The sequence below is a fragment of the Spea bombifrons genome, chromosome 4 (genome assembly GCF_027358695.1).
Source record: "Spea bombifrons isolate aSpeBom1 chromosome 4, aSpeBom1.2.pri, whole genome shotgun sequence".
In the NCBI taxonomy this organism is placed as follows: domain Eukaryota; kingdom Metazoa; phylum Chordata; class Amphibia; order Anura; family Pelobatidae; genus Spea; species Spea bombifrons.
Genome location: NC_071090.1, coordinates 2165520 through 2237608, shown reverse-complemented (window position 1 = coordinate 2237608; position 72089 = coordinate 2165520). Strand labels below are relative to the sequence as shown.

Below are 72089 nucleotides of genomic sequence, written 5' to 3'. Positions count from 1 at the left end.
CCGAGAGCGTTTTGTTCGCCGGTTTAGGCAGATATTTTGGGCTCTCGTTCTTACGCAATGGAAAAAAAAAAAAAAAGAATCTTCCAAGAACATTCAAAGGGGCTCTCCAGCCATCCTATGGACTTTAATGCCCGTGGTCCCTTTAAATTTTAACTCCTTCATGACAAAGCCTGTACATTAATAGCTTTAAGGACAACCCTTTGTCTTTAAGGGGTTAACAAATGCATTTGGGGGGGGTTCTACAGAAACCGCCTAAAAAGTTCTTTGCTTTATACTTTTGGCAGTGACCAATAACATGTACATACGCTACTGCGGACTTTAACCCTTTGGTGGTAGAGGGGTGGAAATACCAAATTCAATGAAAAAAGGTTTAAATTAGCATAGTTTCCACTGATTATGTGTTGCCAGGAGATATCTGTGCTTTATACATAAAATAATAATAATTTGTATTTTTAATTAATACTTTTTTTTCAATTTAATTAATATATTTTTTTTTTCAATTTAATTATTACATTTTTTTTTTCAATTTAATTAATACAATTTTTTTTTCAATTTAATTAATACATTTTAATTTTGGGGATTGGCTGGGCTGTATGCGTTATGGTTGGGGAAGGACCTGGGCGTGATAGGAGTGGTTATCACAGCGGATCCCCGAGCGAATAGACCATGAGCTTTCAGCCGGGGCAGTAACCACAAGGCTTAATTGTTTCGAAGTCTGTCTTTAGTTAAATAATGTAAATTAATATGTCTGACAAACCCCCCCCCCCCGCCATCCCAGAGATAATTCCTGGAAAAACCTGAGCTTGTTTGGAAAGCATTGCTTCACCGGCCCCTGCTTGTAGGACCAAAGCACTGTAGGGTTATGAGGTGCGTACCCCCCCGGCACCTAAGGAGTTAAAGGGGCACCCCAGCCATCATATACACTGCACAATACCCCCCTATATTCAATTGCCCCTTTCCCCGTCCCCATCTCCGTGCACATGACACACTCTCCTCCAATCAGCTCCAGCTCTGGCTAGGTTCAGACCTCCGGAACGTGCCCCTGCTGATATCAATGGGAGCGCTTTCCTGCCACTGACTGGATGCTTCCAGCAGCCAATCAGTCGTGAGAATGCTCGGACCACGGAGAACTAGGGCTTCTGCAGCAGCAGGGCTACAGCTTCTAACAAGTGCTTTTATCTTATTTAGTTTGGGATGCATAGGCTTGAGACTTTCCACAACTCACCATAAATCTAAGATGTGTTCGTTAAATGTAGGACGGCTGGCACAGACACCACTAGTCTGGAGCACCAAATGCCCGAATATCATAATCATCTGATTTAAATTTAGCTGTATACAGTAATATAACCCCCCAGCGCTGTATACAGTAATATAACCCCCCAGCGCTGTATACAGTAATATAACCCCCCAGTGCTGTATACAGTAATATAACCCCCAGGGCTGTATACAGTAATATAACCCCCCAGCGCTGTATACAGTAATATAACCCCCAGCGCTGTATACAGTAATATAACCCCCCAGCGCTGTATACAGTTATATAACCCCCAGCGCTGTATACAGTAATATAACCCCCAGCGCTGTATACAGTAATATAACCCCCAGCACTGTATACAGTAATATAACCCCCAGCGCTGTATACAGTAATATAACCCCCAGCACTGTATACAGTAATATAACCCCCAGCGCTGTATACAGTAATATAACCCCCAGCGCTGTATACAGTAATATAACCCCCAGCGCTGTATACAGTAATATACCCCCAGCTCTGTATACAGTAATATAACCCCAGCGCTGTATACAGTAATATAACCCCCAGCGCTGTATACAGTAATATAACTCCCCCAGCGCTGTATACAGTAATATAACCCCCCAGCGCTGTATACAGTAATATAACCCCCAGCACTGTATACAGTAATATAACCCCCAGCGCTGTATACAGTAATATAACCCCCCAGCGCTGTATACAGTAATATAACCCCCAGCGCTGTATACAGTAATATAACCCCCCAGCGCTGTATACAGTAATATAACCCCCAGCGCTGTATACAGTAATATAACCCCCCAGCACTGTATACAGTAATATAACCCCCAGCGCTGTATACAGTAATATAACCCCCAGCACTGTATACAGTAATATAACCCCCCAGCACTGTATACAGTAATATAACCCCCCAGCACTGTATACAGTAATATAACCCCCAGCGCTGTATACAGTAATATAACCCCCCCAGCGCTGTATACAGTAATATAACCCCAGTGCTGTATACAGTAATATAACCCCCAGCACTGTATACAGTAATATAACCCCCAGCGCTGTATACAGTAATATAACCCCCAGCACTGTATACAGTAATATAACCCCCCAGCACTGTATACAGTAATATAACCCCCCAGCACTGTATACAGTAATATAACCCCCAGCGCTGTATACAGTAATATAACCCCCCCAGCGCTGTATACAGTAATATAACCCCAGTGCTGTATCCATTGACAATAACCTGGTTTTATCTAATTTTGCCCCAATAAAACGTATGATCTGAATAAATGATCTGAGTTATTTGATTCGCTGGGATTCGGCTGATTTGAGGCATGGAGGGGAAATGAAGAATTCTCACAGGTTGTGATTCCTTTTAGTGGAATATCATACACTGCTGAGCATTACAAGCTACAGAGACGGACAGACAGATAGATAGAAGGATAGATAGATAGATAGATAGATAATTCAGTTGTTTACAGCAGACATACGAAAAAATATTTTCTTTTCATTTAAACCAATTCTAATTTTGTTAAATATTATACGAAAATTAAACCGTGCAGCACCAAAAATTCAGTATTTTAATATTTTAAGAAAAAAATAAGCAAAATGCACATTAATGTAAAGACACAGAGCAGGAGGGTGAGTGCAGTGTATGGGGGGGGGGTACAGAAGAAGAGGTGAAGCCCATGTCCCTAGCTCCTAGGTATTTAACCCTTTCTTAGCCATGATGTTTGCATATCATGTGCCCATCATCCTTCTGATGCCCAGTGGGGTTAAGGTATGAATTGCCCCAGCAGTTGCCCCCGTGGCTTACCTGGCAGTGCCACCTGTTGGCCCCTGGGCCCAGTCCCCTTGTGCATCTGTCCAGGAGCAGGTTACATGTTACGAGCCTCAAGGCTCCTTCATCAGCCCAAAGAGCTCCCCTCACCGCAGCCTCCCCTCCAGCTCCGCCCTGCACCTGCTCCCAGTGCACCCCCCACAGCAACAGGCAGGCCCTCCCTCCCTGGGCTGCCTGTCCAGGATCTACTACCCTCTCTTCTTGGACTGTATACACTACCTCATTCCCTTAGACTGCCTTTCCAGTATACATTATTCTCTCCCTCAACTGCCTCTCCAGTATCCCTGGGCTGCTTCTCCACTACCCCATGTCCCTTGGTTGCCTCACCTGTACTCTGCTACCTCTTACCCTTGTGCTGCCTTTCCAGTGTCCACTACCCACTCTCCATGCCTTTCCACTACCCCTTATGTCTGGGCTGCCTCTCCACCTCTGTACTACCCCTTTCCCTAGGTTGCTTCTCCTGTGCCCATCTGCCCCAATCACTGCACTGCATTTTATAACAAAATACCCCAAACCTTCCAATATTACACATTCCTAAAGATTTAACAAATAACAAAATGTTTCAACAAGAGGCCAGAATCTAACACTAGAGGGTCAGAGACTGAGAGGGAATGGAAGGAAGTTTTACTTTACTGAGAGGGGGGTAAGTAAGTGGAACAACCTCCCAGCAGAAGTGGTAGAGGGTAATACAGTGAGGGGATTAAACATGCATGGGATGGACATACGGCTCCTGAATCTAAGAAGTGACCAACGACTGATTAAGGTTTGGGTCTTTATGGCAGGAGAAATGGGCGACTAGATGGGGCCGATGGGGGCCGATCTGCTGAGAGATTCCACAAATCAGGAGAGATTTACAAACAAGCCCTAAAAGACGGAACTACTTCTGAAATCCTTTAACAGCAACCCTTACCAGGTTGTAACTAGCAGGTTGACCTGAAGTCTCCGGGTGAAGCTCTGCTTTCCTGGGGTCTCAGGGTCAGTTTTTTCCTTCTCCAAGAAGGGGCGTTGTGTGTGGTGGTGCCCGCTCCCACCCGTATTCCACCAACCCCCTACCCTGCCCGCTCCCACCCGTATTCCACCAACCCCCTACCCTGCCCGCTCCCACCCGTATTCCACAAACCCCCTACCCTGCCCGCTCCCACCCGTATTCCACCAGCCCCCTACCCTGCCCGCTCCCACCCGTATTCCACCAACCCCCTACCCTGCCCGCTCCCACCCGAATTCCACCAACCCCATACCCTGCCCGCTCCCACCCGAATTCCACCAACCCCATACCCACTATCCCCTTCCTTCCCGTTCCCCTCACACTAAATACTTTTGTTATAAATTAATTTAATATTCATTATTTTATATATATATATTTTTTAAAATATATTAACAAACTTTAAACAAAAAATAAAAAAAATAAACCGATAAAAAATCTTATGTTCTGCAAAAAATATATCCTTTTTTTCCCTAAACTTTAGCGATTAATATTATTCTACATTCTGAGTTTGTTGTAACTTTGTATCTAGAAAAGCAAAACAGCTCGGGAGATTCCGTGCGTTTCCTTAACAGGGAATTAAAATGAATCTCTTTTTTTACCATAAATATACACCGAAAATTGTGTTTTTCCGACGTTCCTTAACTGCGCGAACGTTTGCCAAGACCTCTTCCTGTTTGTAGCCCCTCGGATCCGCCGCCGCCGACTGATTAATTACCCGGACGATTCGCAAATATGCCCAATCAATATTTTGAAACATTTTTTTTGTTTTTTTGTTGTTGTTGTTTTTGTTACACTGTTATAATATTCCAAACAAAGGGCCCTACAAGGCCTTCGACAAACACACGCCTTTGTTGGCGGCCGACGCGTTTTGTCCGGCTGACAATGGTTCCTCGGGAAATGATAAAAGGGATAAAGTGATTTATGGAAGTGTCCCTTAGTGGGAAAACACAAGACGCTGTGTCTCCGCTGCGCCCCCTTCGAGTGGCGGCAGCGCCGGGTCTGGTGGAGAAAAAATAGGCGTGAGAAAAAAAAAAATACAAAAAAATCTTCGGGGTCGTTCCTAGAATGGAAATGATTTTCCGCCGCCCCGCGTAGGGGGTTAATTAGAACTAGAATTCATTATATATTCCTTAATGTCGTCGGACCCCCCCCCTTGATAATAGGCGTCTGGGACGGCGGGGACGGGATTGACGGAGGCTCCTCCAGTTCTCGGCTCATCTCGGAGCACGTTCTAGCCTGGGACCCCCCCCCATTTTCCCACCCCTATTCAGAGGCGGTAATTAGAAAGAATAGACTCTCAGTTTCGACGGCATCACAAGGGATCCCCCTCCCTGTAATAAGCTCCAATTACTCCCCGCGACTGCAGATGATGAAGGATTATACCCTTACTGAGCCACGGCAAGCTCCCAAAAATAAGCTTCAATTAGGTCAATTCATGGTGTCCACGGGCAAACCAGTCGCAATTTTTTTTTCCCACGGCTGCACAAAAAGCCTTTCTTTGACAGCCCCCCCCAACCCCCCCAAACGCGGCACAGATGGTCCTGGAGATGCCTGTTGCTGAGTTCTGTGCATCTGGGACCCACGTAACGCGGCCAGACACCCACCCCACAGTAACTGCTTGTTTTGGTAAATAGCAGGTCCTTTCAAAGAGCGAACAAACCCACCCACCCCCAAAAAAAAAAAAAAATGCCGATTTGGGGGAAAAAAAAACAGGTGGATTCAAAAATATATAGAAAATAATTGAGCGTTTGTTCTGATTTAATACAAAAGGCAATATAGATTCGAAATAATGTATCCGCTACGAGACGAATGCAAGGGTTACGTGTACGGAACATGGCCTTTTACCATTGAATCTCTCACCGAGCTCAGGGGCTTCTTTATGTGTGGTGTAATTTACTTTACTGAGGGGGTGGTAGATAAGTGGAACAGCCTCCCAGCAGAGGTGGTAGAGGGTAATACAGTGAGGGTATTAAACATGCATGGGATAGACATACGGCTCCTGACGAGACCAACGACTGATTAAGGTTTGAGTCTTTAGAGCAGGAGACACGGTGACTAGACGGGGGCCGGATGGGGGCCGATCTGATTGCAGACTAATAGGGATAATGTGAATGAAGGGGTTAATGTACCCACTAATAGGAGACGCATTTCAGTGCTGGAGGCAGTTGAAAGTTTAAGTTTTTTCAGTCGTTGGTCTCGACGTGTATAAACAAATTTACATACATTTTTAGCCCCATCCGGCCCCCGTCTAGTCTCCCATTTCTCCTGCTGTAGAGACTCAAACCTTAATCAGTCGTTGGTCTCGTCTTAGATTCAGGAGCCGTATGTCTATCCCATGCATGTTTAATCCCCTCACTGTATTAGCCTCTACCACTTCTGCCGGGAGGCTGTTCCACTTATCTACCACCCCCTCGGTAAAGTAAAACTTCCTTCCGTTCCATCTCTCTGACTCTCTAGTGTTAGATTCCGGTCTCTTTTCTCCTCCTTTGAAATAAATTCCCTCCTGTCCTTTATATATTTAAAAGTCTCTCTTTTCCCCCAAACGCTGAATGTTTACCCCGCATCGTCTGAAGTCATGTGATCGCGTTCCTGGACGAGCCGAGTGCGGTAACCCCGGGAATAAAGCTGTGATTGTGTTTTGGTGACGCAGGTGTCGTACGGTGTGCGGATCCATTGTCTGACATTTCTAAAGGATCTAAAAGCCTCCGAGCCGCAGAATAATGACGGACCGGGAAAAAAACCTCATTCAGCTTCCAAAAGCGATGGCACCTCTCTCCGGGGCAGGCAGAGACGCCACTGTGGGGACAAAAAAGGCAAAAAAACAAAAGAAAATAAAACCTGATGTTTTTAACCATTCCATTGCCGGAATGTTCCCTCTACGATCTGTCGGTGTTGATTATGTTTCAATTTAAAATAATTAATTTACGGACCGACCGTGTCCAACATTTGAAATGTCTAAAAATGGGCACTTTAAGTTTTGGGGGCGTGTTTAGAGGTGGGACTGTGGGCGGGGCTTTATGCAGACTTTTTACGTGACTTTGTGCCCCATTGCGGGGTATTTGTGTAACTGGGCGGGGCAGTTAGGTGAAGAATAATGGGGTTTATTTACCCCGTTTAATTTATAAAGCCGTTCCCTGCTGTTTCTATACACATTATCGGGGCTTTTAGGGCCGTAGAACCCTGCGATCCCCTCATACCCAGCAAACATTCTCACCTCCTAGAAAAGAGGGGCATCAGGGGAGGAGAGAGGGGCATCGGGGGGGGAGAGAGGGGCATCGGGGGGGAGAGAGGGGCATCAGGGGGGAGAGAGGGGCACAAGGATTTGGGAGAGGGACTGGCCAAACTAAACAGGGACACCTGGCAGGTATGCAAATTCCCTGTTCTGTATGAACCTCCCTTTTCCGTAACGGCTACTATTTTTAAAATAAATCTATGTATTTGTGTGGGCGCAGAGAAATAACCCTGCTGTGCCATTGGTTATTAGGACACGTCTGCGCTTCAAATCCGCCGGCCCCGGTTCCTAGAACCAGGTAATTATTATTATTGTTTGCTGAGTGGGCACAGGTGGGCACAGGTGAGCGCTGAGTGGGCACAGGTGAGCGCTGAGTGGGAACAGGTACCCTCGGAGTGCGCTTCGGGAATGAATTGAAGCGCTATCACCGGAAACAATGGGATGGCGGCTTTTAAAACACTGATTGGAATTCTTCCGGCGGATTTAGCGGCTCTCTTCAGGTTAATTGTCCGGGATTTTTAGGTTATGAGCCCTTTTTTTCTCGACATGAATTGTTTCGCTGCTGTCTGTGGATTATTAACGCATTTATTTTTTGGTTATTCATCGGGAACGCGTGTCTTATTATTATTAAACTATTTTTTTATTATTATTGTTGTTATTTAATTATTTTTATTATTATTATTGTTATTATTATCACTATTATTATTAGTATTATTGTTATTATTATTATTAAACTATTTTTTTATTCTTCTTCTTATTATTATTATTGTTGTTATTATTATCACTATTATTATTATTATTGTTATTATTATCACTATGATTATTATTATTATTGTTATTATTGTTGTTATTATCACTATTATTATTATTATTATTGTTATTATTATTATTAAACTATTTTCTTTTTATTATTATTATTATTGTTATCATTGGCAAATATTTCTGAATAGGATACATTAACATCAAATACATCTAAATCAGAGTTATTGAAGTAAAAAAGCACACTGAATTCTTTTTTATTTAACTATTTGTAGTGTTTTAAGCGGCTCCGGGGGCAATTGTGGGATTCTTGGAGCAGCGATCGTAACGAGTGTCTTAATTAGCCTCGACTCCAGTTTTGTCCCGGGTTAGAAAGTTACTTTTAACCAACAGCTGGGGTGTAGATTACCCAGTCCGGGCCAGACGACCTTCCCATCGCTGCCAATTAGCCATGATTTGTATAAATAACGCAGTCCATTAGCTACCTGCCTTTGTGGCCATGAACTCCGACGGTTGGCCTCCTATTTGACAAGGTCATCCGAGTGTCAATTAATGATACATTTAATAATGATATATGACTTGGAAGCCACGCCGGGGACACGTAACCTTTGACACGCCTGCAGCTGTGGTATATGATCCCATCATCTCCAACCAGCAGTCGCTGATCCCACAGAGCGTCGCTCACTCCCGGCCTCTCCGAAAATATCATTTATATATACTTATTGAAGCATATCGTATATGTTAACGTTCTATATGATAAATAAATGCATGTAATTGTGTTTAAAGATTAAAATAACCAATATATATATATATATTAGAAAACCACGGTATATTGGGGGAGCAGCCATCGCAACTTCCTGTTTTCGAATTAAAGTGCTCGGAGATTAAGGGGTTAAAAAAAAGCGGAATGGAGTCTGTGCCCCAAAATTATAAAAAAATTAAAAAAACACTTCTCGCGATATCGAATATTTAAAAGTTTATGATCTTCCCAGTGTGGTGCCTGGAGCTCCCCTTCTGCTGCTCCTCGGGGGCGGGGCTTGTCCCAAGTACATTTCAATGGGTCGGGGAGCGCTCCATCTTTCATGTGTGTCCCATTTATTGGAATAGTGTGGTCCTTTGGAGGACAGAAGTAGCCAGAGTCAGATCATGTACAAGGCAACCTAGGACCCGAGGTGCTTGGGAGGGGCCTGGCAGCACTCTCAGAACTCTCAGCCGCTCCTGCTGGCTGGATACCCCCCCACCTGCCTTTTCACCCCCCCATCCAATATTCATTAAGTAACTTGTGAATTTGTAATTCCAATGAAATCATTTTATTCCAAAAACATCATCTAATTTTCCTCATCTCTCTGAAGCTCCTCTCCTCTTGAGTCCTGCACCAGTTCTAAACATTTTACAATCATAAAAAGAGAAAAGCAATAATAATTTAATCATTTCAATTTAATATTTATTTAAAATGTATTTTAACCCAATGATGAATGTAATTTGTAGCTGATAGGAACACTTTAATATTTTATGCTTGTCAAACTTTAACCCCTCCCAACCCCCACCCCGCGCAAATTCTTCAAGACGTTTCATCTGTTAATCATTTCTGTTCCGTATTTAGAGTTGTGAATATAGATGGCGTCCTATATTTTGGGGGTTACGGGGGTTGTTGGAGCAGAATGGATTTCTAGCAGGATATTCGGTTTCTCGCCCCCCACCCCCCCCCCCCCGGTCTCCAGATGTCTGCACTTGGCTTTACAGGTGTTAAGAGTCAGTAATACGGCTCGTCGGTCCTGACGGTATTTTGTTCTTAAACGTCGTTTGGCTAAATGTTAACAGTTTTGTTTAAAAAAAATAAAATAAAAGGGAAAAAAATAGTGATGTGTGTTCAACAAAGATGGGAGAAACCCAAAAAACTCAAGAAAAGGGGAAATATTTTACGTGAGGACAGAGAGGATGGAAGAGGGCATTGTTAATAATAATCTGTACGAGGCAAGGGGTGGATTTTCCATTGGGCACTACCGGCACATGGAGGGTCATGGGTGAACTCTCTGAATCTGCACCTCCAGGGGTCACAGGCAGACCTGGACTAGCTTTCTGGGACCCTGGGCCAATGCCTGGTGGGCTTTTGACCGATAGGCGCCAAACTTAAACCAAACTGCCATTCCAGTCGCATATTGGGTCCTGCAGTGCGCGGCAAAGCAATGCCCTCTCGGCAATGAGGTGGTGCCGTAATGGCTCTTCTTGAGGTTTTATTACCCCCATAGTGCACCTTTTTGCATTCCTTTATGTCTGATTGAGTATATTCACATAACTTCATGCACTAATAACGCCGCCACGGAGCCAGGTCCCCAAAGTCTCGGATGTTTGGTGGGGGGGGATCTGGGTTGACCTTTTGGCTTTCACAACTTTAGTGGTTCCTCTCCCTCAGGGGGTGACCAAGAAGATCTGGCCGTCCCTTGGTTCTGCCAGAAGAAAGGGAAGAAATGGGCCAAATTCCTATGGGGCGTGTGACCCCTGAAGAAGAAGCTCAAGGACTCGTTGAGCCCCCCCTGTAGCCTAACAACATCATCAGCACTTTTCACCATCTTCATTATAGCGTCTCCAACACATGCTAAGGTCCATGGAATCATTTATCCTACGTTCTTAATATACGGCAAATGTATCTTGTCGCTTAGAATGTTCGGCACAATTAGGGTTGGTTTTTGAGGCTGACTTCCCCTCATCAAAAAGAGCAGTTTTGTCAAACAGCCCATTATTTGCCTTTTTTCCCCCCTTCTGTTTTGTGGAAAGCGCTTGGTGATGCTAATGGCGAGTATCTGTCACGTTTAACGGGTAAGCACACATATCAATCATCCCCACATGGGGTGGGAATTCTGGAAGAGAATGCGGGGGTTATGGACGGTGGGATCCTCGTAGTAAATGATGCCCTTTGTGAGCACGCAGACGGTGCGCTTTAATCACCCTTTTGAAATTCAAACTCAGATAACCAGGAATCGCTCCCCACGTTGCGATGCTATCAGCAGCAGTTGGCCCTCTGGCGTGTGACATTAGGCCGCTCGTAGGCAGCGATCGTCGACGTGACATCTGTCGGGCTTTGGCGTTAAACACATCTAGACTTTTTTCCCATCGTCGGGCTTCGTCGCCCATGCGTTTGGGAAGGCGGTGGCTGCCGGCATGAGCCGGTCGGTAATTCGAGGTTAAGCCTAAGAGATATTTGGGGCGCTCCTGCTTCACTCCCTGATTATGGCCGCGTCACGTCCAACATCAACAGCGGAATTTATCAAACTCTAGCAGGGAGTTCACCGAGAATCTAACGATTTTTTGTTACTTTGTATCCAGTTTCTTTTTTTAGTCTTCCATGCAGGGCTGTCTATAGTCTTAATGGGGCGGACGATTTAGGAGAGGTCTATGTCGGGGGGGGGTTCCGCAGACCTCCACCAGACTATGGCGGTCTTTTGAGAGGACCCAAGGGGCAGCAGCTGTCGGCCAAAAAGAATGATCTGCCGGTAAAGTCTATGTTTCTAAGGTAAGCCTGGGTGTAAGGCAGCTGCCCCTTTTGCCCCGTGTTAAAGACAGTCCTACCCCGTCCTCCGCTGACGTGTGTCGGCTCCCAGTTTCAGCTGTCGCTGCTCACGTGTTGAAGCTGTAGTCATATTGCGGAGTTACATAATATCTGTAACATCTGGCATGAAACCGTCAGCTGACCGTATGTAACAGCTCAGCACAAAATATTACAGGAATCTCTCTGCGCTCTCCGTCCCGCGCGCCCCATCTAGATCCTGGAAGACATGTTGGGCCCGTTATCTCGTCTTTGTGGTGAGGATTCTTAGATAGCGCTGGGCTTAGGAGGGAGAGACCCAAATGACCAGCGGCGGTCCTCCTGTCTAAAGATCAGACTCTCAAACCTGGAAAAGATAGGTGGCAAAACGTGGCAAAACGCTTCATGACCCTGACTGACCATCTGGCAAACCAGGCCGGTGCCAGAACATTCTGGTCATGTTCCTTCAACGTCACTCGTGTTGTGGGTCCGATCCCTCGCCCGGTCGAATGCTACAGGGGTGTCAGGGTGTACTTATTTGTCAGCAGCTGGCCTTAAAGTGCCAGGGCTGATTTAAATCCCCAGTCCGGTTGTGTTCTCTTCTCGCCCTCCACCCTTACAAAGGCTGTCCGAACCAACCAGAAACTTAACAACATTATCGGGGCTTTTAGGGCTGTAGAACCCTGCGATACCCTCATACCCAGCAAACCTCTCCTAGAAAAGAGGGGCATCGGGGCAGGAGAGAGGGACATGAGAGGAAGAAAGGGGGCATTAGGCGAGGAAAGAGGGGCATCAAGGGAGTAAAAATGGCCATCAGAGGACTAAAGTGAGGCACAGGGATTTGGAGCCCAACTAGGGCCTGCATTAACCCAGCAGAGGGATGGTTATCTCAAGACCCCATAAACGGCACACAATCCCCACGATTTCAATCAAAACTCCCCGGGTTCTCTATGACTCCGTGATCTCTATGGCCTTCTAATCTAATCCAGGAGTATTCCAGCTGCAAGACGGCCATTGTGTGGACGACCCGCGTATTACCCTTTTGCATAATGTTTTGGGGGTTATTACCAGGACGTCAATGACATTAACAAAATAATAAACTACAGGGAAATAATTAAATTTCCGAATATTCTCGCGATTTATTTCCGTGAACTCTGAGGATATTTCTGTTCCTTGACGTTTTGATTGCCGAAGGGGCGACAACCAAATGTCAACTGAGCAAAAGCCAAATAATAATATATATTAAAGAAAACAATAAATTAAAATAAAGCGCTTACTCGAGGTACTAGCGGCTGCCCTTGTCGGCCATGGTCCGACAATTCTTGCCACCTATTGGTTGCTTGCAGCAGCCAATCAGTGGCAGTAAAATGCTCCTATTTAATGGCGCATTGACCCCGAGGAGGTATCGGCTGGGGGGGGTGAAAGGTAAATACGCCGCGGGTTGAACGGTTGGGAAAAAGGGATTATATGTTAAACCTTTAGAGGAAAATATAAAATGCCAGATCTGGTTGATTTACTCAACTCGCTAGAAAAAAAAAGAAAAAAAAAGAATGTATCATCTTAACCTATTTTTTAATTCAATTTTAAAAAAAAAACCTATTTCAGCAGCTGGCGTTTCAGAACATGTAGAAAAACATCTGTTTTTTGTTAAACTTATCATGGTGACTTTTAGCAATAAAACTAATGGGCTGAAATGACAGGTTTAAGATAAGCTTGCGCATGGACACTGTTAAAATTAATATTCGACAAAGTAAAAGTTCAGGGACCGAGGGCCACAAAGCCGCATTTTTAAGATTTTTCTGCTACGCAGCAATAATTTTCGAAACAATCCACATCGGAATTTTCATGAATAGTCAAATTTTCAGCCAGGATATATTTTCTTCTCGAGCCAATTGTTAAAAAAAAAAACAAACTTTCATGATTTAATTATCTGTTGTGATTTTCCAGTTCAGTTGTAATCATTCTTCTTGAAATAAAAATATCTATTTTTGAATGCTGCAGACACTAATGATAAAGGTAGAGCCCAAGTGCAAATAAAGCATTTCTGGATCATTCATTTTAGGCTTTTTTTTTTGAAAAATGGAGGGCTCTGCTCATATGGTATTGAGCAGGGGCGTCACTAAAAACCAGAGGACCCTGTTGCAAAAAATTGCCTCCGGCCCCCCAACTTCACCAAGCAACATGTCCCACAGTGCCACCTTTTGCCCCCCAAACAGCTTGAGAGTGCCACCTTTGCCACAAGCAGCTTATCAGTAAATTATTATTATCTAGAAATAAAAGATAATAATAATAATAATAAAAATAATATATATAAATAATATATATGTATATAATATAATACAATAAGTAATAATATAATAAAATACACAATATATGATGTAGTATACTTTATAATTATATATATATATATATATATATATATATATATATATGATATATCTAATATGTAATAAAATAAAATATAATATATATAATATATGATTTATGATATAATATATATGATATATATACTAAAATATAATATACAGTATAATACATAAATGCATAATATAATGTAATGTATAGTATAATATATATAATATAATAAATAATATAAAATATAATAAATAATATAATGCATAGCATATAATATAATGTATAATATTATACATGATATATAATATATAATAATTTAATACCTAATATAATATATAATATATATTAATTAATTATTATATAAATCAATATCTTAGATAATATAATATACAATATAAAATCTAATATAATATATGATACAATAATATATAATAGACCCGTATTTAGTCCAGGACAATTTCTAGGTGAAATTTTTTCCTACTCTCACTCAGGGTTGGTCGGTACCCTCAAGTAAAGTATTTTATACCCCAAATGTTGTTTACAAAGACATTTTTGATATGTAAAAATGATCATCCTGTCCGCTGTTTGCACAGCCCCGCGGGCTTTATAATCTGCTATATAATGTAATGTATAAATAATAATAATAATAATAATAATATGTGACTCATAAATAATACTAATTATAATTATATTTATAATAATAATAATATGGGACTAAACAGTGCCAGGAGTATCAACGTGCATCACACCGATGGCTCCGATCCATTCCTTCATTGCTGTGCATTGTCGCAGCGAGAATATTAAGAGAAACCTGTGTTTCTTTCCATGACGCATTTCCCAAAAAAACATCCTTTTTTTGCTCCTGTGAATTAAGACAATCGCTGGACGGCCGCTTCCCGTCACACCGACAGCCCCCGCGAGCGATGGAAGCTGAGTGTTAGTGTGCGGCTTGGTGTTTGGGATACGGCAGCTTCCAGGAGGCGTCATTACGGAACCCACTTCCAACTAGGTGTTTCTTCTTCAAAAGACCCTGTAGTGTGTTTTTTTTTGTGTTTTTAAGGATTACTCGGTTGTGTTGCTTTCTCCCTACGACGCAAACGCTTACACAAGAGATTTCTTTTTTTTTTTTTTTCTTGTTCTTTCCTGTTTTCTAAAGTGCAGAATTTGGAAAAATGCTAAAAATAGGTGAGTTTAGGGAGCAACTAAAAATTAACCGTTATTAAAGAATAAAACATGAAAATCACAAACTTGAATTTTGTCTCCTTCCGCCTGTGGCTAACGGGGATCACCTGCGATCGGACAGAGTAATAAATTCCTTAGTAATATAACCCCCAGCGCTGTATACAGTAATATAACCCCCCAGCGCTGTATACAGTAATATAACTCCCAGCACTGTATACAGTAATATAACCCCCAGCGCTGTATACAGTAATATAACCCCCCAGCGCTGTATACAGTAATATAACCCCCAGCGCTGTATACAGTAATATAACCCCCAGCGCTGTATACAGTAATATAACCCCCCAGCGCTGTATACAGTAATATAACCCCCAGCGCTGTATACAGTAATATAACCCCCAGCGCTGTATACAGTAATATAACCCCCAGCGCTGTATACAGTAATATAACTCCCAGCGCTGTATACAGTAATATAACCCCCAGCGCTGTATACAGTAATATAACCCCCCAGCGCTGTATACAGTAATATAACCCCCCAGCGCTGTATACAGTAATATAACCCCCCAGCGCTGTATACAGTAATATAACCCCCCAGCGCTGTATACAGTAATATAACCCCCAGCGCTGTATACAGTAATATAACCCCCAGCGCTGTATACAGTAATATAACCCCCCAGCGCTGTATACAGTAATATAACCCCCAGCACTGTATACAGTAATATAACCCCCCAGCGCTGTATACAGTAATATAGCCCCCAGCGCTGTATACAGTAATATAACCCCCAGCGCTGTATACAGTAATATAACCCCCAGCGCTGTATACAGTAATATAACCCCCCCAGCGCTGTATACAGTAATATAACCCCCAGCGCTGTATACAGTAATAAAACCCCCCAGCACTGTATACAGTAATATAACCCCCAGCGCTGTATACAGTAATATAACCCCCCAGCGCTGTATACAGTAATATAACCCCCAGCGCTGTATACAGTAATATAACCCCCCAGCGCTGTATACAGTAATATAACCCCCCAGCGCTGTATACAGTAATATAACCCCCAAGCGCTGTATACAGTAATATAACCCCAGTGCTGTATACAGTAATATAACCCCCCAGCACTGTATACAGTAATACAACCCCCAGCGCTGTATACAGTAATAACCCCCAGCGCTGTATACAGTAATATAACCCCCAGCGCTGTATACAGTAATATAACCCCCAGCGCTGTATACAGTAATATAACCCCCCCAGCGCTGTATACAGTAATATAACCCCCCAGCGCTGTATACAGTAATATAACCCCCCAGCGCTGTATACAGTAATATAACCCCCAGCGCTGTATACAGTAATATAACCCCCAGCGCTGTATACAGTAATAACCCCAGCTTTGCTGCTTTATGGCAATGCTAATGAAGTCCTTTTCTCCATTGACTTTCATTAGTCGTATGTCTGGCTGGATGATTAAGACCGAGTCATTCTATTGTTCCCTACAGGCAGTATGATAAGGAGTCGGGGTTTGTCTAGTAGATTGGGGCTCATCTACCTTCTAATATTTGTCCTGCGTTTATTGTATTTTTTGTTGGCGATGAATCAGTTAATGCCCTGTTTTTCCTTGAATTGTCCCTGTGTGGTTTTTTTGCGGCGGTCCTGCCGGTGCCGCGTTTGCCGACAGACACAGCGGGGGGGATCCACTGACGTCACGGCCGTGGCAGGGAGACAATTTCCCTGTTCCTTCTTATCCTGGGTCTGTGGGAATCTCTGACTTCTTACAGCTTTGGAAGCATCTGGTGGAAAAAAAAAAACCCCCAGAAAAGTTAAAAATAACATTATTTCTGCCAGACGAGGCGATTCTCGCAGACATCTTCCGCGTGTGACAGTAAAATGCGCGCGGTGACAACGCGTAATCTTTATGTCTCCCTCGCCCGGCGTCTTTGTTTCTAAAAATATTGGGTAATGTATATATCCGTGGGGCAAAACTGTCTGTATACACAGCGCCTCGTAACAGCCGATGGGCTTTTTTATTCTTTTATTCATTCTGGCTTTTTCATCCCCTTCTTCTTCGACCCACGCGGTTTAGACGCATTTCCACGAACCGGGATCCAGACCGGGGGTAAAAAGATGCCCTGGAACCTTAAGCCGATGGGTGCTAAGTCCCTGTGCTACTCTCTTGCACTTGAGGGTAAATCATTTTTCACTTTTAAATCCATTTTATGAACCCCAGTGCATTTCGCTACCAGGGGAAGGCTGGTATCTTCCGGCGCAGGTAAAGCCAAGTGGTCCCATCGGCCCCTTGGCCCCCCTACCAATAACTCACATACACATTGGGGCACATATTAACACACACTCACACTTACAAAAACATATACACTTACACACACATACTTACACTAACAAACCCTTCCGCATTCACACTAACAACACCTTACACAGTCACGCAAACACACACCCTTACATGACAAACACACACTTACACCAACAACTGCTTCTACATACCGACTAACAAACCTGCTTTGACAGCGGGGTTACGTAACATTTCGAGGTCAAATCTGCCTTTTGTGAAGACAATTGCCCCCCCCCGTCCCCTGGACCGGCCCCCCTGGAGGCTGTGGTGGGCCTCCATAGCATAAATAGGCCTGTTGGGGAGATCAAAGATCTCCCTTGTAATCGGGACACCAGGGGTTTGGTCGTCCGAGAGGGAGCTCTGTCCCCTGGTTTTACAGCAGGGACAATGCCGCCCCCCAGGACCTGCTGCTCTAGGCCTGGGACTAGTTGGCTCGGGCCGGGTTACGTCACTGGCTGGCAGCCTGTTAATGAAGATTTCTCTTAAACAATCATTTAAAACAAGATTTTGGTAACATTTAAAAAAACTATTATTTAGATTTCAGATTAGTTTTAATATTGAATAATTCTAGAATGCGGTATAATTATCCTCTTACCTGTTCTGACGCTTCGAGAATATGTCATCCTTTATTAAAGTGAACTTATATGTTAAAAGGGGAGAAAAAAATTAATGAAAACTAATAATAATAAAATAATAAATTATATATATATATAATATTGTTATTAATAATAATCATAATAATAATAATGAAAACAATAATGAAAATAATAATAATAATAATGTAATGGTAATAATAATAATAATAATAATAATGAAAACAATAATGAAAATAATGAAAATAATAATAATGTAATGGTAATAATAATCATAATAATAATAATAATAATAATCCCTTACAGTGACAAAGGTGGGAATTTAGGATAATAATAATATTAATAATAATAATACTTACAGATCCAGTTAATTAACTAAAACTCTCTCTCTCTCTCCGGAGAAAGAACACTTTGGACATTCTAAGTAATAAAATATTTTACATTTTCAAAGAAGGTTCTTAGGAGCATGACCCAGAAATAGAAATGGAAACGTACGCCAGAAAAGCACAGATGTGCAGCTCTGGGTCTTATGGGGTTAATAGTGGAATTTGTGCTCTTAAAAGTTCCATTTTCTGTTCCAGGAATTCTAGAATGAAATCAGCATTTACTGTGATACAAACGAAAATATATGTTGGCCTTTTTTATATATTTATCGGTGATTCCTTAATAAATAAACATTTTATTTATGATATATAGCAGAGCCAAGTGGAATGGGGTATTAACCCTTTGCTGTCGGTTCCGTATTATAGTTTTACAGAATGTATCGGGTCGTCTTAGTCTGTAAAACAAGCTAATTGTTGGCGCTATATAAATAAAAAATAACAATCATATAGATAATTCCACTTGAATCATTTTGACATGAATTTTGTGAAATGTCTTTATTTTTAGTTGAGGCAGAAGAAGAGTGTCCCCTACTGGCCAAAGCGTGTAAACGCTCTGCAAACGGGCAAATGTAAAAAATCAGCACAAATTACCTTTCAAAATAAAAGAATCTTTAGCTAATTGGGAGTTTTTTGCAACAAGCAAAAAAAAAATTACAGATAACCCACTTTCTCCCCAAATCCCTTCAGAATTATTACTATGCTGGAACTTGACCAAATCTACAGAAAGACCTGAAATATATTTTATTAAAAAATTTGGGAAAAGACACACTTTTCTTGAATTCTTTTTTTTTTTTAAATAGTAGCATTCACTAATTTTATGGGCGGAATAAAACTGCAGGAAAGCAACTAACTATTTAAAAAATACAACTGACCATAAAAATGAATCCCTGGTTAGCAGAATTATATTTAAAAATAATATTTAACAGAAATCTTAAGTGTCATAGATTTCGGAATCCATGTGGATTTCGTTGGGAATATCCATTGTTCCTCCAATAAATCCTATTCAATTATTATTATTATTTTTATTATTTATTATTATCTGTATGTAAACCCTGAGAATCTGTTAATGTGTTCATTTTATCTCTCATCTGTTTCATAGATCTAAAAATATTTGTTCAAATTTAGTTACAAGGGCTGAAAAGCGAATGTAAAACCACCAATCCTCCAAATTGAAAAACAAATGTTAAATATAATAAGGGAAAAAAACTCTTGTATTTTATAATTTAATAAAACCTAAAATTTAGAGAAAAATGCCCCCAAATTAATATTTTTTCACAAAAATAATATATTTTTACAGTATCTCTAATTTAGAAATGAATTCTTGAATGGTGTCTGAAGAGTTCAAAAGATACAATATTACCCAATATGTATTTATATGAATGTAGAAAATCTCATCAATGATTATTATCATTATTATTATTATTATTATTATTATTATTACTATTATTGTTTTTTTTTCTTTATAATTATATAAAACCACCAGATTATTATTTCTAGGAATCACGTCTATAAATAAATATTAAGACAAAACAGCCAAGATGCTGTAACTAGAATAATAATTGAATTTGAAGAATTTTCTAGGCATTTGTGATTCTCTGCAAATAATTAGAATATATACCCAAATGTGGATTATATCAGTATTGAAATGTATTTTTCACTAAATGCATGGATTACGCGATTGAAATGTTTAGGTAGCCGATCAAATTCAACCCTTCGGAAATCTTTTATAGCGTGTTACGGAAAGAGCTCATATCTAATGGTTAAATACATTCAGTCTTTATATTCAAATAAAGTAAAATTAGATAAAATGTAAGATTTGGCAAATGTATATTGTGTGTGTGTCTATGTCTGTACATATATACATGTCATATATATAAAGATTATATATCAGGTTATAACTATATATATATATACATATATATATATACGGTATGTCTATACATATAAAGATTATATATCAGGATATAACTATATATATATATATATATATATATATATATACGGTATGTCTATACATATAAAGATTATATATCAGGATATAACTATATATATATATATATACGGTACGTCTATACATATAAAGATTATATATCAGGATATAACTATATATATATATACACATATTTTAGATTGTATGGATACATATCCATATCTATGTTTATACATGTAGGCATATATGTACATTTTTATGTGTTGTTTGTAAATATATGCATGTTTGTACGTTGGAGACTGCTGTGACCTGCTTGCATTTCCTGTTAAGGCAGAGAAATCCAGTGTTTAAATATTTATGTTCTGACAAAAGTTTGTTGAGACCCTGTTTATGTCAAACAGCTGCTTTCAAAGAAAAGAGAGCCTCCAGTATCAGTGGGGGGGGGATTCCAGTTTAACCAGTGCATGCTAGGATCCACTATATTTAACACTTTAATATCTCCCTGTAAAAATGCTAAAGTTACATATATATATATCTATATATCTATATATATCTATATATCTATATATATTACTATTATTAGTAATTACTGAGTCATTCGAATGCATTTATGAAAAAGAATGATGAAAATTAATTATCTTAATGAAATTGGAATGAAATATATATCTATATATCTATCTATCTATCTATCTATCTATCTATCTACATATATATTTATATATTTTATTCCAATTTCATTAAGATAATGAATTTTTATCATTCATTTTCATAAATGCATTTGAATGACTCAGTAATTACTAATAATCACACACATATACAGTTATAGATAATGTACAGAATTAATTTAACTCATTAACTGTGATTATTATTATATACGGTATTAGGATATATTTTTATATGAAATATATTTTTTATATTATATTTATATATATTTTTTATGTTTTTTTTTTCTCCAAACAGTTCATAAAGAGACAGAGACCAATCATGGACATAGGAGGTGCAGGACATCCACTGGCACCTAAACGGTTAATGCACATTAAAACTATTATATAAATTACTGTAGTTTTCAGAACAATATTTAAAATGTAAATTTTATTGATATATTTACCTTTTGTGATGGGGGATTCTGATTATTGAGTAAAAATCTTTATTTTTTTATTATTTGTTTATAGGATATGGGTTGAGTAAATATTAATTAGGGGATTTTACTATAAATAATGTATATTTTTTAAAATCCTCTATGAGAAATGCTTTCTTATCTAACATTGCTGCAAATCCAGACAGAAACGTATGTAATTATAATTAAAACGCATTAAAAATCTATTTTAAAAATATACATTTCCAATTCAGTTATTATCAAGTATATCAAATTTAACTCTTCGTATTACTTCCAAATATGTATGTATATATATATATAGTGAGGACTTTTGGTGGGTCCATGGGGAGAGGGTAACAGGCCCTGGTGGCAGGACTGTACAGATTAAATCAGGATTGTTGGCATGCCCCTAGCATACCTGGGAACTCTCTGGGTTCTGTCCAGAGTCTCCGGGTGAAGAGCCGCTTCTCTGGGTCTCCGGATCACTGTGGGGAAACGCCCCACTCTCCGCCCACTCCCCGCCCAACTCTCCACCCACTCCCCCCACAAAAATGGTGTGTGTCTTGAGATGTGAGCAGGACCATCTGCGACATCAGCGGGAACGCCCACTGATGTCAAAGGGACCGCCCACTAACTTGAGCGGGACCACCCACTAACTTCTGCGGGACCTCCTACCCACATGCCGCAAGTTGGGGCTCTAGGGAGCCGGGGAGTTCCCAAGTGTGGCCCCTAGGCTCTTAAAAATGGATGCATGTGCCTTTAATTCTTATATATCTATACACAATTATTTATGTATTTATTTGAATATTTATGATATATATATATTTAATTAGACAATGGGAAAAAAACTGTCAAATTTATTTAAAAATAAAAATATTGGAACACGAAGTAAGTGGAATTTTGGAACGAAATAAAATTTCCAGGAGATATTTTTCCGTTTCGGTTCCTTATAGAGCAGCTGCTTTTTATTTTCACAAATTTCAGCCAAATCTGCTTTTTTTTTCTTTTTTTCTTCTTTCAATCTTAAATACAAAAACTGCTCTAATTTCCAGTCCTACGGAACGTGCGCCGCTTGGTGATTTGCTTGCACACCTGCGAATTTCGCTTACTTTTACGGAATGTGGGATTTACATCGGAAATACCCACTTCCTTCCTGCATTTATAGGACCGTTTAAGGATAAACCTTTCCATACTTCTTACCCAAAATTCGCTTTTTTAATTTAGCTTTTGAGAAATTAATTCATTCACTTTTTTTGAGTATGAGAATTCTTTTTGGGTGCAGACAGCGTGATTTGGAATGTGAGGCCCGGGCCAGGTGGATTATAGGATTGTTAACTATTACTATTAATATTATTTAATGATTTATACAGCGCCACCGCAGATTCCTTTTTCTTTTGTAAAATCATAATTTCACTCTGGAATGAATTCAGACTTATTGGGGAAACTTACGCCACCCAGTAAGAAATACTTTATACTGTAAGGGAGTTTTGCTTTACTGAGAGGGAGGCAGATAGGTGGAACAGCTTCCCAGCAGAGGTGGTAGAGGGTAATACAGTGAGGGGATTTAAACATGCATGGGATAGACATACGGCTCCTGAATCTAAGACGAGACCAAATACTGATTAAGGTTTGAGTCTTTACAGCAGGAGAAACGGGCGACTAGACGGAGGGCCGACAGGGGCCGATCTGCCGGGGGGTTCTGTTTTATAAAGCACTGCAGTCTCTCGTATGATCGCCGTGCGACGCTGTGAAGATGAGTGTCACGACATGGCTTTTTAAGTAAGGAGGGGTGGGAGGGGCTGTCTCTGGTCCTGCCCACTGCTCACATGTAGCCACACCCCCAAAAGCAGTGTCCTAATTTGGACACCTGAAATGTTGGAGGGTATGTGATGCAGTAGATATATAAATATATAAGGGAGTATGGTTGCTATGGGGACGGGAAATGCAATGAGGCAATACTTCTTCTTCTTATTATTATAACTGAAATCTACTGAACTTTTCCAAAAATTGCTCTGGAAAAATATATATTTTTTCTGTTGCTTTGATTTTTTCCATCGTTGTGTTTTTTTTCTGTTGCATCATTTATAACGAGCAACCTGTTCAGACACGGGACGGCGCCTGCTTTTCTTTAATTCATGAAATCAGTCTGGAGGACGTTTATCCGGAAGCTCTGTCCGTTATCGGTGCGATCCGTGTATAAAACGCGATTCTGCTGCAAACTTTAAAAAAAAGCAGTCCTATCACCATGGCAACCAAGAGAGTGGCCCAGCCCCAGAGGAGAACTTTTTAAACTTTGCACCAGAATCACTTTGTACTCTAATCTGTAGATTTGTTTGTGTTTAATGGATTTGACCCCCCGCCCCGCCCCAACATTTCAAATGCCCAGAGAGGGGTGTTAAGAGGGTGTAGTTAGAGGCGGGACTGGGGCGGGGTAACTGTAACTGGGTGGGGGGCATTTAGAAGAAGAATAATGGGTTTTATATATATATATATCACATACACACTGATTCACATACACTATTATATATTAATTATTAGGAAGCCTTGGAAGCCATGTTATAATATATATATATATATATATATATATATATATATATATATATATATATATATATTATTATTATATACATTTAATCATTACCAGGCATGAGCAGATTCAAATAATTAACCCCTCTATTGCGAGACATGAGCAGATTCACAGAATCAACCCCTCTATTGCAAAATATTACACAGGCACACAAACAGACAAACCCAGTCACATAAACACATAACTTGAGCTTGGTGTGAAGGAGAGCCCCAGCCTATCAGGAGAGGCTTCTGAACTCTCAGCCAATCAGGACCAGGACTTAAAGTCAATTTCTGTTTAAAGGATATGGGGGGATTAGATTTCTACTTTCAGTGGCCGATGGTTGATAAAATTACATTGCAGGTAAATTAAAATATAATATTAAAACTCCCCAAGCCATTTAATTAAATATTAAGAATCTGTTGGTTCTTGTAAAGTTTTTTTGGGGGGGTTAATGGTCTAACCTCAAAATCAGCTATCCAACAGCACCACCTGCAGGACACGCCAGAAACAACAGGTAAGAAAAACCAAGTCGGTGTTTTCAGTATTTTCGATATATTTTATAGAAACCCAGAACCTGCCGGCAGATCGGCCCCATCCGGCCCCAGTCTAGTCTGCTGTAAAGACACAAACCTTAATCAGTCGTTGGTCTCGTCTTAGATTCAGGAGCCGGATGTCTATCCCATGCATGTTTAAATTCCCTCACTGTATTACCCTCTACCACTTCTGCTGGGAGGCTGTTCCACTTTGGAAGGCTCATACAAGGCTGAATTTTCCAGGAAGGCACATAAGGCTCTTCTTTTTATGTTAGACTCGATGGAGTCCTTTTCTTGACCCCCCATATCATATCTGCCCCATTCCATCTTTCTTATGAGCCCCCAGCAGCAGTCTGACTTGTCTAGTCTCAGGACTCCTGGGTTCCGAGTGTTTGATACAAAAAACCATTTTACTACAAATGGCCAAATGGTTAAGGAATGGCTACAATATCTATAAGAGGCCTCTTTTCTGAGCCGTCTTTCCCTAATGCGTTGGGTTGTCTTCGTCTGTCAGTTCTAGTTTTGTCAGACAGTTTGAATCAGAAATGGTAATTTCAGGAATTGTTGGCACTAGATAAACAAATAGAATAATAACAATAATAGTAATAATAATAGTAATAATAACATAGTAATAATAATAATAATAATAGTGTGGTGGAATTATTCTAGGAAGACATGCTGCCATCTAGTGGCATTCAGGTAGTATGCATGGTGCGAGATAACTTAAACACAGGTAGTTATTATTATTAATATAATATATAATATTAGTTTAAATTGCACCAATAATGTAAACAGCGCTTCTTATGGTCCATACATTCAAAGGATCTGACAAAACTGATACATTAGGTAAAGAGGGCCCGGCTCACAAGTCTACATTCTAGTCCTGTGTTGGATTTGCTGTAAAAGAAATTCTAACTACACGCTAATTGTGTGTATACATCGCTCTGTATAATGTATGTATGCTATGCATTGCATGTCATGTTTAAAAAAGCGAGATCCCACTTTTTTTTTGTTCATAGGATCAGATTAAAAATAAGTTTCAAAAATATTGCACTGTTTTCTTTTTAAAACCAGTTGCAGTTTTTGCCCCAAGTTTTCAGGCATCAGCTCCTGGAGTTATTACTGTATACAGCACTGGGGGTTATATTACTGTATACAGCACTGGGTGGTTTTATTACTGTATACAGCACTGGGGGGTTATATTACTGTATACAGCACTGGGGGGTTTTATTACTGTATAGAGCACTGGGGGTTATATTACTGTATACAGCGCTGGAGGTTATATTACTTTATACAGCTCTGGGGGGTTATATTACTGTATACAGCGCTGGGGGGTTATATTACTGTATACAGCGCTGGGGGTTATATTACTGTATACAGTGCTGGGGGTTATATTACTGTATACAGCGCTGGGGGTTATATTACTGTATACAGCGCTGGGGGTTGTATTACTGTATACAGCGCTGGGGGGTTATATTACTGTATACAGCGCTGGGGGTTATATTACTGTATACAGCGCTGGGGGTTATTACTGTATACAGCGCTGGGGGGTTATTACTATATACAGCTCTGGGGTTTATGCTCAAGGAGAAAACTTTTTTTCCCTGTTAAAGACAAGGAGCAATACTGCGTTGGTTGTAGTCTCAAAAAGTCAGCAGTATGCTCTACAACTGTTATGACACTGTCACTCTCATAATCCTCAGCCAGTGCCCTGAAATAGGTGAACCTCATGGAATATGGACTGCTGCTTCTTCCCCGTTTAGAGGATTGGTGGAAGTTCCTTCCAGGTTATGTCTGCGGACAAAGAAACAAGATAGCAGATCGAGGATTGAAGATAGAATAGAGAAGAGAAGATACAAGATGAAGAAGAAGATCCAAAAGAAGATGCGGACGCGCAAGTGGTAGGGAGAGCAGGTAGGGAAACATTTAGAGATTGTGAGAGAGCAAGTGTGAGAGAAGTGAGTGAATGAGAGTGTGAGAGAGTGCGAGTGAATGTGGATCCACACATTTAGGACGAAAACTTTGAGCTTTTTACTTCGTTTTAGTCCAATTCGTGGGCGTCTGGTCTCCTTTAGGGAGCTACGTCGATATTGTGAAATTCACTAAAATTCCGTACATTTGCAGTTCGTACAAATCAGAATACACAAGTCTAATAATAATAATAATAATAAGGGGACAGTTTTGACTTTAAGGCAAATGTATGGATGCAGTGTGTTGTAGTTGGGATAATGTCCACTAGGTGGCAGCAGCATACAGTGAAATCCACCTGCCTTAGAAATGAGATCCCTTTAAATTCCCTTTTTTATCTGTTTTTCCATCTCAGCCCCTGACAGTCTGCTCAACGTCTCAGTTACCTTTTTTCATTTAGCACCGGTTATCCTGGAAAACCTGTTAACATCTTCTGTCCGCGGAATCCATCTTTAAACGCGCCCACCCAGAATACACCTGCAAAATGGGCTCAAATCCCCAGAAAGAATAACAAAAACATGGGAAGAAAATCCCCCAAAACATTAAAGATGAGAAGTGGCTTTGATCAGCAAGTGGCAGCATATGGGAAATATTTTGTTTACGTGTAAACAGTTCCGTAAACATAAATAAAAGGGATAACGAAAGGCGATTAACTCTCTGAGTGCCAGAGTCTAGGGCTTTTAAGACCCCCATTTAGGTGATAGGGTGCGGTTTATCTTCAATTATAAGCGTAACAAAAAACTTTTAAATAAGATAAATCTTCCTTTTGTACTTTTTTTCCATTGAATTTTATAAGAATTCTTGCAATTTTTACAAAGCAACATTTCATTGAGCGGATTTTGGTTTCATTTCTTTTCAGACGGAGAGCAAACGTCACTCAGAAGGGAGACAAAAACGCTTGGTGTCTGTTTCTTATAATTTTGGAATCTGGCACCTCCGATATCTATATCTATATCTATATATATACCTCCAAATACTGATCCCAGTTCTTTCGTAAAGGAAACCCCTAATTTTGGGAGCCTAGGCTAAGGCCTAAGGTCCCCTGGTGTATGCTGAGGGGCACACGGGAATCTCCAGATATATAACAAGGAATGACCCCCTTCATATGCAACCCTTTCCAGGTTGTCCTTAAAGGACCCAAAGAACCAGCTTTACAAATGCCTGCTAAAGATTCTACATCCTATATTACTGTATACAGCGCTGGGGGGTTATATTACTGTATACAGTGCTGGGGGGGTTATATTACTGTATACAGCGCTGGGGGGGTTATATTACTGTATACAGCGCTGGGGGTTATATTACTGTATACAGTGCTGGAGGTTATATTACTGTATACAGCGCTGGGGGTTATATTACTGTATACAGCGCTGGGGGGTTATATTACTGTATACAGCGCTGGGGGTTATATTACTGTATACAGCACTGGGGGTTATATTACTGTATACAGCGCTGGGGGGTTATTACTGTATACAGCGCTGGGGGGTTATATTACTGTATACAGCGCTGGGGGTTATATTACTGTATACAGCGCTGGGGGTTATATTACTGTATACAGCGCTGGGGGTTATATTACTGTATACAGCGCTGGGGGTTATATTACTGTATACAGTGCTGGGGGGTTATATTACTGTATACAGCGCTGGGGGGTTATATTACTGTATACAGCGCTGGGGGTTATATTACTGTATACAGTGCTGGGGGTTATATTACTGTATACAGCGCTGGGGGGTTATATTACTGTATACAGCGCTGGGGGTTATATTACTGTATACAGCGCTGGGGGTTATATTACTGTATACAGCGCTGGGGGTTATATTACTGTATACAGTGCTGGGGGGTTATATTACTGTATACAGCGCTGGGGGGTTATATTACTGTATACAGCGCTTGGGGTTATATTACTGTATACAGCGCTGGGGGTTATATTACTGTATACAGCGCTGGGGGGTTATATTACTGTATACAGTGCTGGGGGGTTATATTACTGTATACAGCGCTGGGGGGTTATATTACTGTATACAGCGCTGGGGGTTATATTACTGTATACAGCACTGGGGGTTATATTACTGTATACAGCGCTGGGGGGTTATATTACTGTATACAGCGCTGGGGGTTATATTACTGTATACAGCGCTTGGGGTTATATTACTGTATACAGCGCTGGGGGTATATTACTGTATACAGTGCTGGGGGTTATATTACTATATACAGTGCTGGGGGTTATATTACTGTATACAGCGCTGGGGGGTTATATTACTGTATACAGCGCTTGGGGTTATATTACTGTATACAGCGCTGGGGGGTTATATTACTGTATACAGCGCTGGGGGTTATATTACTGTATACAGCGCTGGGGGGTTATATTACTGTATACAGCGCTGGGGGTTATATTACTGTATACAGCGCTGGGGGTTATATTACTGTATACAGCGCTGGGGGTTATATTACTGTATACAGCGCTGGGGGTTATATTACTGTATACAGCGCTGGGGGTTATATTACTGTATACAGCGCTGGGGGTTATATTACTGTATACAGCGCTGGGGGTTATATTACTGTATACAGCGCTGGGGGTTATATTACTGTATACAGCGCTGGGGGTTATATTACTGTATACAGCACTGGGGGTTATATTACTGTATACAGCGCAGGGGGGTTATATTACTGTATACAGTGCTGGGGGTTATATTACTGTATACAGCGCTGGGGGTTATATTACTGTATACAGCGCTGGGGGGTTATATTACTGTATACAGCGCTGGGGGGTTATATTACTGTATACAGCACTGGGGGTTATATTACTGTATACAGCGCTGGGGGTTATATTACTGTATACAGCGCTGGGGGGTTATATTACTGTATACAGCACTGGGGGGGTTATATTACTGTATACAGCGCGGGGTGTTATATTACTGTATACAGCACTGGGGGTTATATTACTGTATACAGCACTGGGGGTTATATTACTGTATACAGTGCTGGGGGTTATATTACTGTATACAGCGCTGGGGGTTATATTACTGTATACAGTGCTGGGGGTTATATTACTGTATACAGTGCTGGGGGTTATATTACTGTATACAGCGCTGGGGGTTATATTACTGTATACAGTGCTGGGGGTTATATTACTGTATACAGCGCTGGGGGTTATATTACTGTATACAGTGCTGGGGGGTTATATTACTGTATACAGCGCTGGGGGTTATATTACTGTATACAGCGCTGGGGGGTTATATTACTGTATACAGCGCTGGGGGTTATATTACTGTATACAGCGCTGGGGGTTATATTACTGTATACAGCGCTGGGGGTTATATTACTGGATACAGCACTGGGGGTTATATTACTGTATACAGCGCTGGGGGTTATATTACTTATACAGCGCTGGGGGTTATATTACTGTATATAGCGCTGGGGGTTATATTACTGTATACAGCGCTGGGGGTTATATTACTGTATACAGCGCTGGGGGTTATATTACTGTATACAGTGCTGGGGGTTATATTACTGTATACAGCACTGGGGGGTTATATTACTGTATACAGCGCTGGGGGGTTATTACTGTATACAGTGCTGGGGGTTATATTACTGTATACAGCGCTGGGGGTTATATTACTGTATACAGTGCTGGGGGTTATATTACTGTATACAGCACTGGTGGTTATATTACTGTATACAGTGCTGGGGGTTATATTACTGTATACAGCGCTGGGGGTTATATTACTGTATACAGCACTGGGGGTTATATTACTGTATACAGCGCTGGGGGTTATATTACTGTATACAGCGCTGGGGGGTTATATTACTGTATACAGCGCTGGGGGTTATATTACTGTATACAGCGCTGGGGGGGTTAAGTTATTTATAAAGATCTTCATCGTTTTCGCTCTTGTTTCTTGTTTAATAACTGATACAGAATACAGATTGTGTCGCCGGTGATGTAAGGATCAGTATAACGCGACATATATGTATAGATATATTTTTGATTGACAGCGAAATAAATAATGTGAAGAGAGGATAAACGCGCGGCTGCTCTGATTGGACGCTTTCTGGGATTGTGAAAATCAGACTTTTCCCCCCTTTTGTTTGAAAGACCTGACGAGCTGATCAAAGAGTCCCCTTCCAGTTCCGAGGCGATCGCGTTTCAGGTCGTCTCCTGCGAGGAAGAATTATATTAACCCTTTCCGGGTGACCTCAGCTCACCCATCAGGTTGACAGGTCACGGATTGACAACCGACGAGCTCTTTATTGCACTCCGACTCCCATAACCAGCAGCCAGATCTGCCAGAGCGATTCTAAAACCCGAAACGTTGCTAAAACTACACTTTTATGGATGAGATTCTTTTTATTCTTATTATTGGACAAAACATTTAATATTTTTTTTACCTAGAGGTCTTTTTGTAATTTTATAAAGTCTTTGAATTATTTTTATCGATAAATCCCCAAAATATAGAGATTTCATGAAGATGCTTCTCTACTTCATCACTTTCAATGAGAGGGTAGTGGATAACTGGAGCAGCCTTCCAGCACAAGTGGAAATATTGGATTTTGGGATGCTAAGCCAGGAAACACAAAGAAAATGTATATTTTTTACACCAAAAAGAGAGGCAGCTTCCCAGAGTTTTTGACGTAACGCAATCATCGGGCGTATCGAAGGATTTGTCCCGGGGGTCCCCGATCCTACGAGATGAGGTTTAATTGGCTTCGTCGTTCCTATAGGCAGTGCGGGGGGGGGGGTATAATGAATTAAAATGACCCCCTATCATGAAGCTAACAGCATCCAACGTGGCAATCGGTTTAAAAATGACTTCCAGGGACCTTTTAGTGGAATTACTCATTGATTTTAATTGAAAAAACGGGAGTCCTGGGTCGAAAATTCTTGTTTTTTTATTGAACATCCAGCTAATTATACAGGAAATCGAAGAAAATTAAACCATGAGATGTATTTACAAACCAGATAGAGAGAAAGGAGAGAAAAAGAAGGGAAAGGAGAGAAAAGAAAAAGGAGAAAAAAGGCGAAAAAATAGAGAAAGGAGAAAAAAGGAGACAAATTATGAGTTTCGAGTAATTCCAGCGAAAAACATTTACATTTTTTTATTTATATTTCATAAGAATTGTAACAATAATTAATTTATATCCGGAGGGTGAGATATGAAGGGGTAATTTGCGCAATTCCTAGTTTACAAAAACTCTGCCACGCCAGAAGCTCATCACCAGCAGCCCAAAGACCCTCAACCGAATGAATCATCATCTTTATTATTAATTTAATAGCGCCATCACAGTCCAGGGGGCCGTACGACGGGCAGCGACATCTCTTTCATTCTCTCCAGTCTCTCGCTGTCTCATTAGACGGGTGGTCCAAGGTGTCCTAAATACCTGGAACAGACGCCCAGTGGGGATGGAAGCAGCCAGTTCGCGAGTCTTCTAGTAGAACGATAGGAGTTTGCACGTTGTTCCCGAGAGCGTTGCAGGTGAATCGAGACAGGTAGTTAATCGAGACAGGCAGTTAATCGAGACAGGTAGTTAATCGAGACAGGTAGTTCATCGAGACAGGTAGTTAATCGAGACAGGTAGTTCATCGAGACAGGTAGTTCATCGAGACAGCTGCCTATACGGTAAGGAGGAAAGAAATTCTATTTGCATTATAAGGTGTGACGCTGCGTACGGCGGATCTATACATTGCGAGACAGCATGGGGTCTACCCGCTGTGAGCGACGGACACTCTGTTAGGTGACTTCGGAGAGTCAGGACCGGTCTTAGTGACCAAAGCCCTACGGGGTTTTAAGAGAGCCCCCAGAAAATACCCCCCAATGTGTAGAGGTCACCGGAAGCCTCCACACTGCATGGGGAAACATAAAACAAAACTGCAAGGCATGCGCATGTGTGGGGCGGCAGAGGAGCTCCCTGCCCGGGGCGATACTCGGTCGAGGACCGACCCTGCTGGGGACCCGCTCCTGTGCCGCAAGGTGAGGCAGAAGGATACCTTCTGCATTGTAAGGAGAGACAGCCGAGGCTTATGCCGTGTAACATGAGAGGTCTATACAGTGCGAGGAGACAGCTATAGGTTGTGAGGTGAGACAGCCACTGGATACAGTATCCAGTGACAGTAAGAGGCAGTGACAGACGCTCAGACCCTCCTACCTGCTTCTCGCAGAGCAGTCCCTCTTTACCTGGATTTGCACATCGGATTCTCAGACTCCGTCTCTCTCTCTCTCGCTCGCCTGCTTTGTTATTTTGGGGAGGAGGGTGGGAAGCAGAAGAGATAATCCCCCAATCCAGCCCTCACATTAAAGCGCCCCTCTGCGTGGATTTAGGGAGAGGAGAATGCCTGAACGTTGTGTTTTTACAGGGAAAGCCACCGCTTTTGGGTAAAAGCAAAAAAAATGCATCGCTCTGAAAACGCTATGAAAGCTGCAATTATTTCTTCCTGAGATCTATGGATCGGTTCTTTGTGTAGACCATGCACAGACACTTTAGGAGCTGGATTTTCTATGTTTTTCTCTGTTTTGGGATCATCTACATGAAATTAGGGTGAGTACCCCTACATTCTGCCACTTTTATTTTTTTTTTTTGGAGGCTGAGAGTTTGAGAGTCTGTCTGCTCCGAGTCAGGGGGAAGCCGCGCTCTTTTATTTGTGTTCGTTGGGTTTGAAGATAAAATATATATATGGTTTTTTTGGAAATGGTGCAATGGCAGGTGGGATGTTTGGAAGCCGCGCTGCCTGAGAGTGTTAGGGGTTGCAGGGTGGCGAGGTGTTGTCATTTTTGCCCATACTTTGCATAGCTGAGGGCTGCGTTAGACGATCCACACATCAGGCGGAGGTGTTGACAGTGAATTTGACGTTAGGTTTGTCTGCCTTCCTCAGCCGGGGAGGTTTAACCCCATGGGTGCCAGGGAGGCTTAACTCTTTGGGTGCCAGGGGCAGGGGTAGACAGCAAGCCCCGTCAAAGACCCTGGTGTCTGGGTACGGACGCTTTGTCCTCCCCAGGCACAGGGGCATCTACAGCTCTACAGGGGTATCTACTTAACTGCCCCTGGAGATGCCTATCTGGGTTCGATCTACCTGCTGTTCTCTGGGGCAAATCACTCCACTACTTTTTCTCTCAAGTAACCCAAGCTCCGGCTGGTTGCCCCCTGCAGGGGCACATTGTAAATACCCCATTCTGTCTGCTGTGCTCGGTTCAACCTACAGAAACCTAGTTGCCCCATTTCAGGGCACTTTACACACTTTATACCCCAAGCCTTTGCGGTGATAAGGGACCCTCTGTCGCTAACTGCCCCAGACAGTGGTACTTCACCAAAGCTTCATTCCACCAGCCTAGCTCTGCTGTATCCCCACATGTACTTAATTGCCCCAGACTGGGGTATCTCACCAATGCTGCGTTCCTTCACTCTGGCTCTATTTTACTCCTAGAACTGCCCCAGATGTAGGTATCTTCCCACAGTAGGGGCATTTTGCAAATGTTCACCCTCTTAGGAATACCCCTTACTGTACCCAACTGCCCCGGGGAAGGGTACCTTGCAAACATCGCCCCCTCCGCCCTTCTCTGTTACACTCCTACCTGTTGCTAACTCCCTATTGGCACCGAACGTTCACCCCTGATACAGCCCTAACGGCCCTTAATGGCCCCGTGACAGGATCACCCTCCAAACACCTAAATATTTGCCTCCTGTTACCTGATCACAATGATTTCAATCATCGTATTAATGCCGTTCGGAGTCCCTGCCAAGTCCTCTCTCCCGGAGTCTGCCTCCTCGCGGCTCGCAGGCTGGGTTGACCGTCCACATTCCTGAGCGCTGCCTCCTTACCTGCGAACGAACAAGGAAAAAAAGAGAGAGAAAAGAAAGAAAGGAGAGGAAAGAAAGAGAGGAGAGGAAAGAAAGAGAGGAGAGAAAAGAAAGAGAGGAGAGAAAAGAAAGAGAGGAGAGGAAAGAAAGGGAGGAGAGAAAAGAAAGGGAGGAGAGGAAAAAAGAAAAGGGAGAAAAGAAAGAAAGGAGACAAAAGAAAGAAAAAGAAACAAGAAAGAGAGGAGAGGAAAGAAAGAGAGGAGAGGAAAAAAGAAAAGGGAGAAAAGAAAGAGAGGAGAGGAAAGAAAGAGAGGAGAGGAAAGAAAGAAAGGAGAGAAAAGAAAGAAAGGAGAGAAAAGAAAGAAAAGAGAAAAGAAAGAGAGGAGAGGAAAAAAGAAAAGGGAGAAAAGAAAGAAAGGAGAGGAAAGAAAGAAAGGAGAGAAAAGAAAGGGAGGAGAGAAAAGAAAATATTTCTGCCTTGTGGCTATTTTTTTTTTTTTAACGATTACGATAAAAATTTGCCCCGCTTCCCAGGTAGACATACGAGCCGCCGCCGGACACTGATATCGTGGCCACTTTTGGTGCCACCAATGGAGGCAGAAAGCTCACGTTTCTTCCCCTGCGGCCCCCGGGTGGGATAACCTGCTATTTAAAAGCAGATGATACCCTTCTTCATGTCGTCTCCCAGGGTGGGATTCAGACCCCCCCCAAAGCAGTGAATCAGTGATCCATTCACATGTCACTGTCTACATGGCCGGGTGGCCAAGGGGTTAAATCCTCTGTATACATTTTGTTGCTGAGAGGGGGTAATAATGCAGGGGGAGGGGTGGAAATTTGTATGCAGCGGCCCCTGATAACCGCAGAATGGAACAAAGAAGCCCTGACAAGTGCATGTCAATGAGATTATGGGGTGATGGACAGTCAGGGTATCTGATTCCCATGCAGACAGATAGAGGGGGGAAAAACTGCCCCCCAGGGCTAAGATTAGCCAAGCAGGGGCCGGTAGAGGATCCTAGAGCACATCAGCCGCATTCCATCAACAGAATAGCAGCGCTACGGAATATGATGGCGCTATAATATAAAACAATAAATAATAATAATAATAAAATGTAATTATATATAAAAAACTCATTAAACATTCCAAAAAAGTTTTATTCCTGCTGTAATCAGTCGTTGGTCTCGTCTTAGATCCAGTAGCCGTATGTCTATCCCATGCATGTTTAATACCCTCACTGTATTACCCTCTACCACCTCTGCTGGAAGGCTGTTCCACTTATCTACCGCCCTCTCAGTAAAGTAAAGCTCCTTTCTCTGACCCTCTAGTGTTAGATTCCGGCCTCTTGTTGTAACTTTTCTCTTCCGATAGATACATCTTTTTTTTTTTTAAATGTATCGATACATTTAATAAAAATACTTTACTTTCAAACTTTGGGGCTTTGTCTTCTAAATATTGCTTTTGTTTATTTGGAAAAAGTCTCAAAAACAACAGATTACGGTGGAGATTTCGAGTCCCCGTGGCGAGGCGCCGCGTCCCTTCGGGCCACCGGGTTTAACCCTTTGTTCTCTCTCCTCCGGCAGAACACGCGTGCGTCGGGTTTCTCACGTCGTAAGGAAGGGAGAAACAATTCCCTCGGTTTCTGGTTTAACTTGAAGACAGAGCTGTCAGTCTTCATAGTTTGCGATCCAGCCACAGACTCCGAATACCTGAGCTTTATGTATTCCGTGCAAAGCGATTGTGCAAAAAAAAAAAAATCACCAGGATTTGGTTTCAACTTGAATTCGATGTCCTAATACCTGGTTAAAAAAAAAACTGCGCAGGTACGCGGGCTGCCGCCCCCTGCAGCAATAAATATATAAAAACAACAACTCTCGCTTTTATGTATATTACAATAATCTGTTTTGTTTGTATTATGACTCCCATGATGCTTCACTTCCTTTTCTACTTGATTATTCCTCCCCATTGTGTTATCTCTTTTCCCTGATGTTAAGTTGCTGATTGTTGTTGATTGGCTCAGACAGCTTTTATAAGGGTCGAGGGAAATGTGCTGGGAGAACTTCAGGACCGAAAATGAATCGGACAATGCTGGCTCTGCCACAGGCTGCCACCGGTCTTCTCTGATTTAAAATAGTCCCTGTACGTTGAATGTTGGATCCCTGTGGGCAGAGCAGGTGAAAATGAGTGAAGTCCGTCCCTCCATAGACTTTCATTAGTCAGAGAGTCCTGCTGGGTGATTGAGACCGAGCCATTCTATTGTTCCCCACAGGCAGTATGATAAGGAGTCGGGGGGTTTAGTAGATCGGGGGTCAGATAACAGAGCGAGAATCATACAAACGGCTGATATGCAGCTGCCTGAAAACTTTATATTATGGGGCAAAAAACTACAACTGGGGTAAAAAATAAAACAGAGTGATATTTCAGAAAAATTATTTTTAATTAATAAGAAAAATGGTGGAAATTCTGATTTAATTCCTGACGATTTCATCTATTGGATTCCGTAGAACCGGTGAATGGGGGTTAATCAAGAATCTTGCCCTTTTACCCTATGCTGCAATGAAGGTGTTGCCTCATTCCAAAGCAATATGCCCCGCGGCGCTGAAAGAGTTAACTCTGAAGCTCTTTGCACTGATATTACTTAATGCGGCCGCCGGGGGAATGACGTAGCGGCACCCATCCCTCGCAAGGTGTTCTGAGCGCTCTAATACTTGGCATTCCTTAAATCGTTGGTTACTCTGCGGCGACTTAACCATTTTTCAGCCATAAAAGAGCAAACTCATATAAACAGCCCAAAAATAATCATAATAATAATAATAATAATAAAGAATACAGTCACACCAGGGTTTGTGTTAACTGGTTAAGTGCTGGCTAAAACTATTTATTTATTTATTTATTTATTCTTAATATATATATAAAATTAAATTGGGAATTTAGAGAGTATGCGTGAATATTTGGGATCCCTCCCCAAAATTTGGTTGACCCACAGACACTTGGGGGGGGTATATATCGCTGCAGCGAACTCATAAAATGTCAATGGTCTGCCCAATAAAAATGATCAGGCTTGGAGGAGAGAAGAGGGAGAGCGGGAATGGGAGAGAAGATGGAGAGCGGGGATGGGAGAGAAGTGGGAGAGCGGGGATGGGAGAGAAGATGGAGAGCGGGGATGGGAGAGAAGAGGGAGAGCGGGGATGGGAGAGAGAAATTTAAATAAGGGATTTAACAAAGTACTGGAGGGAAGTTTATTTCAAAGAAGGAGAAAAATTACAACAAGAACTAAAGAACTGTATAAAGGGAAGTTCTGGTGGAATGCGGTGCAGTTGCCATAGCTACTAGTCTAGCGGAATAATCTTGCTAATTCCATCATTGTGTAAAGCTCTCTAAGTATCGCTCGCTCTTTCTGGGGGATAAATGGTAATTTAGGGGATGATTTGTTTGCCTGTCACCTGCCCACCCCCGTTAACTGGTTTAGACCCTACATACCCTCATGCCCTACGCACCCTCTTGCCCTACGCACCCTCTTGCCCTATATACCCCTATGCCCTATGCCCCCTCACACCCTGCGCCCCCTCATGCCCTGCGCCCCCTCACGCCCTGCGCACCCTCACGCCCTAACCTCCATCATGACCGCTGATGAGAGATGGGCTGTCGGAGGGGATCCTGTCCTTGGCTGGATCCCCGTCCCTCTATTGTCGCCCCCTCTCCATCCCCTCTCTTTATGAAGCGAGGAGGCGGATTGCGATGTCGCTGCCCAATGGTAACACGCAGAGTCGTGAAAGCCAAAGGGAGAGCCGTCCCGGCCGTCCGAATCCTTTAAACCATCAACTCCATCCCCACTCCGTGAACTCCGTAACCACTGAGATGCCAGACAGGAGCCCGCAGCCCCAAACAGCTCGCACCCTCCCACCGTGCCCTGCAGGGACCAGGCAGGGGGGCTCCAGGACCCTCATCTCAGTCCTTTCTCTGGGGAAGAGGACCTTAAGGATCTAAAAGGATCTTCTTGCGAGGACGGCACAGTCATGATTCCGCTCTCCTCCCGCAATGTTTTACTCTCCGTGTATTATCCGCAGATATTCCTGGTCCTCACCAGTGGCTGTTACCTGTAAGTGTCCATCCGGGGGGGCTTTCGGTTTAGTTGGGGGGCAAAAAACACTTAACAGGTAGAGAGATGGGGGGGCAGATTTAATATTTTGGCATTTATGCTTCATATATATTTTTTGCATTCTTTGAAATCTTATTTTTAACAAATTTGTACGAATTTAGACGTTAAAAAAACTATTTTCATGAAACTGCCCCCAACGCATCCTGATTTTACCCCATTTAACAATTATTTGGGGAATTTCCTATTCTTAGCAAAGCAGGTGGAAGCCTCCTGATCCCGGCCGGACGTCATTTCCAGCATTTTCCACGCTGAACTTTCTTGGCTTGTTATCAGATGTTCATTTTTTTTTATTTTTTTTAAAAAAACATTATTTATTGATTTTCTTTTTAAGTTTCCAAAATGATAAAAATGCTACATCAGCCCCATCTCGTCCAAAAATAGCAGAGAATAGGAGAATTCATTTTTTTTTATATCCACATGAAAAAAATATATTTTTATGAATGTGAAAATCCAATTTTTTTTACTTAATTAATGGTGGGCAGAAAAGGGTTAATTTATATCAGGATAAAGTATTATTTCTGGTTATGATATATTTTCTTTAATGGGCGGGTTTGCAGCTCTAGATCTGGTCAAACGACATCACTGTTTCGAAGTGTATTTTATAGCATTTTTGTTGGAAAAGTTGAATTTTTGGTGCTTTTATCATTTTTTTTTCTAATTTACAAATTTTTAACAGCTGGGCAAATGTAGAAAAAATATACATTTTTGTTGTTTTATTGTGAAAAATACATATATCTATAGAATCATTTCACTATTATTCGGTCCTGGGTGTACACATTTGAAGTTGATCTCAAAACATAATCTAGAAAATGGATAAAATGCCAAGAAATGGTGTTTCCTGCCAAAAAAATCATCTTTAACCTACACCAAGAAAATATTTAGATCAACCACCAACCTGTCTCTTGCCTCAAAATCACGTTATTAGGGAAGTGAGCGGGCGACGTTAAATTCCGAGTGTTTTTCCAGTGGGGGCTAAATACTATCCCCAAAAATACACCACACGTATAGATTGTTCTAGAATCCATCTTTCTCGTACCAGCTTGTATACGATATTGTGATTGGAAATTTAGCAATTTTCTATTTTTTTTGCAAAATAAGTACAATGCCTAAAAATCTTTATGATACATTTTTGAATTTTTTTGAGTTTTTTTCTAAAATGTAAAAAAAACTCAGCATAAATTAAACCTTTATAACTTTTTTTATATTCGCCTACATAACTTTATTAAACACTTTACTGATTGGAGGAACAAGATTTATTAGTTTATTAAAGATTTATTAGTGGATTTTTTTTCAAGATTTTTTTATTTATTGAATTTTTTTTATTTATTTATTTATTTTATTTTTATTTTTTTTACAGATTTTAGCTTTTTTTTTTGTTTGTTTTTTACCAATTTTAGCTTACGATCTGTAAGAGATATTTCGTTTTCTTCCAAGAGACATCATTTAAATATCTGGATTTTATTTTATTTATTTTTTTTAGAATAAATGTGGCCGAATTTTCTCAAAACCCTATAGGAAATTACTATCCTAAAAAACATTTTTTTTTTTTTTTGCTCCTATAAATAGTTTTGATCTTGAAACAAAAGTTTGAAACCACATACCAGATGCTGAGATGCTAGCGGTTTCTCTCGCTGTGTGACATAATTATAGGTTTTAAAGGCTGAGTTATGAAAGTGCAGTAATACCAAAATTCAGTTTTACCGATTCCAGCAGATGATTGCAAGCTGTTGGACAGATTCATGGTTCTCTGATTCAAGGTCATCGCTATAAAATAATGATAATAATAATGAAAAGTTCGGTAAAATCCCATTTAAAGGGAAAGCCGTTTTCTTAATGGTCAAGCCAGTTTTTAACATTTTTTCGTTGCCATTTTTTGGAAATTGAATGGAAACGTTTTTGTTTGAACCCAAAAAATGTGTGGTTTTATCTTGTCTAATTATAGTTTATGGGTGACGTCACGCCTGTTCTGCTGAATTTAACGGAAATAGTTCTTTGATTAAGTAAAATTTGGCCTCGTTTATAATTTTGCTGGGAAGGCTTGATTGTCATGTGACACAATACCAGGCGCTGATTTGCTGTTGCCGTAGAAACCGAAAAAAGGCTTCTGTTCTTATGTAATTAAACCTTCAGGGGATTTTAAGGGGAAACCAAACTAGTTTTGAATGGCGGGGGAAGAATTTAATTTGAGTCTGAATATGAAATTTATGTTTGAAAAGCCAAATTCAATGAAATTAGATGTTTTATCTGAATTTTATGGCTGTGTCCAAAAGTTCCCAGGTATTACCATAGCGACAGGTGGAATGGTCCAATCAGCGGGGGGAATGTCAGCATAGATTTTTGCATTTAGAAACTAGAAGATACTATTTTGCAAAGATTGGGGGGGGAGAAATAACTCAAAAGTTTGTAATTCATCATAAAATCTGTTCTGCAACATCAAAAGCATATCCGTCTATAGCTGATTGGACCGTTCCATTGGTTGCTACAGCGATAGGGCGACATTTAAAATTAGCACCGGAATTACTTTGTACACATAATCCCACAGAATAAAATAAAATGCATACACTTCCCAAGTTTCCTTATTTAGTTGGTCCAGTCCCTGAATCGCTCTATCTTACCTCACGTGCCCCTCTTTTCTCCCCTGTGCCCCTCTCTCCTCCCCCGATGCCCCTCTTTTCTAGGAGGTGAGAATGTTTGCTGGGTATGAGGGGATCGCAGGGTTCTACAGCCCTAAAAGCCCCGATAATGTGTATAGAAACGGCTTTGTAAATTAAACGGGGTAAATAAACCCCATTATTCTTCTTCTAAATGCCCCCACTCAGTTACACAAATACCCCGCAATAGGGCGCAAAGTCACATCAATAGTCTGGGTGTATTAGACACACATGCTTGTAGGAGCTGGCGCTGAGGGGGTTAATTTTTTTCGGACGCCCCCGCGTAACCACATTTTTCTTTTGTTTCTTTATGTAAATTTCGAGCGATTATTCCTGACCGCGCGTGCAATTTGTTTCCACCGCACGATACACGCAGATAAATCGTCTCACAGCAAACGGCTGTTATTACCGGGCCGCGGCTGCTGAGAAATTTAAAGGGAAGGGGGTCATTTTCGTCGGTTTCCCCCCCCCTTCTTTCTCTTCGAGTTCCAAATATTCATTTATTTTACTGACAAAAAAGGCCTGCAGGACACGCTGCTGACGGGGGGGGGGGGGTCTATTCCGGACCTAAAATTACAAAATCACAATAATATTAAAGAGGAACAAGCAAGTTATAGTATTTTAAATTTAACATAGAAACCCAGAACCTGCCGGCAGATCGGCCCCCATTCGGCCCCATTTGGTCTGCTGTAAAGAGTCAAACCTTAATCAGTCGTTGGTCTCGTCTTAGATTCAGGAGCCGTATGTCTATCCCATGCATGTTTAATCCCCTCACTGTATTACCCTCTACCACCTCTGCTGGGAGTTTGTTCCAATCTCTTAGCAAAATAAACTCTCAGGACCAATTTGAAAACTTTGGCTGGTTTTAGAAACTTTTACTCATGCCATTGGGACTGGTATAAGCATATCTCCTAAGTGTCCTTGTTTATTTTAGCCAGTCCCTCTTCCGACCACAAATCCCAGAAGCCCCCCTCCCCCCCCCCCTGATGCCCCTCTCTCCTCCCCTGATGCCCCTCTTTTCTAGGAGGTCAGAATGTTTGCTGGGTATGAGGGGATCGCAGGGTTCTACAGCCCTAAAAGCCCCGATAATGTGTATAGAAACAGCAGGAAACGGCTTTATAAATTAAACGGGGTGAATAAACCCCATTATTCTTCTTCTAAATGCCCCGCCCAGTTATACAAATAGCTACACCCAGTCACATCCTAACCACACCCCTGAAACAAAAAGTGCCCCTCTTTAGCCTTTTTTTTAAATCCTAGGCCTGATTTCGCGCCCGTCTCCCGCGGTTACACGGAGATGTTTGTTATCCGAGGCGTTTTGTCTTCCTTGTAGAATAAAAAACGTGAATATTTAGAGTCGCTGATATCGGCGTTCGCTGCTCGGAAAGCGCTTTTCGGCTTCATTTCAGGATTTCTTGATGGTTTTGTAAATTTTGGCAGATTCCTCCGCCGTTCTCCTGCGAGAAACCCGATCCGCAGGATGGCAGACAGCGTCTTCGAAGAACCGTTTTTCTGGTTTTCAAAGTTTTTGAAGAATTTATGAAGTCATCTTTTAGTGCGAACAGGAAGTACGAGCGATCGCTCCGTGTCTCGGCTGGCATCGGGGGGTTAAATCGGGTGTTCGCTGGTGAAATGATGGTTTTCTGGAGCATTCTCTGAACCGGTGATCCCTTAAGAAGCCTTTTTTTCAGTTCATATGGCAACAGCCTATCAGGGGCCTGCATTCGTGTCCCATAACAATTAAGTGTAAAAAGTGTTAAATTAATCAGAGTAGATGGGACGGCACCTTTAATTGTGTAAATCCACATCTAGCCTCCTGAAATGTGGGATAATTTACATCATTAGTAATCAGTCTGGATCCTTTCAAAGCTCCCTCTATATGAGATGAATGCAGTCACGTCTGTTTTTTTGTTCCGCGGGGTAAAAAAGGTTTTTGGGTCTGGGGGTCTTGCCACCGGGGGGGGGGTTGATACTTTTATTTACATTGATTTGGACTAATTTGTCAGGAAAATTTAGAAATTCTGGAGGAAAATGATAAAAGTGATGCAGTTGCTATGGCGACCGATGGACTGTTAACGCTGACTCTTCTGCATTTACATTTTACACCAGAATCACCCGTTATGTATAACCGTTGGCTCTGATGATTTTGCTATGTTCCATATTTTGGGGAGGTCTCAGGTACCCCCCCCCCCCCACACTCTCTTTTTTTCTTCTTCTTTTAAAAAGAGACTTTTGTGGTTTTTCGACTCATCCGTGGCTCTCGTCGCTGGGTGTAATTAAAGGCTTGGCGTTGAGGGTTCCCATGCATTCTTAATACCGGGAGACGATTGTTCTCGGCATCAGTAAAACAAAAGTCTCCTCTCCTTTGATGATTCCCTGAGAATCATCCGTCTAAGTCCCATTGATGTAAAGCAGCATCCCTCCCAACTATCTGCATTCAGAAGGGACAGTCCCTCCCTGGGCACCAAATCATGCCTCATGCCCCTATTTCCTCCCCTGTTACCCCTCTTTTCTAGGATGTTTGCTGGGTATGAGGGGATCGCAGGGTTCTACGCCCCAAACGCCCCGATAATGTGTATAGAAACAGCAGGGAACGGCTCAAATATATTGTATGACGTGATTCTTACCAGCACAATGTGTTATACCCTATAGAGAGTAAGCTCTTGTGGCCAGGACCCTGCTCCCTTTAGGCTCCAGTGTGTCGCGTTTGGCTGTTGTACTGCACCGTGGAATATGTGGCCATCATAACGTTCGCCGACTTGCTGAAATGCTCAGTTTTTGATATTCCGGCCGTCTCCCCGAAGGCGGAGGTTATTATTACTGCAGGGGTCTCGGGACCCCCAAAGGGTTTTATGGGGTAGTTCTGTCCCGACCCGTTAATTCCACCCTGAAAGGCACATATTAGTTTTTCCACCCAAAATAAGCCATTTTCACCGTTAAAATACAAGATTATAAATGCATGTTGGTTTTTTCATCGGCTGAAATCCCAGGCATCTACAGAAGCCGAGGTCACATGACACCTGAGTTAGGGGGCAACTCCAACAGTTAAAAACCCAGGGGGGGTCAGAGGGCAGCTGGTCACCGGCCTGTGTATAGAGGGAAGGTTATTCCCATTCCTTGTCGGAATCATAAATCCTTCAGGGATTCCGGAATTTTCCGTGTCAGGGGCTCCATTTATAGTGAAATGACCTTTATAACTTAACCCTTAAAACCACAGAGGAATTTGGGACAAAGGGTCATGTGGGTATCCCCCCCCTTCTAATTAACAGGAGAGCGAAACGCAACAGGTTCCTGCGCCGCGCGGCCTAATAATGACCTCTCATACTTTATTGCGTAAAACGTTTCTATTTCTCAGAAAATAAAACAGAATCCCTGCATTTTCAGACCATTGAAAATTCTAAAAATAAACCCAAAATGTCCCTAAAACGACCCATATTTGTACTTCGAGTGGAGAAACGGCTTGAATTGTTACAATGTTACCGGAAGTTAATAAACATTTGGAAACATTTGACATTTTAAGCTAAAGTAACTGTTTTTGACCCATACACTTCCTAGCAAGGTACCTGTATAGTGATGCTAATCTTATGTTTAGAGGGTGGCAGATAAGTGGAACAACCTCCCAGCAGAAGTGGTAGAGGTTAATACAGTGCATCCAGGCATATCATACTCAGTGCTGTACATGCCATAAGATAGCAGTAGGGATATGCACCTTACAGGCTTCAGGCCGGCTAGGCATTGTGGGAGTTGTAGTCCAGGAGCAGGGTCACATCGAAGATGTGTTTTATTTGATCGACCTGATGCCGCCCCCCCCACAATTCTGGCTCAAACTTTCTTAAAAGCCAAGAGTTCTCAGCTGCTTCTGTTGCTCCGGATAAGAAGGGGGCCGCTTGTGTTGAAACGTTACGAGCCAGAAAGGCCTTTGAAGAGGCGCTGAGAGCTCTCCGAGCATCCGGTTACTGCATTAACACGCAACGCGGGTACAAAGCCCAGCGGCCGCCCAGCAGAGACAGAACGCGAGACTCCTGATCCCCAGATACTCTACAAAACGTTTTCTTCATTTATATAACCCCCCAGCGCTGTATACAGTAATATAACCCCCAGCACTGTATACAGTAATATAACCCCCAGCGCTGTATACAGTAATATAACCCCCCAGTGCTGTATACAGTAATATAACCCCCAGCGCTGTATACAGTAATATAACCCCCAGCACTGTATACAGTAATATAACCCCCAGCGCTGTATACAGTAATAAAACCCCCAGCGCTGTATACAGTAATATAACCCCCAGCACTGTATACAGTAATATACCCCCCAGCGCTGTATACAGTAATATAACCCCCAGCACTGTATACAGTAATATAACCCCCAGCGCTGTATACAGTAATATAACCCCCAGCGCTGTATACAGTAATAAAACCCCCAGCGCTGTATACAGTAATATAACCCCCCCAGCACTGTATACAGTAATATAACCCCCAGCACTGTATACAGTAATATAACCCCCAGCGCTGTATACAGTAATATAACCCCCAGCGCTGTATACAGTAATAAAACCCCCAGCGCTGTATACAGTAATATAACCCCCAGCGCTGTATACAGTAATATAACCCCAGCGCTGTATACAGTAATATAACCCCCCAGCGCTGTATACAGTAATATAACCCCCAGCGCTGTATACAGTAATATAACCCCCAGCGCTGTATACAGTAATATAACCCCCCAGCGCTGTATACAGTAATATAACCCCCCAGCGCTGTATACAGTAATATAACCCCCCAGCGCTGTATACAGTAGTATAACCCCCCAGCGCTGTATACAGTAATATAACCCCCCAGCGCTGTATACAGTAATATAACCCCCCCTCGACGAGATCACCGGCACCGGCTGCACATCCAGCGTCAGTCACCGGTCCTTGGTTTTATTATCCTGTAAAGAAGACACGGCCCCTCTATTGCAGTTCAGAGAGTTTGGTCTTCATGACAGTTGATGTCACAAAATCCCTGCGTCTTTGACAGTTGATGCTATTTTCCGTCTCTTCCGAAGGTGATGTTAGGGTCATCGATGGCTGCTGTTGCTTGTTTTCTGGCAGCTGATATGAAATCTTGGTGCCGATTAACGTTCTATTTGCGGCAGTTGATGTTCTGATGGGACACAAGGAGTCGTTTGTGCTTCTAAATCACATTCGTCGTCCTTAAGGAATATACTTGGTCCTGAATGGTGGAAATTGTTATTAGGTGGGTTCCACGTCTATGGCAGTTGAGGTTAAGAGGGTTTAATCTTCGATCTTACAAAACGACTGCCTCTCCGACAGTTGATGCTATCTTACGTCTCTTTAGAAGGCGATGTTAAGGTCGTCCATGGCCGTGGTTGGTTGCTCTCTGACAGTTGATATTAAAATTCTGTCGATTAACGTTATATCCGTGGCAGTTGGTGTTCTCAAATGGGGTCATTAACTCTTATAAATCACATTCATCTTCCATCCTATATACAACATATATTTGGGTAGGAATGCTATAAATCGATGTTATGCGGGTTCTACGTCTATGGCAGTTGAAGTTAAGAGGGTTTGGTCTTTGTGACAGTTGATGTTAGCAGTGTTGTGACACTTGATGCTTTCCTATGTCTCTTTAGAATTTGATGTTAGGGTTATCTGTGGCTGGTTGTTCTCCGGCAGTTGATATAAAATCTCTCCGTCGGTTATTGTTACCTCTGTGGCAGTTGATGTCTGATCGGACACAAGGAGTCATTTACGCTTTTGGATCACGTTCCTCTTCTATCCCACTTAACGGCATATATTTGGTTGAGAATGATGGGAATTGGTTTTATATGGGTTCTATTTCTATGGCAGTTGAAGTTAAGGGAGTTTGGTCTTCATGACAGTTGATGTCACGGAATCACTGCCTCTTTGACAGTTGATGCTATTTTACATCTATGTAGAAGGTGATGTTAGGGTCATCTGTGACTGTCGGTGCTTGTTCTCCGGCAGTTGATATCACTTTTCTGTATCGATTAATATTGTTACTGTAGCAGTTGATGTTCTGATAAGACGGGAGGAGTCATTTACGCTTATAAATGACGATGGGAGGTTTTTATTGATTTTCTCAAACCTTATCGAGAATAATCTGTTCCCTGTTGCACGTCGCGGAGCTTCCCCCCCCCGGGGGACTAAAAATGTAATATTATATTCATGCCGTTGGCTACGTAATGCCGTTCTGATGATCTGCATCTCTAAGAGCGCGTCTTGGCTCAAGTGGCTTGGTACGAAGGGTTAATGCAAGCGATAAAAGCTACTCGTTGGAACGGGAGTGAAACGTATGAGTGTTCTAGAATGTGATTCTGTTTATTTAGTATCTGTAAATGAATTGTAGCGGAACAGGAATCACAGGCGCTGGCTGCCTAACGTCACCTCGCCGTAACTCAATCACAGAGAGCGGAGCTTAAACCATCGGGGTGGGAGCAGAGCACGCTTTGGGGGGGTCTGTTGCTCGGCGTCGGGGCAAATCGGCAGGTTCTTGAGACGAAGGGACTGATTCCCACGCCGAAGGGGCAGATTCTCATGGCGTAGGACACACTTGTTGGATGGCGGGCTAGATCCCCAGTTTAAAACGGCAGATTCCTAGTGTAGATCTGACATTTTTCAGAATAAATGGGCAGATTCTTACGCAAAGGGGCATATATTAGGTTTGGGTGACGATCCAATCAACACACTTACCGGCCGCGACAATTAGTGGGTTATATTGATCCCTCTCGGTGGGGCAGGAAAGTGTTAACGGGGCCTAAGCTCATTAAATCTTGTCAATTCTTTTCCCGCCATCAATTGAGCTTACAGAACCCAGGGTATCTCAATTGAAACCAAGGTTTCTGCTTTGCGCATTGGATGCGCAGTCCGGCGAGGAGGGTGGCCGACAGGTTTGTTAGCATAACAGTAGGAATCTCCGGGGATTATTTTAACACAAACCCCCACTTGTAAAACTGTCACATTCACTCGATAAGGAGGGACGCCCGCACTAAAAAGAAAAATGGGTCTAATTGAAGGGGGCGGACAGCGGTCATTAAGAGACAGCCTCCTGCTATTGTGCGGATGAAAAGGTTGCGTTAAAGAAAGTGATAGTAAAGATTGTGGATCTCTCCTTCTTTAACCGGGGTCTGCGTCACCCCCTATAAACCCATCACCCATCTGCGATAATTTGCAGCATGGGGGTCACCGGACATTTTTATTAAGACCTGAACCCATGACCTCATAATCCTATTGCGTGTGTAACGCCTGCCGGGTCGTAAAATACCCATTACAGACGGGTGAGCAGCTTTAGTGAATGCGAGACCTCAAGTTACGACTTATCCATTTGTCATTTCGGGGGCCGATAGACCGATAGACCTCTCCGTCCCATTCATCCGGGTTGGAATTGCTACAGTTTGTGGGAAACCCGTGAAAAAAAACATGAATCAATGGGCGAAGTGCTAATTAGTAGCGATCTCAGGACATGCGCCGTAACCTTGTTCTAAAAGGTCAGAGGTCGGGATGGCAGCGGTGGGGATAAATGTTGCCATCGCTACAACTTAACTAAAACTTGTAACCCCTGGGCCATTTAAATGTTTCAGGTGTGAAGCCGCATCATACAAAAAGCAACAAAATAATAATAATAATAATAATAATAAATAAAAATAATAATAAATAATATTAATAATAAATAATAATAATAATAATAATGATAATAAATATTAATAATAAATAATAATAATAAATAATAATAATGATAATAAATATTTAAAAAATGACCCCAAATGACCTAAAATAAAGCTGTTAAAAACGTACTGAAAACCCCAGGTATAGCGCTTAATATATTGAGTAAATTACCACCAGAATTAGCCCGGTTTTGTCTCAATCCGGGATAAAATGCCCCCTTACATCCAAATGTAACCACTAAAGGTCTAGTCTAGGGGGCATCCCTCCTTAACGGGGCAGTTTAATGTCCCTGACGTCCCCATTAAGGAAGAATGTATATTAAAGGACTCTGTGAGTGACCCTAACCCTCGGTGAGTGCTTTAATATGAATTCTTGGCTGAGAAACTGCAGCTCTGCTGCAGCAGCTGCCCTCCTCCCCCATGGCCTGCCACTGATTGGCTGTTTCAAGCTGTGTGGGTGTCTCTGAAGGTTGAGTACAATGAAAGATCCCGTTACTGGCACCTAGTAAGAGAATATTTGAGTACCCCGAGCCGTCAGCTGGCGAGCCCGGGGTGATGCGGCACATTCCGGAGTGGTAAGGAATCCGGTGTTCCGTTACCCCTCTCCGTGCCAGCCGGCTGACGATGCCAAGGAAACCGGACACTTGGAAGAAACGCTGTTAAAAAGGATTAAAGGCTTAGGAGCCGGGGCGCTTATTATATTCCCCTGAGTGGAGCAAATTGGCCCTCACCGGCGACCTGATATTATCCGCTAAGTGGAGAAACTGCGGCAACTTCCTAAAGCTGACGGAGAGAGAGTCTGTGCTATAAGGAGAGTCATTTCATAACGCGGGGAGTTACCTTAATGTATTTACATAGAAACTAACAATCTCACAGCAGATCGGCCCCATCCGGCCCCCGTCTAGTCACCCTTTTCTCCTCACTGTATTACCCTCTACCACCTCTGCGGGGAGGCTGTCCCACTTATCTACCACCCTTTCAGTAACCAGAGTTTCTCCTGCTGTAAAGACTCAAACCTTAATCAGTCGTTGGTCTCGTCTTAGATTCAGGAGCCGTATGTCTATCCCATGCATGTTTATGTTCCCTCACTGCAGTTAAGGAGTTAATAAAATAAAAAAGGAGCAGACTTGTGAGTAAGCGCCAGGAGTAATCATAGCGGAGAGCGAGCCGGACCCGAAAATCCCCGCATTTATCAACATTCTTCTCTACGTGTAAATATTGTGTAATTTAAGGCTGAGTTTTTACATCATTTCTCACCATAACCGGCAAAAGAGAAATTAAGCAACATGCGCGGCGCGGTGACCGACCCCATCGGCGTTTAACGTTATACCGGCGGAGCGAGTACCGCATAACAATACCGGGGAAGCGGCAACAACGCAACACTGTATCAACTGCAGAACAAAGGGGGTTTAAAGAGGGCACCTAAAAGTGGTTAAAAAAAAGTGATTTTGAGCTCCACAAAAACTGGTATATAGGAGAGAATTCGGCCCCCGTCTAGTCGCCCGTTTCTCCTGCTGTAAAGACTCAAACCTTAATCAGTCATTGGTCTCGTCTTAGATTCAGGAGCCGTATGTCTATCCCATGCGTGTTTAATCCCCTCACTGTATTACCCTCTACCACTTCTGCTGGGAGGCTGTTCCACTTATCTAACACCCTTTCAGTAACCAGAGTTTTAATCTGATGGGAAGGGCAATAAATTAAGAAAACGAACAAGCGTGGCCCTCACAGGAATCCGGAATATAACCGCATTGGCTCCGTCCGTCGCTGCTTTCGGGGTGGAATTTTACAGAACTCGATGTTCCATCTTTTATTATTTACCAACCCTGTAAAAGTTATTAATTGTTTTTAAACCAAGCTGGACGGCCAGATAACTTTGTGAAATATATATCAGGAAATATCTCCAGATCCCGATAAAAAAAAAAACGAGACGGCGATGGCAGCTTCTTATCGCCCCGCGAATCATTCCGGCGATGAGTCAGAGATAATCCAGTCCGCGATCCGCCGGGAGACACCGCGACCCCGAATACACTGCGAGCTTCCTTATCATAACGCTCGCAAGGCAGAGCTCGCAGAATACGTGGGATTTAAAAACGTTCATTTACAGTTTTCCTGTAAATTTGAATTCAATTATTTATATATCTGCGCTAAGTTTGGGGTCACTCAGCTGTTTCCATGGAAACAAGGAGATTTTTGGCTGTAACATAATTACAAAAGGGTTTTCTAACCATCAATTAACCTTTTAAACTTAAACTTGGATCAGCAAACACAACGTGCCATTGGAACACAGGAGTGATGGGAGTGATAAAGGGCCATTGGGACACAGGAGTGATGGGAGTCATAAAAGGCCATTGGGACACAGGAGTGATGGGAGTGATAAAGAGCCATTGGAACACAGGAGTGATGGGAGTGATAAAGGGCCATTGGGACACAGGAGTGATGGGAGTCATAAAGGGCCATTGGGACACAGGAGTGATGGGAGTGATAAAGGGCCATTGGAACCCAGGAGTGATGGGAGTGATAAAGGGCCATTGGGACACAGGAGTGATGGGAGTGATAAAGAGCCATTGGAACACAGGAGTGATGGGAGTGCCAGCAGATCAGCCTCCATTCGACTGTCTAGTCGCCCGTTTCTCCTGCTGTAACGACTCAAACCTTAATCAGGCGTTGAACTCGTCTTAGATTCAGGAGCCGTATGTCTATCCCATGCATGTTTAATCCCCTCGCTGTATTACCCTCTACCACTTCTGCTGGGAGGCTGTTCCCCTTATCTACCAGTAACTGTAACAATCACTATATACGGCAGAGCTTTCACTTTTCTAATCTCTGTATTGATGTTTAGATCAGAGTTATTCCGATATAATCTGTTATCTTTACCGCTTAATGCCATTCGTCAATCGGATCCCTGTTCCCAGTGTTGTGTTTTCGGCGTCAGTTGCTTCTTTTGTTTGTGGAAATTCCCAGGTTCGGAGCTCCCCTTCCCGCAGCGCTTTGGTTGCACATAAGTCTCTCTTTAGGTAACCCCCCCCCCAAACACAACTCCCCGTCTTCGGAAATCTCGCGTCTGGGTGATGAATGGCTCGTTACGGCTCCACTACATTAGAGACGCACAAAAGCCGCCTATCCGCTTAGGAAGTGTTTTATGGCGAGGCGTTAATGTATCGTGACACCGTGATAGTTATCGCTTCGTTTGTCTGTCTCGGAGAGGTTACGGAACGATCGTTATCAGACGGCCGCCCCGCCGTAGATGTTCTTTTCCTTTCTTGCGTGTCGCGGCAAACATGTTTGGAACGGTCCAGTATCTCACCATCGAATGAACGCTTTACGGCTGCTGCAAATGTGGAGGCCGCCATGTTTTCTGGGTTTAAATAGGGTGCGGTGGAGAGCATTATAAATGGCCACGTGTGCTACCAAGAGGGGCAATTAAAACGGACACTAACACAGCGGTGTATTTACCTGCCTTTGCCCTGGGCAGCACCCCCAGCCGCCCCCTGTGCGGGCACCATCTTTGCTACAGGGCACCAGGATATGACATCATACCCCGCCACTCCAGGTCTTAGTTATAATACAGTCTATGGAGGTGGTGCCGGCTTGCAGATCTCCTCTGTAACCGGCCCCTTTAAGAAGCAGCACTCCGGGGGTCCCGATCACCCAAAAGGGAAATCTGCCCCTCGGTTTTGCAGAAGGAGTGACTGCCCCCCAGGGCTAGGCCTAGTCTGCCTAGGCCGGGGTACGTCCATACCGCACCACTTCTCGGGGTCTCCGGGTCACTGCAGAGAATCTCTAGACACGCCCCATTCCCCGCCCATTTCACCTCTTCCCACAATTTGTATGCGTCTGGTGCTGGCCCCGCATTCAACATAACCGGCCCCGCCCACTGAATCAGTGGAACAGACCACTCCCGTCTCCAGACCCGCCCATTGACACCAACGGCAGACCCCCCCACCTGCATCCCGAAATGGGGGGACCTCACTAACTTATTAAGATATTTTGGTATAGAAGCTGAAGTGGGCCTTGCTCCCATGAGCTCGCAATCTATTTGACCGAGCTTTGTCAGGTGAGGATCCGATCGTCGGGTCTCATCGGTGAGGGATAGGATGGAAGCTGAACGTTATCCCGGTGTCTGAGGACACTCTGGATGCTGAAGGCCTCTTTATTTACCGGAAGGGGGTGAGAAATACTCTAGGTGGAACCGGCCGGTGAGTTTGTTGTGCCCAGCGCTGTGTACACTGACGCAGCTTTCGCAAGCGCTCCGTAAAGAGGATTCATGTCGTTTTAAGGTCTCTCGTTGTCACAACACGTCCCGAGCGCCGACTTAATCTGTTTCTTCAGCGCCAGACGTGACTCTCCTGATGGCTGTTGAGCTACGTTAAAAATATCTGTAACAACAAGGCGAGAATGGGTGTTTATCCGAGAAACCCAAATAATAAAGAAATAATAATAATAATCAAACAACTTTCTAATTCATTAAATAGGAAAAACAGGGGAAAAATGGTGGTTGTGGTATGAATTGTTGAAGACAAACTTTTGTCTTCTGAGACTACAACGGGACGCGGACTGGCAACGGCCAATGGGACCTCTGCCTGGCCCTGCTATGTTTTATCGAGTTAGAACGTTCATGTATGATATTGTTGTTACGTTGAACTGGAGATCCAATGTGATCGCCCAAGCTTTTGCCCTCTTCGTATCTGATAGCTTCTTTTGATTTCCTCTAGAGCTTTGTCATCCGTGGTGGCGTTGGGAGCAAATATAATCTGCAACAAAATTCCAGGCCTGGCACCACGGCAAAGAGCCATTTGCGAGAGCCGCCCTGACGCCATTATAGTTATTGGCGAAGGGGCACAGATGGGAATCAATGAGTGCCAGTACCAGTTTCGCTACGGGAGGTGGAACTGCTCTGCTCTAGGAGAGAGGACGGTCTTTGGCCAAGAGCTTCGAGTAGGTAAGCAATTCTCTGTTTGCGGCTTTTACGTTGTCCTGTCCTTTATACCCAGGCCTGAGGTCTTCCTGCTTTCGGTCGGAGTAGGGGGGCCGTTCTGTGAGCCCAAACCCCAACCCCACGATATTAATGAATGTGTTCGGAAATACATTGTATGTGTCTAGAAGATTCTAGAATCGGTATTAGAATAAAACTGTTTACTGAATTAATTTCTTACTAACAAAGAAGCACAATGCGAAGAGATGCATTACAGTCAAACCTCTCTGACAGTTGATGTTGTATGAGTTCTGTCACTATGGCAGTTGGTGTTATAAGTGAAATGTCTCTGTAACAGATGAGTTTATTAGACTTCTGCCTCTGTAGCGTTGGACCTTCTTATGAGAACTCCAAGTTTGTAGGAATGAATATTATAAGACCGTTATTTCTTTGGCAGTTGGAGTTACGAGTGCATTAGTCCAGTAGCAGCTGATCTGGGAGTCCTGTCTCTGTGACAGTTGGTGTTTTTATCACTGAAGCAAATGATTTCATGAGAGATCTGTCTCTGTAGTGATTGGCCATTATTATGCTAATTCCATGTTTGTTGGATTGAATATTATGAAACCGTTGTTTCTTTTGCAGTTGGAGTTATGGAGGTTGTTTTACTCCTGCAGTTGGTGTTATGTAGCAGTTGATCTGAGAGCTCTATCTCTGTGACAGTCTGTGTTGTACAAGTTCTCTCACTTTAGCGGATCATTTTATGAGAGGTCTGTCTCTGGGACAGTCGGTGATGTACACGTTCTCTCACCGTAGCATATCATTTTATGAAAGGTCTCTTTGACAGTTGGTGTTGCACGAGTCCCATCACTGTAGCAGATGATTTTATAAGAGGGCTCTCTCTGTAGTGACTGACCTTATTATAAGAGCGCTATCTTTGTTTGGAGTGAATAGTATGAGATGCATGTTTCTTTGGCAGTTGGAGTTAAGAAGCTTTATTTACTCCTGCAGTTGGTGTTATTCCTGTAGCAGTTGATATTCTCCAAGCTCTGTCTCTATGGTGGTTGGTAATACGAGTCCCTCTCTGTGTTACCTTTCTTTGATATTATAACATATCGATATATTTATTTAGTGAACATCCAACGCATTAAAATATATTTGGGAATATTTGGGGTTATTTTTATAGTTTAGAGCCGGGGGGGTAGTTGGATGGATGTTTGGAGGAAGCAAACACCCCCCAGTCTGTGTCAGGTTTTAAATAAGCTTCAGAAACACAAAGAACGGCAGGAAAAACAATGTCTACATTTATGTACTTAAGATAAGACTTAAAAAAAATAGCCCGTAGACCTCCGCTGGACGAAAAAGCCCATCAAAGGCCCCCCGGATTACCCCCCCCCCCCTCCGGGGTAATGCACGCCTTTTATGATTCCGGGGAAATTTTTTGTCCTATTGACAATTTCTGCCTGGGGTTATATAGAGCGCGGTTACTTATCTATCAGAGCGGAGGTGAGGCATCGGGCAGAAGAATGTATCGCTTTGGTTGTTTATGCTGAGATCTTTCGACATCAATTTTTAAGTAGCAATTTTCGGGAATTGTTACAGTTCGTGACCCCTTCCTCCTAGACGCTGAAAGGTAGCAGCCGTAGGCTCAGTAATCCCTTCCGCGTCCTTTTTTTAGTTTTTTTTAACCAAAATATTGAGAACGTCGGTGACTTATTATTATTTATTGTCGTTTTATATAGCGCCAACCTATTCCATAGCGCAGTACAATGGGTAGGTGTAAGAAGATAAATCAAGCGTTGGGTAGAGGAGCATTTCCAAGGTTCTCATCAGGCGATATATTTATGCCTAGGTCAAGGAAGGACAGGCGACAAAGCCCCCAAAGCCAAAGTATATCGTCATGATAAATAATTCCAAGGAAATGGTAGATTTTTACGTCTCAGGAGCTCAAATCTCTACAACCTCCAGTAGATCCCCAAGGAGAAGTCTTCTTCTCCATGGTGGGGTCTGGAGAGGAACCCTCAGAGAACTCCATGGTAGATGGTTAAGTGCTAGCTCCCATGACCAGACGCCCCATAGTACTCTGTTTGCTCCAGACCTTCGTGGGTAGTTGGGGCAAAATGACCTGTGAGCCCCGAATTGAAGTTGCTAAAAAGGGGGGACTCCATTTTTTAGGTCCGCTCTAAGAAAATGGATGATTTTATTCACCTGATGATATAAGGAGACTATAAAAGCGCAACTATTATCCATTTTTGGGTAATATTGTAATTTTCGCTCTCAGTCAACAACCCAAACGCTGTTCCAATTCTCCTTCTATTATCAGAAATGTAGGACGTGGAGCGCCCCACCGCTGGTGGCCCCCACCCACATCAGGAGCCCCTTTAAAAAAACTGTGGCCCCTGGTTACAAATACCCAACGTACCTATTAAGAAGTCTAGGCATACTTAGATTTAAACCAATAAGGACTCATCCCAGGTGTGGTTAATTTACCACCAACCCAGGCTGAGGCTGATGGGAGTCGTGTGCGGCCAGCAGCTGTGGGGTTCGGGTTTCTGGACCCCGACGTGTCGAATCGCACAGATGGAGTTGAAAGCCCGGACTCGATTCCCACTCAGCTGAATGACAATCGTTAATAGCGCCGTTTGATACGAGCGCGCGTTACTGAGTGTCATCCCGCGACTCCCTTTGATGCGTTTCCCGAAATGATCCGTCACTAAGCCGTCAGGTGACATCTGCGCCCCTCACTCACCGCCAAGCTGGAAAGAGTTTGAAGACGGTGCCCAGCCGCCCATCCCGGGACCCAAACACAAAACCCTTTCATCTCCTGAGTGCAACTCCTTGTTCCTCGTTAACGAAGAAGAACTGACGCTCCATTATTTCCTAATGACACCCACAGAAAGGATATTCGGCCACCGCGGCCAAGCTCTTGCCTGTTCACGGTGCAACCTGCAGGCTGCCGGTGAAGGTCCTTAGCTCGAGGACACACAATCAACAAACCTGCATCACAAAGTTCTAAAGCAGAAGCTGCAGCAAAAAGTCCACCAGAAATCTAAAAAAATGGCCGTTCACGCAGGATTAATAATATTTTTTTATATCGCTGCTTCTCGAAAGTCCTGTTGCGGTCCTCCAGTCCCCCAATCAAAGTAGTTTATATATTAGCTGACCGCGGAATTCTGATACACGGCTGTAACTAGAGATAGACGCTTTGCCCCCCCCGAAGATACAATGTTTCCATCTGTTTATAAACAATGTTATTTACAGCCGCTTTACTGTTTTATATAAATATATTTTTGTAAGTAATCAGGAAGTGTCGTTATGATGTCATAGCCGTCTTCGGTTGGGATAAATGCCCTCTGTGAAAGCTTGCAGGCAGCTGGTTGCGGAGGCCCGGGGAAGGAGGGTGCTATGAGAGGGTGTGAATTCGGAGCTAACAGGGTCTGGCATTAACCCCGTTGAACGGATTATGACAATGCTGACAACTCAGGAAGATCACACGGAACGGAGCGGAGGGGCCGGGGGGGCCGGGGGAGCTTCCAACAAACATCAAAGAGATTGTCTGCGGGCCGCAACAAATGAAAGCCCCTCTCGCATTGTTTTCATACCGAAGCCCCCCTAATGCTTAGCTATGCTGTGTTCATTTACCCGCTACGGGGCCAGAAACACATGCAGAGTGTCAGGGAACGTAGTGACTGCCTGGCTTAATACAGCAGGATTTCCCGGGAGCCGTAGAGGGAATGTTTCTTCTTCTGTTACGAGCTTCGGCTCCTTGTTATAGAAGTGGACGTAGCCGTGTAAATGTATTCTTCATGCCATCTGAAAAAGAGACTTCTGAGGTCCTGGAAGCTTGTGTAATTTTATATCTTTTCTTTAATGTTGGCCCAATAATAAAAAAAAAAAAAACCCAAACACCCGCTATTACATCATAGAATGGAAAGGTTACAGCATAACCTCTTGGCAGCTTTAGTGTTGGTCGCTGCCTTTTAACCCTTAAAGGGGAACGGCCACCACTGCAGCTTTTTTAGCGGAAATTAAGCTTAAATAAAATGTAATTTTTACATTTTTTTTAAAATTGTATTTTTACATTTTGGAAAAAAATTCAGAAAAACAGAAAACTTGTCTGCCTCCTGCACCTTTACAAAAACTGCCTGAACCAATCAACCCCAATCAGCAACTTACCAGAGGAGAGATAACAGAGAGGGATATAGAGGAAACTTATAAAAAATACTCCTTTTCCATAATTATAGAAGACAAATTCATGTTCCCTGCTGTTTCTATACACATTATCGGGGCTTTTAGGGCTGTAGAACCCTGCGATCCCCTCATACCCAGCAAACATTCTGACCTCCTAGAAAAGAGGGGCAACAGGGGGGGGGCATCAGGGGGAGGAAAGGGGGAAGCAGGGGTTTAGGACTGGCCTGGTTTAACAGGGACTCTAGGTAGGTACGCATACTCTCTCACTTTACTTGTAGCTACCATGTACTTGAATTTGCCCGATTTTGACCCGGTACTGGTTCTAGGTGCCATTTATTAGGGGGTAACTTTGGTTCTGTAAAATATTCCTCTTCAGGCTTTGCTGGCTCTGAATAAAGGAAAGGTGGATTTTTGCCGGCGAGCCCAGCTGCCGATTGTTAACGTGAATTACATAATGAATTGCAAACCACGGCAGCCAAAAAAACAGGCGTGTAAATAATCCCGAAAACAAAACTCATTTCATTTTCCTGCCCGCAGGATTCCGGGCTCATTGTGTTATAAATGGCATGAATGCCGGCCTTGCCAACCGCGCTCGATGAGGTGTATCCCAGAACGCTGCCTGCGGCTCGTTTACTATACACGGGGATTTTCATTCCAGAAAGCATTAAAGGTGTATGAACTATAAAACAATGTTTTTTAATATTTTTAATACCAGTTTTCCACCCTTTATACGGTATATTTTTTCCTCCCCAGCTATGTCTTTTTGTCGGTGACTTGACGGAGGTCCAGATACAATTTTTAAATCAGAATTACCCAAAATATATTTACCCTTTAATATAAGGATTTTTTTTTTCTTTTACTGACCATTTAAATTGCAATTCCACAAATGACCACTAGGGCGTTAGAATGCACGGCCGGGTTGAAAGAACGTACTTTTGGGTTCATGTAGACTTTTTTTTTATGCCGATCAGAGTGTGGATGTCTGGCCGTGTGTCACAATTGGTGTATTATACCAAATTATACCCCCACAGTACTGTGCCATGAAGTCAATTTGCCTTCTTGCCTCTGAAATGACGCCTCCCTCCCCAGAAGCCTCCGCCATCATTGTGATGGTTGGCATGGTGATAAGACGTTGGTAATGGTACCAGTTGTAGGAGCCAAATCTACAAAGCTTTCAATGAACTCCTAGGCTAGGGAACCATTATTATGTCATTGCGTAGTCTGGGCTGTATTTAATATGGGGTAAATGGGGCAGTTGCCTCAGGCTTAGGGGCAGATAAAAACTCTCTTGGGCCTGATGTGTTTGTGCTCATTAGTAGGTTACATAAAGGATGGAGGAAAAGGAGGGTCATAGTGTTTTGGGCTGCTTCCCACTCGTATGAATGCCTATGGTCCTAAAAGACATGGTTTTGGTCAAACTGTCCGTATTTTCAGTGGGTGCCTCCATATCTCCCAACTGTCCAGAATTCAGAAGGTACCTCCATATCTCCCAACTGTCCAGATTTCAGTAGGTTCCTCCATATCTCCCAACAGTCCAGATTTCAGAAGGTTCCTCCATATCTCCCAACTGTCCAGATTTCAGAAGGTTCCTCCATATCTCCCAACTGTCCAGAATTCAGTAGGTGCCTCCATATCTCCCAACTATCCAGAATTCCATGGGCATGGCCATAATTTCCAACTGTCCTGAATCCACCTTTTCTGGCTATATCTCTCATTTCTCCAGGTGTCTGTGAATGTGCTTGGATGTGTGGGTTCTTGGCGTTCCTTTGGGTTCAGGGCCTGCGCAGCCTTTGCCCCGCAAAACCCCCCCCTCCTAGAGTCTTCCTAGCATTCTGTGCCCCCCCCCGTACGTCGTCTCGATGTATAATGAAACCCGTCTGTTAATGCTGAGCTCATGAGCAAAATAGAAACTCCGAGGGCAGACAAAACGGAGCAAGTATGTGTTGTGTCATAGTCAGTGAAGCACTTCAGCCAGACCCAAGCAGAGCTTTATCCATGCGCTGCCGGCGCACAATGGCTTTCACGGGGAGCGCTGAGCCGTGAAAGGGCTGTCTTCTTCTTTTGACTCTAGAATCTCGCTAATACTTGAACTGTGCGCCTTCTCTTTTGTTGAGACGTTCTTGTCTGTTGAGCGACTCAATCTCCGAGCCGCATCCTTTGACTGTACTTAACGAATGTTACGAGGAATGCGAGTCTGGGGGGCTTCGTGCAAAGCTGGGGGGATCTGTCCCCGTTTCCGTATCATTTTGTTGTTGTGTTTTATATATATAATATATATTTCGTTTTCATCAAAAGGAAAGCGATCGGTCGGTTGGTTCGAGTTATTTTACACAACAATGCCGATTCCTGAGATTTTAGTAGAGAAATACGGTGAAAGGTCAGGGCCGGACTGGCGAATGACGGGGCTGTCCTGGCTCTTTGGGGACCTAAATTTGGCCATCGTCAGCCACCGGCCCACAGGGAATTTGCCTGGTGTGCCAGATCGCCAGTCCGGGCCTGGCGAGGGTCAGCTTAGTACGGGGGCTGCTAGGAAGTCAGCATTGGGATTGCCTACTTTGTAACGTTCTGTATCAATGAACACCAGGTTCATTCTGAATTAAAAGAGCGACTGCGTCCTTTACTGTGTCGACTAACCGGCATGACTAAATTCAGATAAGGCAACTACTTAGCTGAACCAATCAGCAACAATTACCAGCTTAACAATGGGGAGGAGGTAGCTTAATGGGGAGGAATAATCATGCGGCTCCTGAGAACAGTTAAGATGGCCGCTTCCATCATTTCCAATTGGATTTGGGATTGGAGCCGGACTGCGATGGCTTTAGGCCCAGTGGCTTCCAAATGGCGAACTTGTTACGCGCTGCAGGACCGCGTCCGCCGCTAGACCGCGAATATCGATAAATGTTGGTCCGGCCCGGAAATTCCCGCACCGCACTCCAAATAATTTTCGCCCTTTGGCCGTTACAAAGGCATCACGAAAAATTCCAAAATAAACACGGAGGAGCTCAACCCCCCCCCCCAAAAATAACATTCTAATTCCGTAAGCACTTTTTTGGAAAACAAAGTTATTAACGATCTGAAAGCTATGATAACAAATCAAACGCAAATATGTCATCGAAACCGACAGGAGAATTCCCGGTGATCTAATGAGAGCCGGCATTGGATTATTTCCGCTAACACCCCCGCCGGAAGAACCAATCCCACGGCAGAGCAAAAAATATCGTTTTCATTTAAATTCTAAAAAAATTTCATTTTCATTTAAATTCTAAAAATTTTCATTTAAATTCTAAAAATTTTCTACTAAATCCAAATTAATTTAATATTTATATATATATTTTATAATATTTATATCTAAAGCATTTATGTAAAGTATTGGTAAAAAAAAATTCCACTTTTCCATCTTTATCCCGAAAGCAAACAAAAAATATGAACAATTTTCAGCAAAACACCCGGAAATTTGTATGAATACAATAATAATTAATAATAATGAATTAATAAAAAACAGGATATGTGATTTCTTTTTCGTTGAACTTTCTAAAGTCAGAATGTGAAACTCGTTTATTTAACTGCTTACGTTTTATTTTTTGGGGGGATTTTTCTTTTGCTTTGTAATTCATTTCGGGCAGAAATGATCCAAATGCCTATGAAAAGGCACTGATTCTGTGGCTTTTAAGTGGATAGAATCGTGCATTTTTATTTTAATGAAATTCTTTAGCTTTTTGCAGATAAAGTATATTTTGGGATAAGTGGATTTTATAGACGCCATGTGTTACCGATAAACCTCAAGTCGTAATCCTGATCAGTGTCACTTAACTCTGTTACATGAGACTGAATATATAGGGATTTATTTTAATTATAAAATATAATATATTATATTAGTCTTTCTAATCTGTACCTCCTACTATGTTCCAACATGGTAGTAGGTAAGTGGAACAGCCTCCCAGCAGAGGCGGTAGAGGGTAATACAGCGAGGGTATTAAACATGCATGGGATAGACATACGGCTCCTGAATCTAAGACGAGACCAACGACTGATTAAGGTTTGAGTCATTACAGCTGGAGGGGACTAGACGGGGGCCGAATGGGGCAAATTAAATCTGCTCCTCGCAGCGTTCGGCTCGGTTATGGGGAACGCGTCTTTGGCCAGCGCAGAGATATTTGACATTTCTGTGATACCAAAGTCATATTTTTATGTTTAGCGTTTGATGAGGAATCCTGGAAAATGATGTATAATGAGGAGCCGGGGGGAATGCGCACAGCCGACCGCCCCGCGGACGCTTTCTGGCAGCGCGATCCGACTGTCAGGATTTGGCTCCTCCGATGATTACCGAGTGTAACGGGGGAAACGTTTCCGTCCTATCCTTGGATGCTTCTTGAATAATTCAGGAAAGTCGATTCATTGCGTTGACAAGTGGGCTGCTTGTGCTCGTTCTGTGAAAACGAAGGATATGTTGCACGTTGTGCCCTCTAGATAGACGACAAGGTTGGCTGAGTGTTTTGGGATTTATTGTGCACTGTGGGTGATTTTCATCCTCTCTCCCCTCCATGTAAGATCTGTCTACATTCTCCATCCATTTTTTTTTATTCTCTGTGCCTGGCGCGTTTAACCAATTTCCCCTTCCGTGGCACCGTCTCTACTGCTGATGTAACGACACAGGATGTGACATCATATCCCGGCGCCCTGTCATTTAAGGATGCGCGGTGGGCCGGCAGGCATGAATTATGGAGGCTGGGCCAACTCGACACAGCCCTCCGTAGGGTTAAAGGGCCTGTTGGGGGAGATCGAGCTCCCTTTTAACCCTTGAGCAGTGGAGCTAGAGGGAGCTTGATCACCGTTGGCTCGCTGTTACGCCCGTTTATGTCACTGCATAGCCCGTCATTATTCGCTTCTGTAGATTAATGACTGTGATGAGAGGTAGGGGCTCCCCCGCGGCTATGACATCACTTCTTGCTTGTGGGGTTCTCTTAGTAGTCTTTGAATGATGAGAAGGATTTCAGATATTTTTCTCATGTAGAGATAGAATGTAAAGAATTTGCTCCCAGTTATGTTATTATTACGCATGTTTTTTTTTTTTGTGAAACCTGTAAAAACGTAAAAAAAGTATTTTTTTTTAAATAACCAAATCGAAAACGATTTCATCAAAGTCAGACCCATTCATCTCGTTCATTTCCCCCGCAGGTAGCAAGGAAGCGGCGTTTACGTACGCCATTACCGCAGCCGGCGTAGCTCACGCCATAACGTCGGCCTGCAGCCAGGGCAACCTGAGCAACTGCGGGTGCGACCGCGAAAAACAGGGCAACTACAACCAAGACGAGGGCTGGAAATGGGGCGGCTGCTCGGCCGACATCAAATACGGGATAGAGTTCTCCAAGAAGTTCGTGGACGCCAGAGAAATCAAGAAGAATGCGCGGAGGCTGATGAACTTGCACAACAACGAGGCCGGAAGAAAGGTATTCTGGGTTAGGGGACACTGAGGTTGTGTTTGGGTGGGACGAGGCGCTGGTTTCTGGTCTGGATTTCGTAAAAACAAAACTTTCCAAGGTCCGACCTCGATTTTTGGCGCCACTAAGAGTTGCTAAGGTCCCCCCCTCCTCTCTTATTAATGTCCCATGGGTTCCAAGGACAACGATGTCCTTCAACCACCAACCTTGCCAGTCTTCAGAGACAACTCAACAACCCTCGTAGGCAAAGCCTATGGATTGGATACGTTTATGGTTACGGAGAGAAAAATAATTAGGAGAACATGGATTATTCCCAGAGTATCCCAAGTCGTCCAGATACTTCTTAGTTGACCAAAGTTGTTTGTTGAGTGAGATAAAAGATCTCAGAGTTCCGAAATGGAACGTTGGGTGACCTTCATGAGAAAGCGCGCGATTCCACGAAGAGACCTGTCCAACGCAGATCCCTCACCTTCAGAACAGCCAGGAAAGGGTTTAATTGCTACGTTGTTTAAGCTTCGAAATGTTAAATTATGCTCCGAGGGTGGGAAGGAGGGGGGGGGGGCGGACGACTCCAGTATATAATGTAGAGAATGCCAGTCATTTGCCTGAAGCGAACAAGCTGATAAGGAACATACAATTATCGTCGTGGCAATATAAACGTGTCACGGCAACAATATTTCCTGAGTCGGATACTGTAAGAATTACAAAAAAATGTTACTCCAAAATGCCCATTTTTGAATTCTTGCCCCCAAAATGCAGAAGCATTGCGTTTAAGCTTTGTGTCCTTTTTTCCAATGACATCAAAGATCATCTGGAGAAGAATTCTGGGGTTTTATCTCTTTTTTTCTACGTTGGCCTGCAAAAAAGTGGACCAACTTTAGCCAAGGACGCCATCTTGTCTTGGACCAACATGTCCATTATCCTTATTGAGACATTTCTGGACTAAAAAGAGATTTATTTGTACGACATTGAATGATACTTTGTGATGGGTCGAGGCCATATTTTAGGAATTCTAAAGTGTGGAGCTCAACGTACTCAGCCTGTCCGGGGGATTTATCGACCTCCCACCCTCTTAGCTCTTCCCCCGACCACATTACCGTCTTTTAATAACTTCTCACCCCAGTCCGTTTGATCATCGCCGGGGCGATCCCGAATATTTTCAAAATATATCATTATCATAAATTGCCATTTTCTGAAATGAATTCCAGATAGAATCCCTGACAGGGATTTTTTTTTCTTTCTTTTATTAGGCGAGGGTTGAGGTCATCATAACGTTGATTGACGTGTAACAGAAAGCTGTTATTTAGTGTCTACGTTGCAGCCGCTTTATAACATCTGCTCCAAGAATGTGCCTTCCCCCAATAAAATAAAAGAACCCAAAGCCGTTTAGGAAATAGCGCCCCAGTCTGGGCTTCGTGTATTAAAGTCTCGCCTAAAAAAAAAAAATTGAGGTTAAATAATCAATAAAAGAAATGAAAAAAAATCTGTTTTTTTGGAGACCTTCCCGTTGCTACAAAGTAACCGCGATGTTGTAGAGAATTTTTCTCCCGATCTCCGCGAGAGTTCTATGAAATCCACTCACCTCCTCAAATGGTTTTTATAAGTAAACACGAAAAAAACCTTTTAGATTGCGCAACGTTAAGATTGTCCGTGAAGAATGCTGGCTGCGGTCCCCCGAGGCTTTGAGGAGAGGATGGGAATTCAGCTTTATGGATTGACGGGGAAGCCATTCAAAGCCTTGGGTAGTTGATTAATGGATCCGTACCCAGCTAACGATGTTTCAATCTTTAATCAGGAGCTCCCCGGCAGAAGCTGGCGGACGATCCGCTGGACGGGGCCCAGAGCTTGGATTTCAATGCGAAAATCTTTTCGAGAGTAACCACGGATTTTTATCCGTATCCTTCGTGCGTTGTCAGGAATGACGATTAAGAGGCTGCCAAAACCCAGGCAAATATCACTTAAACCGCACTGGGGGGGGGACTGGGGTGTCAGTCCATGTCCCGATCAACTACAATTCCCATTATCCATGGAATGTGGCAAACAAGTATTAGGAGGATTAGTCATGTGACTTTTGTTGTTCTGTTGGCCACAAGACACAAAAAGATATATTTTGGCCGATTTTTGTCCACCTTCAATCTTGGCCCCTTTATGCCGCCTACCCCCCCCCCAAAAAAAAATGTTGGAAGTGGCACCACTTTGTGCTTTAACTTGCATGGGGAGGAAAATCCAACCTAAAATACCGTGCATACTGGACGGGAACGACCTATTTCACTTAGGTTTAATATAATTAAAATTAGCTTTAAAAATTTTAATTTAAATTTAAGGAAAAAATAAAATAGTATATAATAGTATATAATCAACTTTATGAAAGAAGGAAAAAATGGAGGGAGGAAAAAAATGGAGGGAGGGGTGGGTTCCTGCAAGGATTCCTATAATAAATCCTGTTTTTGGGTTGATATACAAAAAAAATAACTTTTGACTCATTTTGCTTTTCTCGTTATGAAAATTAAATATCTCCCCACTCATACGATGCGTTTTTTTTTTTTTATTACAGGTCCTTGAAGAGCGGATGAAGTTGGAGTGTAAGTGCCACGGAGTCTCGGGTTCCTGTACCACGAAGACCTGCTGGAACACGTTACCCAAATTCCGGGACATCGGCTACATTCTAAAGGAGAAGTACAATAACGCCGTCTACGTGGAGGTGGTCAGAGCCAACCGGCTGCGGCAGCCGACCTTCCTCACGGTCAAGAAGGTCAAGAGCTACCTAAAGCCCATGGAGACGGACTTGGTGTACATCGAGCGCTCCCCCAACTACTGCGAGGAAGACAGCGCCACGGGGAGCGTGGGGACCCAGGGGCGGCTTTGCAACCGGACCTCCCCGCACGCGGACGGCTGTGACCTCATGTGCTGCGGCCGCGGTTACAACACTCACCAGTACACCAAGGTGTGGCAGTGCAACTGCAAATTCCACTGGTGCTGCTTCGTCAAATGCAACACATGTAGCGAAAGAACAGAAGTATTTACCTGCAAGTGAAACGCGCCGGCGCCGACTAACAAGAACACTTACCTGGGACCACTATGGCGTCATTTTGCACACGTTTAATGGTTTTCTTTCAAGGAGGAAATGAATGCTACCTTTCCCCCCCACTCCCCCGAGCTTCGGACAAGGGGGGCCGCTCGCTCAAGGACCTCGTCGCGTCGATATCTCCGAGCTCTTCTTCCGCAAAGGGAGAAAAAAAAAAAGCTGTCTCCCTTTCATTTCTCATAAAGCTATGTGGACTTTGTAGATATATTAAATTATACCTATTATTACCGAACGTGTTAGAACGGAGAAAATAATAATAATTAAAAAAAAAAACAGCAATTTTTTTTTTTTTTTTTTTTTTTTTTATTACGGACCAAAATGATCAAGATCGGAAAGAAAAAAAAAAAAAGAAAAAAAACTCAGCTATTGGTTAATATAAGTACAATTTATATCTTCCGCCAGTTACACTGGAACTATTATAAATGGACGTTACAAGAAAAAAAAAAATTATTATTATTATTTATGTGTTAATACGGACATTTTTCTGAGCACTAACGGGTAGCTTGTGTCTTAATTCTTTACTAAAGTTAAACTTTTAGGTATTTGACTGTTATGATGATTCCTGTACATGATGATTTCTAAGTATTTCTGTGCTACTGAGCTCTTTGTGATATAACTGGGTCTTAAACTTTATATTTTTTTATTATTTTGATAGCAAAAAAAAAACAAAAAAACCCTGAATATTATTCCATAAGCAGGCATTAGATAGATGCTGTTTGGCTACTAACGAATAACTAGTTGCTAGCCTAGAGGAAAGCATTTGGTAGCCCATTCCCGGTCACACTGTACGGATAGACACCACTATCAATTTTATCAAATATTTTTCCGGAAAGTGTAATTTTTTTTAAAAAAAAAAATGCTGCTTTATATATATATTTTTTTTGTAATTAGAGCGATTTGTTTAAATAAGGCAAAGAAAACGTCTTCTTCGGCCGCTATACCTGGAGTTAAAAAAGTCTCAAAATATTCAGCCAGTAATAGTCCGAATAATTAGGAAATTTTGTTTCTAAATTCAAACAATGTTTTTAATGTGGATTCTAACTTACAATAAAGGAGAACTTTAATGATTAGACGGGCGGACTCATTTAATGTTATTTAACGATAATCTGGGGGGGGGTTACATTTTTTTAAATAAAAATCATATGAATGTGCTTTCTAGAATAAATATATCTTAAATCTTTTACTTTGAGATCAATCTTTATATATATATATATATTAAATATGCCATTATATTATTTTTTATTATTATTATTTTATTTTTTATTAATATTATAATTTTTCTAAAAATATAAGATTTAAATAATCATTTAAATCTTTTCTGTACCGATAAATGTTGGGATTTATTTTTTTTGCCATTGGGATAAAAACATCAGAAAAGGTTTGTACAAAGATCAATGTAATTATAACTCAAATTAAGCTGCTTCCAATTGCATTTGCTATTGATTTTTTATTTATTTATTTTTTTTTCTTGGCCCCGAACCTGATATGATCTCTTATCCAAGTCAGGATATTTAAAGATATAAAAAAATTGTAAGAGGTCTCCCATGATATATGTCACACGTTCGTTTCAAACTGACTCAAAAAACCCCAAAAAATTAAATAATAATAAAAGAATAAAGTGGTCCATTCATCTTTCTATATTAATTTATGGTAAGTAAGTATCTCTTTGGTTGCTAATAAATTACAAATATTTTATTTATTAACAAAAATATATATATAAAAATATAATCTTCAATAATAATAAACTTTGCCAGGAAAAAAAAATTATATATATATATATAAAAATAAAATAAAATGTAAAAAAAAGAAAGAAAAAAAGAATATATATATATATATATATATATATATATTATTATTGTTTTATTATTATTATTATTTTTATTTTTTTTTACATTTTATTTTATTTTTTCTACTGATGTGAAAATATAAAACTAGTTTCCTTTCAACTTGAATTGCGGTAATATTTTAATTTGTTTTAGTATAGAAAATGTGTATGTTTTAAGGTAAATATAAAATGAAGTATCCTGGTTTATCTATAAATTCATTTTATTAAATTAAGTTTTACTAGTTTCAGAATATTTTACTAAAAAATAGACTTTCTCTCTTCTTTTTTTAAATTTCATTGAATGTCAGTGAAGGAGTTTAATCGCTAATAAGCTTTCTCCTTGCTATCAGCGCTATTCATCTTGCTCATTTGCATGCTGAATTAGCATACGGTACGGTTTTGTAAAGAGGAAAAATCCCGTATAATTGTTTTTTCTTTCTTTGCTGCTTGTGGGAATATCGTCAGGGAAACAAAGGCCGCGGGTCTTACTGTATACGATAAGAATTCGAAAAACAAGAGTATTCATGGTTTTTTCCTAGAACATCGGTGCACTTAGAATGTAAATGTTTGATTTGCCCGATTATAGAGCAAATTTGCATTAGGAATTGGGAAGCGGGCTAAGTAAAACCCCACCGGGGGCTATTTCTCCGAGCTTACAGGCATCATACCTGCCCCATATTTTTTTAGCTCACAAAGCCGGCCATTTCCCAAAAAGAAGCCTTGTCTGGGGCAGTTACTTGCGGAAAGTGGGGGATGGTGGGGGCAGTTAGTTTTCATGGTCTCTATGAAAACTGTATTCTTTGCTAAATTCTCTATTTCTATATAAAAAATATTCTCGTCTGTTTACGTTGACATGTTCGGTGAACGCACACTTCCCAAGTATCACACTTTTTGGAGGACAGTCCTGTTTTGAGGGGAGTGTACCAAGTAGAGATAGCGGATACTATTAAGGGTATTCAACCGTCTGAGTGCGCTCATAATCCAGTTGAGCTCTTTGGGAGTCAAAGAATAAAAATGACACAGAAAGGGGCCGTATACGGACAGCTCGTCCGTGTGATGTAAGAAGTAGGGGTTAAAAGCAGGAATTTGGATAGCGACATTTTTAAAATCCACACTTGAACTGAAAATGTCTTAAAAACAAGAAGCTGCCAACAGATTACAGCAGGAGAAGAACCCCCCCCCCCCCGAAGAAAGGTTAATTTTATGACTTAGAACAGAATTTTTATTTCTAAAAAGAAAAATATACCTGAAAAAATAAAAATAAATAAACAAAAATATATATTACACATATATATAATAATAATATAATATAATATAATATATACAATATACAATATATATATGGCATTTTTGTGTTGTTCCTATACTTTCTATACAATATAAAATGTATGTTTTGTCATAAATGATTTTCTTTTGGGGGAGAAGTCACCAAAAAAGACACTTATTTTTTTTGGTTCTTTAAGGAAATGAATTCAGTTTCTGCAATAAAATGCAGAAAATATATACAGAGGGGGGAAAAAGGATATTTACGAGGACAATAATTTGGCAGGTCACTAAAAAGTTAAAAAATAAATATATATTACTCATATATATTATATATGAGTATAAATAAATATCCTATCCTGACGTTCGCTCTCCTCCGTCCCACCCCTAGAAAGGCTGCCTTAACCAATCAGCAACAATCAGCAACTTAGCAACGGGGGAGAGGTAACTTAATGGGGAGGAATTACCATGCAGAGCCTGAGAACAGGGAGTTAGCAAAGAATACGTCGGCTGCCATAAAACCTCCCGAAATCCCATCGTAGAGTCGCGGGAAATTTCTTGCTAACGGAGGAATTCTCTCTCTATGTTTTTACCGATCTATTGTATATTCTGATAATGTTTAACCCCCCCCCCGACTCTTACAACAATGACTCACAGAGTCCGAGGATCATGGATTCACACAAAGACTTTATTTATGACATCACTTCCATGGAAACCGATTGTAATGACAAAATAGAGGGACACGAGGTCATCACAACAAGTCACATTTAACCGCAGACAGGATGGTGGAGAGACGAGGAAATCAAAATATTGACCTCAACGATCAGCTCAACCGGACATCGAGCAAATAACCCCCAGCGCTGTATACAGTAATATAACCCCCAGCGCTGTATACAGTATAATCCCCAGCGCTGTATACAGTAATATAACCCCCAGTGCTGTATACAGTAATATAACCCCCGGCGCTGTATACAGTAATATAACCCCCAGCGCTGTATAAAGTAATATAACCCCCCAGCGCTGTATACAGTAATATAACCCCCCAGCGCTGTATACAGTAATATAACCCCCCAGCGCTGTATACAGTAATATAACCCCCAAGCGCTGTATACAGTAATATAACCACCAGCGCTGTATACAGTAATATAACCCCCCAGCGCTGTATACAGTAATATAACCCCCAGCGCTGTATACAGTAATATAACCCCCAGCGCTGTATACAGTAATATAACCCCCAGTGCTGTATACAGTAATATAACCCCCGGCGCTGTATACAGTAATATAACCCCCAGCGCTGTATAAAGTAATATAACCCCCCAGCGCTGTATACAGTAATATAACCCCCCAGCGCTGTATACAGTAATATAACCCCCCAGCGCTGTATACAGTAATATAACCCCCCAGCGCTGTATACAGTAATATAACCCCCAGCGCTGTATACAGTAATATAACCCCCAGTGCTGTATACAGTAATATAACCCCCGGCGCTGTATACAGTAATATAACCCCCGGCGCTGTATACAGTAATATAACCTCCAGCGCTGTATACAGTAATATAACCCCCGAGCGCTGTATACAGTAATATAACCCCCAGCGCTGTATACAGTAATATAACCACCCAGCGCTGTATACAGTAATATAACCCCCAGCACTGTATACAGTAATATAACCCCCAGCACAGTATACAGTAATATAACCCCCCAGCACTGTATACAGTTATATAATCCCCAGCGCTGTATACAGTTATATAACCCCCAGCGCTGTATACAGTAATATAACCCCCAGTGCTGTATACAGTAATATAACCCCCGGCGCTGTATACAGTAATATAACCCCCAGCGCTGTATAAAGTAATATAACCCCCCAGCGCTGTATACAGTAATATAACCCCCCAGCGCTGTATACAGTAATATAACCCCCCAGCGCTGTATACAGTAATATAACCCCCCAGCGCTGTATACAGTAATATAACCCCCAGCGCTGTATACAGTAATATAACCCCCAGTGCTGTATACAGTAATATAACCCCCGGCGCTGTATACAGTAATATAACCCCCGGCGCTGTATACAGTAATATAACCTCCAGCGCTGTATACAGTAATATAACCCCCCAGCGCTGTATACAGTAATATAACCCCCAGCGCTGTATACAGTAATATAACCCCCCAGCGCTGTATACAGTAATATAACCACCCAGCGCTGTATACAGTAATATAACCACCCAGCGCTGTATACAGTAATATAACCCCCAGCGCTGTATACAGTAATATAACCCCCCAGCGCTGTATACAGTAATATAACCCCCCAGCGCTGTATACAGTAATATAACCCCCAGCGCTGTATACAGTAATATAACCCCGTCATGTGATATTTTGGGTGACTTTCCCGGCTCAAACACCACACTGAGCTGATGCTTTATGGCAAAGCTAATGAAGTCCGTTCCTCCATAGACTTTCATTAGTCAGAGAGTCCGGCTGGGTGGTTAAGACTGATCCATTCACAGGCAGTATGATAAGGAGTCGGGGGGTTTAGTAGATCGGGGCTCAGATCATACAAA

The 72089-nt window shown here is 42.3% G+C and overlaps 1 protein-coding gene across 2 annotated transcripts; it reads left to right on the top strand.

Annotated features, from left to right (window-relative positions):
* The first annotated feature begins 32733 nt into the window (after positions 1 to 32733).
* On the top strand, positions 32734 to 66716 carry WNT7B (Wnt family member 7B). 2 transcript variants are annotated; one of them, XM_053462727.1, is made up of 4 exons: positions 32734 to 33073; positions 53534 to 53760; positions 63097 to 63368; positions 65914 to 66716. In XM_053462727.1, exons 1-4 carry the CDS (start codon positions 33003 to 33005, stop codon positions 66391 to 66393), a joined length of 1050 nt encoding a protein of 349 aa, XP_053318702.1. In that variant the 5' UTR covers positions 32734 to 33002; the 3' UTR covers positions 66394 to 66716. The 2 variants fall into 2 exon arrangements, with proteins under 2 accessions (XP_053318702.1, XP_053318701.1); XM_053462726.1 differs by lacking the exon at positions 32734 to 33073 and adding an exon at positions 38288 to 38424.
* The last annotated feature ends 5373 nt before the right edge of the window (positions 66717 to 72089 follow it).

What these genes read in the sequence shown, in the direction of transcription:
- WNT7B (XM_053462726.1), top strand. Translation starts at nt 38,342, where the DNA reads ATGATTCCGCTCTCCTCCCGCAATGTTTTACTCTCCGTGTATTATCCG. An exon ending in CTCACCAGTGGCTGTTACCT is followed by an intron (nt 38,425 to 53,533) that starts GTAAGTGTCCAT and finishes GATTTCCTCTAG; the next exon opens with AGCTTTGTCATCCGTGGTGG. An exon ending in TGGCCAAGAGCTTCGAGTAG is followed by an intron (nt 53,761 to 63,096) that starts GTAAGCAATTCT and finishes TTTCCCCCGCAG; the next exon opens with GTAGCAAGGAAGCGGCGTTT.